A 60,948-nucleotide genomic window follows, 5' to 3' on the forward strand; every position below is an offset into this window, starting at 1 on the left:
TGGGGAGGGGGTAGCTGGTTTTGAGGAGAGAGATCTGGGAGGGAAAAGCCGTGAGTGGCAGGAGAAAGCGTTCAAGGGGCTAGTCCCAGCTCTGCTACTTTCTGCCCAGGGAACTTTGTCCAAGGGCTGAGCCTGTTTCCTTATCAGTCAAATGGGGATGATAACAGGGCCTACTTCACACACTAGTGTGAGATTAACAGGAGGCAAGGCAGGAAAAGCACTTAGAGTCCTGCCTGGCACGAACTGGGCACATTGTTGTTGATGTTGTTATTATTATTGTGAATGAAGAGAGACTGTGCAGAAGTAATTGCAGCAGCAGGAGTAATACTATTTGCAATGGTAACAACTTCTGCCCACCCTCTCTGCATCTGGCAAAGGAAGAGACAGACTCTCCTCACACCTCCCATGATCGAGAGGAGGAGAGACCACAGCTCAGGAAGGGCCCTGATGTTAAACTAAGTTCAGGGGCCTGGACTTTCTCAGGAGGGAAATAGGAACCTCTGAAGACTTGAAGCAGAAAAGAGATCTAAGCACGGGGGGTGGAGGGGGGTGGCGGGGGTTGGAAGATGGCCCGGAGGGACTGGAGGTGGATAATGTGGGGAGGGCGTGGTTAGCACAGTGGGAGGGACTACGGTCTTTAGAAGGAGTGATAGCGTCCTGGCCACTGGCAAGGGTTTCGGAAGGTATTTAGGAGACAAAATAACAGGATTTGTGTTATTTTGTGGGGAGGGAGACAAGAGTGGGGATGACACAGTGGTTTTGGCTCAGTGACAGGCCAGTGAGCATGTCACAGACTACATGGAGATTGCCAGAGGTCCCACACGGAACCCTGAAGGGCCAAGATGGGAAACACAAATATGGGGAATGGAAGCAGAGGGGAGGGAGGGGCAAAAGATGAAGTGGAGCTCCCCCACCTGCCCCTCCGCGGGGAAGCAGCTACTGGGCTCCCCCACCCTACCCCAGTGCTGTGTGGGAAGGGTCCACACGGCTATCAGGTTCCAATTTCCTGGCTTCTCTTGGAATCTAGGTTTTTAGGGAAAGCTTGCCCTTGGTTTAGATATGTATTTTATTGCAAGTATATGCTTTAATCAAAGTAATAGAGCCACATGTTTAAAATTGGAAATGCTGTAACAAGGTACTTAACAAGTCGTACTCCTCCCTGTCCCCCACGCCCACTTACGGGAAACCACTTTTAGTTTCTAATGTATCCTCTCATTGTTTACTATTGCAAATACAAACGTGTATTATTTTGCTCACCAACTTTTTATTATGAACATATTCAAACATAGGAAAAGTTGAAAGAATAATACTATGAACACCCATTACCTTCCACCTGCTTCCATTAATGTTTTGCCACATTTGTTCTCTCTCTCTCTCTTTCTCTCTCTCTCTCTCTCTCTCTCTCTCTCACACACACACACACACACACACACGTGAGCAAGCAGCCCCCAATGATAAGAACAACCTCCTATATGACATCACACCATTATCACATCTGGGATAGTTAACAACAATTTCCTAACACCTAATATTCAGTCCATATTAAAATGTCTCCAATTACCCCCAAGATATCTTTTATAGCTTAAAATTTTGGGGGGAACCAGGATTCAATCTAGGATTGTGCATTGCAATTTGTTGTTATGTCCCTTTAGTCTCAGCCTAAAACAGTTTCCCCACTTTCCATTTCCCCCCCATAATCTTGACTTTTTAGAGTTCAAAACATTATGTTGTAGACAGTCCCACATTGTAAACTTGCGTGCTTCCTGATGGTGTTGTTTACCTTGATAATCTATTTTCTGTAAACGAGAAGCTAGGTGTAGGGACTTGATTAGCTAGGTGAAACATCAGTGGCCAGAATCTTTCAGAGGTGAGGGATGCCCTATTGGCCACAATGCTTCAGCAGGAGGCACAGAATGTCGTCGTCCCACTATGTGTGATGCTAACTTTGACGACTTGGTTAAGGTGGTGACCTGAATGTGTATTCTTTTCCACCTCCAATTGTCTGTTTTAGGCTATAAAGCAAAACGTAGCATACGGCTTATATGCTTCTGCACTTCAAATCGTTGTGCATCGAGAACTTCCTCTATTTATTTTTGATAGCTGCCGAGTGAGGGTGTATCAGTTTATTTAACCAATCCTTACATGGCAGACACTTGAGTTGATTCTAGTCATTCACTATTACAAACAATGCTGGAATGGGTAAACCTCCCCATATCATTTCCCAGTGGGGCAGCTGTCAAGTGAGCTAAATTCCCAGAAGCAGGACTGTGGGGTCAAAAGGTATGTGTATTTGTAATTCTGATGGATATTGCCAATTGCTTTCCATAGGCTCGAATCAATTTATACCTGCTCTGGCAACGTATGGCAATGGCCTGTTTCCAGTAACTGCACTAACTTTTGGATTGTTTTCAATCTGATAAGCAAACATTGGTATCTTAATGTACTTTGAATATGCATTCATCTTATTATGAATAAGGATGTGCACCTTTTCATATGTTTAAGGGCCACTTGGATCTCTTGTGTGTGAACTATCTATGCATGCTGTTTACCCATTGGTGTTTTTTCTTTCTTTCTTTCTTCCTTCCTTCCTTCCTTCCTTCCTTCCTTCCTTCCTTCCTTCCTTCCTTCCTTCCTTCCTTTCTTTCTTTCTTTCTTTCTTTTTGGTCTTGATTTCTAGAAGTTCTTATAGGGAAATTACACCTCATCTGTAAAATAAGTGGAAAGATTTTTCCCATTTGTCTTTTAACTTCTCATGTTGCTTTTGTCATGCAGAAGTTTATTTTTATGGAGCCAAAGCTATGACTCTTTTCTTTAAGGTTACTGGATTTTGAATAAGAGTTGGTAAGGCCTTCCGCACCCCAAGGTTGTAAAGGAATTTACCCATGTTTTCTTCTAGTACTTCTATGGTTTCCTTTTTTTTTATAATGAAATGTTTGATCTATTTGGAATTTATTCTGTTGTAAATTGTGTTCCGTAAAAATCTACTTTATTTTAGATTTTTGTTTTGAAATTGTCAAATATTTCCAAGAAAATTTTAAAAAGGTGTGGGCCGAACCTCTCCTGTGTGACTCCTGATGGAGAAGACACCTCTTTTCCCTTTCTCTGCCTTCTTCAGATGACTTTGACAACGCTTACTTCACACTCCTCGGCATTCCCAACAAACCCCTGCAGTGCTTAGTGAGTGTCCTTTGTCCCTGGCCCTGGGTTTGCTCAGGGGAGGGGGCGAAGACCCCTCCTGCACCAGCACTTAGCACCTCAGTCCTGGGCTCTACTCCCCGTACTTCCTCAGCGGCCGCCTTGGGATCGCGCCCCCTTCCCATCTCCATCACGGGCTTCAGGCGCCCCTAGGTCAGCTCCGTCTTCCCGAGTGGTCTGGGTCGGCCCTCCAAGGCCTCTGTGCCTTCCCTGCGACCCTGACTCCCATCGCCCTAGCAGGATGTCACCGCGACGGGCCGGAGGCTCCACGACAGGTGCCGCCAGGGAAAGCTGGCGTCCATCGCGCCAGGCATCAGCCGGGTCGACTGGCCCTGCTTCACGCGCGCCATCGAAGACTGGTCCCATTTCGTGTCCTCGGCCGGCGAGTTCAAGCTGCCCTGCCCGAGCAAGAGAGGTCAGTCTATCCGGCGAGGAGGATACCCTGGGGCGGGAAAGGTAGCCACGCTTCCGGGACCCTGAAGCTGGGACTCGGAGCGCTGGCTGCGGACGGGGCCATCCGAGGTGAACTATGGCAAGGACGCGGTGGGGAAGCTGGGGATCAGTGGGGGCACTTTGAGCGGGTGGGGCTGAGACGTATTGAGGGACATGGAGGCGGGGCTCGTCTTGGGGATCCGGCTGGGACCAGGTCCCGGCCAGAAACCACTGGGGAGGAAACTGAGCGCGGGGTTGGTTCTGTCACTCGCGGAGCAGGGTCTAGAGGCGGGGCTTGTTCTCGCCGGGCAGTTGAGGCCGGACAGATTCTTAGAGCAGGTGTGGGGCGGGGCTTGATCTAGGGGAGGGGCTCAGGTAAGAGCGGGGGAGGGACTTGTTTCGAGCGAGCAGGGGGCCGGAGATGGGCGCTCTCTCTGCAGTTGAGAGTTTCAGCGGCTACGCGGTGCGACACTTGAAGCCCGAGGTGACCCAGAACTGGCGGGTAGGGAGAGCTGCGTGGTGACCCGTCCCTGGCGACCCGGCGGGGTGGAGGGAACCGCTAACGTGGGGTGTGGTGTGGGAAGCAGGGAAAGGAGACCGAGAGCAGGGTCTCCCAGTCTCCAGGGCCAAGATTTCCGGCTGAAAGAGCTGTGTAGGGCGTGGGGCGGGGGTCCGTAACCCCCCACTCACGATCCTCCCACTCTCTGACCCGCCCCAGTACTGTCTTAACCAGAACCCCAGCCTGAACCGGTATGGACAGCAGCCACTGCCTTTCGATTCCCTGTAAGTGACGCCACAGGCCCCGGGTCCCCATACCTGAAGGAGGTGGGTCTCAGCCGCCTTTCCCAGCGCACACCCAGTGGCCCTTGAAAATATAAGACCTGGGCAGAATTGGTTGGCTCCAATACACCACAAGAAAATCTCAATTTCGGATGGGGCAAGGGGGAGGAAAAAAATCCCAATTTCAAAATGAATAAATGTTTAACTCCTACCAAATGGAGCACCCTGTCATCCAATCCCTGGCAATTTCACCCTTCCGGGGTGGAGGCGTTTAGGTGAGGCGAAGGTGCAGTGTAGTCCTTCTTGGTGGCGTGGTGTCTTCCCCAGATGGACCTAAGGTTCCCTGAGAGGGTCGCGCCTCCACCTTGGGTTCACTCGCCTCCCTCTTTGGCAGGAACACTTTCCGACACTTCGGCTCGCACTACAGGTAGGGGACTGATTCCACCCCCTTCCCACACCTGGTCACCACCGGGTCCCACCCGGACCCTGTGGTCTCCCGCTCCCGAGATTCTCAGACCCCGCTCCACTCCCGTGGCCTTTGGAGGGAGGCTCCAGTGCATTGGCTTCCCCCCGGGTGATTTCAAAGGGCGACAGCTGCTTTCCTTCCGAGACATCCGCTCCAGGCAAAAGCCAGCCCACTAGGAGGTAGGGGGAGCAGAGAGTTTGTCCCACCCAGTTTGGCCCAGACTAGGCCAAGGTGGGGAGGAGAGCAGGGGCCGGATGAGAGACAGACGTGATGGAGAGAGCCAAGACTCTGCCTTCCAGGATGCAGAGAGGTGGTAAGAGCTGGCGCTGGAGTTCCCAGCTGGAATGTGCGAGATAGTCAAACGTCTTCATAATTTGGCTGTCTCCCATCTCTCCAGCCCCATTGCCTATACTTCAGCAGTCTCCTGGGTGCCACCCAAACCACCAGCACCACCGAACACTCCACACCTTTGCTTGAGTTGTTTCAGCACCTAGATGATCCTTCTCTACCCGAAAAACTGCGCCTCAGTCTTTAAAGCCCACTGCCATCCTCCTTGAAGGCTTCCCTGACCTCTGCCTCTCGCCTGCAGCTCAGACCCCCTCTAGTTGGTCACCACCTGTGCGTCCCTATCTGGCAGCCCACAGACGATTGCATCGTCATAACTGATGGGAACCTTACCTTCTCTCACTCACCCTGTGCACACACGGGGGTAGGCTTCCTGGTGTTTTTACTACTACATAGAGCCTGCCAACGTAGGTTCACTAAAGGATGGAAAAATGAGTAAAGCAGTGCATGGTTGGGGATCAGAGGGAGATGAAGATGACGCAGATGGGAAGTGGGGCTTGAAAATCAAGCAGAATAGCTGAAAATATGTAGGAGGAAATCAGAAGCCATCGAAGGCTCTTGAGCCACAGAGAGACTCGGTGGAAGCTGTGTGTTCAGAGCATTGAGGGCAGGAGGTGGGTTTTAAAGGGGAGCCGAGTGAATGACAGCCTGATTTTCCCCCAGGACACACTGGAGGCGCTCACCTCATCCCTGTTTCTCTCCACAGTCGCGTCCACTACCTGACCCCCTGGTATTAATCTGTGAAAAGGAGGCTGCCAGCCCATGCCACCTCAGGTTCCACATCAGGACAGGGTGTGGACAATGGCACCACCCATCTCCTTAAGAGTTCAGCCTGACTGGAAATAAACAAAATTCCCCCAGTAGGGAGGCACTGGGCCTGTGTGTGTGTGTGTGTGTGTGTGTGTGTGTGTGTGTGTGTGTTGCAGAGGCTTTGAGAAAGTCAAGACCTCAAGATGACAATGTCTTACCCTTACCTGCCCCCTACCAACTCCTGGAGGACAGGTGGGGGACTAAAGAAAGACATCCAGTGACCCCCAGGTAGAGAGTCAGGATCTAAGCCCCAAGGCCCAGCCGGAGGTGGGATGCTGAGGCAGGCCTGAGAATTGGGTTTTCCTTGTGTCCCTGTCCCCTGCTTGCAGCCCCCAAAACAAGCCTCCTCCACTTGTTCTCTGAACTTGAGCCCTAAAGAGAAAAACAGGAGGTTCAAAATGTATTTTTAGACACCTCTCTCATACCAGAGTACTTTGGGTGTTTGCCCTGGGCCCAGGGTCCCCTGAGAGGTAGAGGCAGGCTCTGGAGAGCTGGCCAGCCCTGTGGCCTCTGTTCCCAGTGAAGCAGCAGAGAGAAGTAAGATGAGGTACCTGAGACCACTCAGAGAAGGAAGTTTCCTGCTACCCAAGGCATCACCAGTGGACATACCATGTAAGCAAAACGTTGTCTGCTCTGTCCACGTGGCTTCAGGACTAGCCCTTATCTGCCCACCACCAACCTGTACTCAGGAAGGTGTCATGTCCTGAGTACAGCCATGGGCACTCCTGGGCCTGGTCCAGAATCACCCACTCAAACTGGCTAAGGGAGAATGTCTATGGCATGGTTAGGGGGTCACAGCGACAGCATCAGCACTTAGCTCCTGGACCTTCCACATATCCCACCCCCACCCCACCTCTAGGCAGTCTTCAAGGACAGACCCAGATCAACAAAATAGCCACCAAGCTCAAGAAACGTTTAAACAGGACTTGCAGTGCTCAGGTCATGAACCTTCTGAAATCATGTGCAAAACCGTGTGTCCACGCATGTGTGCATTTTCCATGGAAAGGCTCCTTGTTTTTATCTGATTCTCAGGACAGTCAGGGCCCTCAAAGGTTAGAAAGCCCTGACTTACACGCTCTTCCTCCCCTTCCATAATATTTGCCAAGCACCTAGTACATGTGAGCCAGGTCTCAGATGGAAGGAATTTAAAGACTAATACTAGCCCCTCATTTCTGGACCCCGTGTTACACTGTTCGGAACACATTATCATGTGACCCCTGATCTCCTCGGATGCCATAAGCACCTTGGAAAGTGAGCAGCACTAACACTACCCTATTTCACAGATGGGAAAACTGAGGCCCAGATCAGGAAAAGAGCCTCTGGCCAAACGCAGAACCCAGTACTCAAAGCGTGTCCCAGCACGTGACAGTGTTCACATATAATTGGTGCTCAATATTTGTACAATGAATTATTTCCCAGAATTGGGGTCTTTTGTTCAACCTTGGGTATTAAACAAGGAAGTGAGTTGTGTCGTTGTCTAATATGCAGACAGAGCCTGCCTTACAGACTCTAGGCTGATTTTAATTTATTTTAGGGGTGGAGGTGATGGCCATTACCCTTTATAATGAGGTGAGGGACCGTGATGTCCATCTCTCTGTCCTAAGTATGAGGCTGTGATGGCAACAGGGCAGGAGATAAGAGCGTGGGGAGGAGCCGACAGGAAGTAGTAAGCAGGTCACACCCCCTTCCTCCTTGGGGCCCTGTCCAGGAGGTACTCAGTCTCCCCCTATTTCATGCAGGAAAAAGGCCTTTCCTCCAAGCCCAGCAGACAGTCCACCTAGCTTGAACCTTGGGAAGCCATTGGCAGAGTCCCCTGGGATGTCAGGGCCACATTCTGCAGCTCTGAGAGCCCCCTCCGACATGCCAGATCAGAGAAGAGCTGGATTTACCCCAAGGCTCACAGCAGGGATGCTGGAGTCCTGGCCTGAGACTGGGGACAGCCAGAGAGCTCCAGAGAGCATGCTAAAGCATGCCAGAGGGAATCAAGTGCCTGGGAGTTTTCCTGGCCCTGCTTCCTTGACCCTGACTGACTGGGCAAGTCCATCCGGGTATTTGGCTCAGCAGACATTTGAGGCCCCACCAGGCCCTGCATTGGGTGCTGGAGGGACACAGACCAGATGCCATCCCTACCTTTGAGGTACTTCCAGTCCAGAGGGAGAGAGGCAGGCCCAGTTGATTCAAACCTGAAAGCAGAAGGTGAGAATGTGAGCACACTTAGACCGCGTTCCTCAAACCCAGGAGCTGCGAACAGTAACCCACACCAGCAATCTTAACAAGGTTCATGCCCACCAGCTGTACGTTGAATCCTGATGTCATAAACATGAAAACGCATGTCCAAGAACAAAGGAAATGCAGTGCAGATGAACTTAACGAGACTGGTTTAGTAGGCACTTTCTATTTTTTAAGTGCAAGGCAATGTATTTAAGCACTTTGCAGGGCCCATGAGGAGGGTAATTGTAGACCCATTTTACAAATGATGAAAAGAGCTAGGGAGGTTAAGTGGCTGGCCCAAGGTCACGTAGTCTGGGAATTGAAGCCAACCTGCCTGACCCCCAAGCCTGTGGCCACCACACACTACTGCCTTCCTGCTATGAGACAGATGTAAGCTAAGAGTGAAGAGGAAACCAGAGGGGCTTCCTGGGGATAGGGAATTTGACCAGGGCTTCAACGGAAGAGATATCCCACCAGAAAGCTCTCCTGGAGTTGCTGGCAGTGGCAGAGTCTGCAGGTTGAAAATCCCACCCAGAGGCCAAGAGATAGAAAGAGTCCCTGACCCTACCCAGATGGGCCATTGTCCCTGGCCTCACAGGCCTCTGAGCCTCAGGGCGCTCTTTGCTCATCATACGTGGATCACATCAGAAATCCTCCCTGTAACCACCGCCTTGGGGACAGCTCAGCCTCCATGGCTTCAACTCCAGGCCTTCCTGGCCTGACCCCAATCCACGACCCTGGCTCTGGGCCTGTATGTATTACCCCAACACGAACCCCACCACCAGCCTCCTTGCTGTTCCAAGCACCCCTGGCTCTTCTCTGCTTCCTAACCCTTGTTCAAAGCCTTCCGTCCCCCTTGAAATGCTTTCCCCCGTCTCTTCCTACCCAAATCCCAGCCCCCACCCTCCTTATTCCAGGCAGGCCTCTTTCAAGTCCCCCTTTCTCACCCCATTCTTTCCCCAAACTACAAGGACAGGGACCGTAGCTGTTCTGGAGGGACTAACTCCTAGCTTCTGGCTCTCAGGAAATACTACACTCTCCTTTTATCTCTCCAAGCGGACCTGGGGCTCAGGAATGGGGCCCGGGGCCTCCCAGAACCAATACAGATCAGAAGTAAAGGAAACAATACTACAAAGTAACAGTTGTGTTTATTACAAAGTAACACAAAACATATTTTCATGCAGGGTGGCATGTGGGGTCTCAGCTCCGGCTCCCCACATAAGAACACAGGACATGGTGAGGCCAAAAAGGAACACCCACGGAGCCATAGATAGGGGAGTCATACCACTATAGTCTCGCTGGCAGCTGGGTTGGAGACACAGGAAGTAAACAGCTGCCAGTACCCCATCAAGGGGTCTTTCTGCCCCCGAGTCTCGCTGGCAGTCGGGCGAGACCCACACATGAAGTTTTAGCCACACGATCCGCAATGTGCCGTCCACTTTTCTGCCTGCCAACCAACTGACCTAGCCACAGCAGTTCTACCCGTGGCTAATGGCTAACTGGTAACAGCTGAGGGCCAACATCTACTACCTGAGCCAGCACCTTTCCACGTGAGGCCAAGAGCCTAGAAACTGCTCTCTGGGACTCTGTCCCCACACACATCCTCAGCCAGGGCCTGGGGCTGGCAGTCCGGGAGGACCAGGGATGGGTAAGTGTCCCAATGGAGGGCAGGCGGGGGGGGTGAAGGTCAGCAAGGACTCTCACAGGTAATATTTTATGTGAAAATCAGCAGCTTTGACATTTTGATCTTTTGATACATGAAAACCACAAAACTCTTTTCTCTGAAGTTCTGGCTTCATGGCTGCAGCACCAGCTCAGTGCCTGGCAAACAGCAGGTCCTCAGTAAAGCTTGTGGAGGAACAAAGGCAGAAATGCAGACCCGGGGTGGGGATGGACACACACACAGTGACAGGGAGACCCCACAGTGGCCTATAGGTTTGACCTTTGCAAGGCCCAGAGGAGGACTGGCATTCCAGCCTGAATCTTTTTAGATTTGCTGAAGATCAGTCACAGCCAAGGTTTTTCCTGGTGGCATGACCTTTAAGGAACAAAGAAACTGCCTGCTTGAGGATGGGATTCGGAGCTTATCATGGGGAGCCTGGCCCAGGCGAGGAGGCCCTGGGCAAAGTTCCAAGGCCTACGCAGCCCCGGGTCCTGTCTGAGGTCGGCTCTGGAGGAAGGAATGAGGTGGGGGCTGGGAGGTCAGGATGGAGGACTGGAGACAGAAGACCCCCACAATGGCGCCTGCGGAGGCCTAGGCTCCCTATGGAGCAGCCTCTGCACAGATGGGAGGACAGAACACAGCGGTTTCACTCCCTCAAGGAGCTGAGAGCAGGCCAGAGGGCTGGCCACCCCCTCTGCCTGCTGGAGAAGAGCTTTCCTGCTCCCCTGGCCAGACCCAGTGCCATTGTTCCCCGGTCATTGTTCCCGGCTTCCTGGTCAGCAAAGAATGGGTTGGAGCCAGAGCCAGGCTTCAGTGGCTGGAGCTGGAGGCCTATGAGGTTCAGAGCCCAAGCCGTTCTGGCCCTCACTGCCTGGCTAAGCCCCACAGGTCCAGGCCACTGTCATCACTAACTGTGGTTTTGGGCAGCCCATGGACATCTCGAGGGTCAGCATGAAGGGCATCCTCAGGGCTGCGCTGCCCACCTCAGAGAGAGGGCATGAGGCTCAGATCAGCTGGTGGATGGGGAAGGTCTTGTGAACAGGGTGTCGGAGGCTGCGAGGGGAGAGCCCATGACATTCAGATGGAAGAGCTGGGCTGGCTGCCTCCCACCTCTGCTCTTCCAGTGCTCTGCTTCCCTGAGTGGCCACTACGTGCCACACTCCACACAGGTCATTTCACTATACCCTCACCCTAAGCCCAGAAGAAAGCATTACGGGCTCCATCTCACAGATGAGCAAAGGGAGGCTCAGAGAGGTCCAACAACCTGCCCAAAGCCTTCTTGCTGATGAGTGGCAGAGGCAGGACTCCAGCCAGGTCTGACTGGTGCTCTTAACCATGACATCACGCCACTGCCATCATGGTTCATGAGCACAGGCTCCATTCCTGGAGAGCAGGGCCCAGCTCAGAGCCAGCGCACAGTGGGAGTGTGACAAAGCTGCTGGGATGATGGGCTCCCTAGGAAAGTTGTCTTTGGTGGCCCCGCCTGCCCTGGCAATGACTTCTAGAACCTGGGAGAATGCCTCTTCCCCTAGCTAGCGGAAATTACTAACTCCAAAATGTGAAAATTTTCAGCTTCTCCCTCTCGCTCCTCCCAGCTCTGGCTCTCATCCACATGTCACCCCTCACCCCAAGGTACCGCCCTCTTGCCCTCCTGTCAGTGGTTGGGGCAAAGCAATGATTACCCAGAGACTAAATATAGCACTAGTTTGTACCCCTCATCACAATGTCTGAAGCTGCCCTATGAAAATGTTATGCTCTAAGAGAGGGAGAGTCGCATCAGATATGGGAAAGGAAGCTGTGGGTTCCTGGGCAGATAGGTGGGAGAGGTACCTGTGTGTGGCCAGGTGCAATGGGCAGCTGCTAACGCCAGTTCGTGCTGTTCCTGTCACAACCAAGAAAGACCTGTCACAACCAAGAGACGGAGAAGAGCAGGCCGAGGGCCAGGAAAGGCAGGGAGGGAAAAGGTGGACCCTTCACCTTTCCAGAATCAGACCGTCAGAGATCAGGAGTCAAGTCCTGCTTCAGATAGGAACTAAGGCTCCAAGGTGGGCAGATATCTGCCTGAGGTCGCTTGTCAACAAAGGGCTAGTACTTGAACCTGAGCATATAGGCTCCCAGGCCAGGGCTCCATCCACTGTCCTGGTTTGGGCTCAGGCTGGAGCACAGAGGCTGAGGGCTAGTGGGGGCTGTAGGAGCCCCACTGCTTTGTGAGGGGAGGTAGGGGTGGGGACAAAGGAAAAAAAGTCATTGCAAGCTCCATGTGAGCTCAGCCATGCTCAGCCAGGGCTCCAGCAGCCTCTGGCACACGCAGACCGTCATCCATGCAGGAAGGGCAACCTGAAGGTATAAAGCACCAAACATGCTAGTGCTTTCCAGGCATCGCGGTGAGGTGGGTAGGTTTTGCCTAAGACCACTCAGTCAGAAGGGAAGCTGGGATTCGAGCCTGGCACAGATACAATGGGCTCTGGGTGTCCTCTTGCCGAGCGGCGGCCACCTGCAGGAAGGAACAACATGGCTTCTCAAGGCCAAACCTCCTATGGCCAAACACACAGAGGGAATGAGTGTGGGGTCTGAGTCACATCTGGGGTCCCCGCAGCCTTTCCACTAAGCCTCAGTGGCCTGGGTTCCTGTGTTCCTGCTGACCACCTTCCACTTGCTCTCCGATGCCCAGGTCTGTGGAGGTTGTTTCTCCCTCTCCTCCCACCTCCACCCTCCCTTTAAGAAATGGAAGGAGCCCACATCGCAGCTGGTCCACTGGGAGACAGGAAAGGGGGTGTAGAAGGGCTGAGGTGAGAGGCGGCGGGGTTGGGCATACAGCCGGATGGATCGCTGTGTGACAGAGATGGGAGTGGGGCAAGAGCAGGCGATGATCCTCAGCGCCAGGGTCTGTCTGGCCGGGCCCTGGTTTTCCACGGGGCTGAGCAAGCTCTCATGCTTACCAGGCTGTCCCCAGCTTCCGTCCCTCCATGAGCTTCTGGTCCCTCCCGGCCCAGCTTCTTTGCCAGGGCTGCGGTTAAACCCCAAAGAGCTCAAGCGGCTGCAGGGCCATTTCCGAAGGTCCCAGGTGTCCCGCAGTTGGTGCCATGAGCATCGTCCCCACCACGGCCTCCATACATGATTCCATTTAATTCTTGCAACAGCCAAGCAAGGCAAGGGCTGACCTCCCCATTTCACAAACAGGCAACTGAGTCCCAAAGAGGGAGTTCCCAGTGGTTGCCCAAAGTCACACAACTAAAACGTTCAAAACTCAGGATTTGAACCCCGCCTTATGTCCCAGTCCCAAGCCTGCACACCTCCTTCTACCTCCCCACGTCCCATCTCCCCCTGTGGAAGAATGACCAGAACATGTGGTGTTTTGGTCTGTGATGGTCAATGTCTTTACTTCTAAAGCATACATTGGACTCACTATATATTAACATTAAAGGGGGCTATCTAAAATGGGAGGCATTCTTTTTAAAAATCCAAATTCTCACATTTTCATAGAAGAGCCAAAATGACGTGAAATTAACTATACAATGTTAGGAACAGTATAACAACTGCTTTTAAAAAGCAAAACGAAAGGAAAACATTAGCAGTTGGGACTGTTGTCAGCCTGGGGTCCGTGTCTTCTGAGGCATTGTGACTGAGAGCCAGCACCGAGGGGAAGGACCAGCCCCTCTGCAGGCACAGGACGGGAACCCGGTCAGAGGGAGGCGGCGGACGTGTACTTTTCAGACTTCTTAAGGTGAGATGGGACAAGACAGGGCTCTCTGCTCCTCTGGGCCTCTGCTGCACTGGCTAGTCTTCTTTTAAGACCCACCAGCAGGGAAGGGGGCTGGAGGAGGGCAGGAGCAAAGCTGGGTTCAAAATCATCATTTTGACACCGAAAGTTCTCTGGGCTTCCCAAGGAGGTCTGCTCTCCTGTTTCCAAGACTACCTTATGAAGCTGGCCTTCTCCCTCAAACAGCAACTTGAAGGGGGATGCCACCCAGTGACACCAGTTGACTCCATCCACCTACTGATTTCCTTAACAAGCCTCTTCCGCTGCCTGCTTCCTGTGCCCTGGACTCCCTCAGCAATATGACCCCTGTGGTCAGCCAGAGACCTGGGGGACCCTAGGAGGACGCAGGGGAGACTTCTCTGGCCTTGGAAGAAGCTGGATATTGTTCAGGGCATCTTGGCAATGCAAGATCCTTGGGGTCCAGGTCAGCAGCCAGCCTGACGGGGATGGGTTCCCATGGGTGGGGGGCTCTGTACAGTCCTTTCACCTGCCCCACCCTGAATACGCAGGCCTGGTCTTGGCCCTGAAACAGGGCTGGATGCTGATTGGGGCCTTGCCTTTGACGCTTTGGTTCACATAATTCAAGGGGGAGGACACTTGTCGCATCCACTGGGAAGATCATGGGCTTGGGGACTGTTTCCTCTGGGGGCACTAGGTGGTCTGACAATTCCCTTCTTTCACATCAGCCGTTGTCTGGCTGAGAGCACATTTCCACCAGAGCTTGGAACCATGCTGCAAAGGTGGGAGAGGTGCTTCCAAAACACCAGGATTAGATCTCGGTACAAAGGCTGCCTTGCCTTCTTTCCCTATGGAAAGCACTGTCCAGACTGGGCACTGTCCTGGCTGAGTGTGTCACAGGAGAACTGTCTCTTCCCTTCTGGCTAGGCAGATAGCTCTCCAGGCAGACCAGCCCACAGATGTGCAGCCCTCCCATTCACCTCACCTGTCAGAAACCTGGAGGAGGCATTCCCCCTGGATGGAGGCCTGTGGCTCAGGGTCTGCCCTCCTGTCTCCAAGACTACCTTACGAAGCTGGCCTTCTCCCTCAAACAGCAAGTTGAAAGGGAATGCCCTACACCCAGCCCACCTCCTGGTCCAGGCCTTCTACCAGGCCCTACCACAACCATCCTGTTTCCTAATCCATCTGGTTTCTAAATAGGCTGAAAGGTTTGGGAAGGTTGGGCTGGGCTGGCACCAACCCCTCCTCGGGGTGGAGAGAGGCCACCTGACTTCCAGTCTGGTTCCAGGCCCCCAGACACAAGGAAGGCTGATGGCTCTCAAAAAGCAAATCCTGTAAGGGGAAAGTGGTTTGTGGAATTAAGACCAGCCACAGCAATCTGGAACCCCCACCTCCAGGGGGAAGGGGGAATCAGGAGTACCAGGCCCCTCCACTTGCCCAGTGCCCTTCTGTTCTCATGCACAAGGTCTCAGAACATGGAGCTGGGTGAGGACTTCCGAAGAGGAGGCTGGGCTGAGCCGGGCCTGGTGTGGGCCGGCCGGGAACTCAGGGCAGGCAGGCAGCTACCTGGTAGGCACCCTCGGCAGCGGCGGCAGCGGCACTGTGCTGCGCGCTGTGCTCCTGCAGCAGCGCCACGTCCAGGAAGCGCTCGCCACACCACACACACTTGAACTGCTGCTCGCGGGCGTGCACACCCTGGTGCTTGTTGAGATGCTCACGCTGCTTGAAGGCCTTGTCGCAATTGGGGCACTTGTAGGGCTTCTCGCCGGTGTGCACGCGCCGGTGCCGCTGCAGGTCTGATGCATACTTGAAGCGCTTCTCGCAGTCAGGGCACTTGAGCGGCTTCTCCCGGGCTGGGTCGCAGCGGTGCTGTACGAACTCCGAGGACGAGAAGAAGCGGCGCTCACAGAGGGTGCAGCGCAGGGGCTTCTCGGCTGCCGAGCAGTGGGCCAGCTGGTGCTTCTGCAGGGCCGACGCCCGCTTGTAGGCCTTGTTGCACACCGGGCACTTGAAGGGTCGCTCGGTTGCGCCTGGCAGGCACTTGTGCCGCAGTAGCTCAGCTGACTGGTCGAAGCCCTTCTGGCACACGGGGCACTTGAAGAGGGTCTCCAGAGTGTGCACGTGCTGGTGGTAAAGCAGGTGGCTGGGCTGCCCGAAGCCCTTCTCGCACAGGCCGCACTTGAAGGGCTCCTCGGTCTTGTGCGTGCGCCGGTGCCGCATGAGTGCGTACTGCTGCTTGAAGCCCATGGGGCACAGGTCGCACTTGAAGGGCCGCTCGGCGCTGTGCGTGCGCTCGTGCTGCCGCAGGTCCGACGGCCGCTTGAAGGCCTTCTGGCATTCCCCGCAGCGGAAGGGCCGCTCCCCGCTCGGCGTGCACGGGTGCTGCAGCAGCTCCGACGACTCCTTGAAGTGCAGCTCGCACACGTTGCAGCGGAACAGGTGGTGCTCGCCTGAGTGCGCGTACATGTGGCGCACCAGGTGGGAGCGGTGCTTGAAGGTCTTCTCGCAGACCGCGCACTTGTAGGGGCGCTCTGAGCTGTGCGTGCGCTTGTGGTGCACCAGGTGCGACGACTGGCTGAAGCTCTTGTCACACAGCGTGCACTTGTACGGCTTCTCACCCGTGTGGATCCGCTCATGCCGCGAGAGCTCCGACAGGTGCTTGAAGGGCTTCTGGCAGATGGGGCAGCTGTAGGGCTTGTCGGCCTGTTCAGCAGGCGCGACAGGAGGCGGCTGGGGCGCTGGGGGCAGCGAGGGGGCCGCGGTGGCCGCGGGTTCCGCCACCTCGGCGGGCTTGTAGGTCTTCTCACAGATGGAACATTTCACGAGGCCACCGGCGCCAGTGTGTGCGCTGTGGTGCTGTGCCAGCGAGGTGAGCAGCGAGAAGCCCATCTTGCAGACGCCACAGACAAAGGGCTTCTGCTCGGCCTGCACACACTGATGCTCCAGCAGGTCCGTAGCTTGGTGGAAAATCTTGAGACACTGCGTGCATTGGAAGGAGCGGTCATGGCCCGCCAAGCACTGGTGCTCATGCGGGCTGGACAGGTGTGCCAGGTCGTGACCGCATACACCACACTTGGGGCCTGGCTCGCCTGCTGCCTGCAGGGACGTGTGCTGTGGGGGCTGCAGGCCCCCATCCGGCTGCAGGAGGATGCCATACACAGCACAGCCCAGGGGGTTCTCCGCTGTGCCTGGGGGCAGCGCATGCTCCGCGAGGGCCGGTGGTGGCTCCGCGTGGTGCTGAGGTTGTGGTGGCTGTGGCTGCTGCGGCTGCGTCTGTGGTGGCTGCTGCCAGCTTTCTGACATGCTTGGGAAGATGAAACAGGGTTTGGAGAGTAATGGCTTCAGTTTCCCCGTTTAAAGTGGACCAACCCAGAGAGAAGTTGCCTGGGCTCAGGGATGGACAAGGACCTCAGACAAGGCACAGAAGAGGGACTGGTCAGACGGCCCAAGTCATTAACCAAGACTCTGCCTACAGGACAGGGGTCTTCCAGGCAGGATGCCCGCAATGCCAGGAAGGCTCTGCCTTCCCCGATGATGGGTTCTGTAGAGAAGAGAGAAATCGTGAGACTGAGGCAGGGACACGCAGCTGTTCCCTGGGCCCTCTCCCTGTGGTACCTGCACTTGCCACACTAATACGAACTACACCAGGGAAGGAAGAGAGGCTCAGGGCTGGGAGAGCTGTTCCCCTCACACACACTAAAGAAGTACTGGCAGCTCAGCTCCTCCAACAAAGGGGATGGCGGCTGTCTCCACAGCCACCTACCCTCAGTTCCCCATCCCTGGGCCAGGGCATCCCAGCCTCCCACTGCCAACCCTTTTTAATCAGCTGTCTCACAGGTGGGAGTCTGGGATGGATCTGCCCACAACACAAAGAAGTCACAAATTCTGCTCATGCTCCAAGAAAAGGAGGGGAAGACTGATCAGTTAGGGCCATAGTGTCCAAAACAATAATTTAACAGCATAACCTTTTTTGCAAATAAATTCTTACTTGGAAGCCCAGTATATTCAAAATCTAGATAAAAGCAGAGAGGCTCTGGTTGAGGCCTCCCTGGGGCCTGCCAGCTCCTCTCCCATTGCTGCCCTGAATCTCAATTCAGGAGAACAGCCTGCTGGGTCTAAGAGGCCAGGCCTCCCAGATCTGAGGGCCCAACAGCAGATGGCCTCAGTCAGTCAATATTTAAAACAACTACATGGAACCAAGAACCATCTCAAAAACCTCCTCCTGTGAGAAGCTGGCCCACATCTCTCTCAACTATTGCCCAGGCCCTCCACTCTGACCACGTGCCTGTTCTCTCTCCACACAACAGGTTGGAGGGCCTTGAGGGACCTAAGCCAATGCATGATGGGGCTAGATGATAAGTCCACAGACCCTCCATCCCCAGCCTCGATGTCTACACAGCAGAACTTCCCCACTCTAGTCATCTCCCAGCGCACCAAAACAGTCCTAAATCCTCTGAATTTGATGGCGTTAAGGCCTGCAGGAAGACGTAAGCAAGTGTGAGTTTGCCTCTGCAATGTGGAAGTAGCATGCTAACCACAGTATTTCTCCTCACCTTTCCTGAGACAACCCTGTTGTTCCCTTGCTCCAAGTCTATAACATTCTAGATAATCAATGGAAGAGAGAGACAATCCAGCCCAGGCAAATCTCTAACTCACCACTTTGTGGCAGCATAAGATAATGACAGCAGAAAGGGAGAAACTTTTAGAATCAGATGTAACCCACTTTCAGGTTCCCAGCTCCTCTGCCTCGAACACTGAAAACTTTCTAAGTTCTCTCCTGAGGGAAAGAGGAGACGGAGGGGGATGCCTTCACAGGCCAGTCTGGCCTCTAACTGTTCTGCCACAGCAATATAAGAGTCAGGCTAAAAGCTGTCATCCTCAGCATCTTCAGGAAAGGGAAGAAGGAAAGGAGCGCTGCTCTGGATGGAGGCAGCAGGTTGCAAAAGCAAGCAAGTGCCTAAGTCTTCCCAGGAAAGAGAGAAGGCAGGGCTACTCCGAGCACGGTGCAGATCCAGCTGCGCCAACTCAACTCTCAACTGTTTTTCTTTCTCCCCCCCACTCGCGTTCCCCCCCTCCCCGGTCATGAATAGCTGCCAGACACAAGGTCCCCGACCCGGGGCCCCCATTTCCACTGCCCACCTCCAAGAAGGTGCAGCCAGAAGGCCTCTGATCACTCCGCAAAGAGAAGGAGAGACTAGGGGAAGGAACGCAAGGGGAGGCCCCCACCTGCGCCCCACCCCTGCCCTTCTTCCTCTCTGGGAAACCGAATGAAAGCCGATCACCTCCCGGCCGGCACTGCCCGCCCGCCCAGCTGGGCTGCCTCCTGTCAGCCCTCGCCGGGAATGGCCAGACCGCTGCTACCCGACCGCGGGCCCCGTGGGCGACCGGGCCCGAGGAAGGCCCCGGGGCCGCAGGCCAGGCCCGGGAAGCGGCTGCGCGTCGAGGCCGGACTGGGCCGCCCAGGAGCTCAGAGGCCACCGGGTCGGGCCAGAGGATTGGAGGTGCGGCGGGGCTGGCTGCGGAAGGCGTGCGGCGGGCGCGGGAGTGGCCCTAAGACGCGGCCCCGGGTGCTCCGCCGCTCACCTGCTCCAGGCCGCGGGGTCAGGCGCGGGGCGAGTGGCGACCGGCTGCTCTCTCGGCCGCCCCTTTATTCCGGCTCCATCCGCGGCGACGCGGCCTACGCGCGCTGCCAATCCCCGGCCTCGAGTAGCGGTGGCGGCCGGCCCGGGGGCGTGGGACGGGTTAGTGGTGGCTGGAACCGAGGAAGCGACGTGCGCGGCTGGGATAGCGGGTCCGGGCGGAGGAGCGGTGGGAGGGCGGGCGAACGGATTGATGGCCTTGCAGAGACCGGAGGACAGGCGGGCGCGCGGGGGCCAAGGAGGCGGGGCCGGAGGAGGAGCGGCAGCCGGGGCGGCGGCGGCTGCAGGAGGAGCGGACCGCGCGGAGCGAGGCCGCCCCCTGCCGGGGACCCCTCTGCCGGGCCAGGCCGGGTCGGACAGCCGGATGTGCGGGGCGGTTCTCCAGTAGCCCTGGCCCGCACGCCTCAGCTGACTCAGGGAGGGCGCTTAGCTTCCGACCACCCTGTTCGATCTTACCGGAAAGGGCTCTCGGGACCCGGCCCCCGGCCCGACCCCTGCACCTCCGACCCCTGCACCTGAGAGGAGGGGCCTCCTAGACACCCTGATTTTCTGGGACTGACACGCCTCTGACAGCTCAGCGTGTTCTTAGGGGAGGGGCCCTAGAGCTCGGACTTTGGGCCGTGTTGAGTAGGGGGCTCCGGGACCTCTGGTCCCGACCGGGCTTCGAGGGCAGGAATCCCCGCTGTGTCTAAAATGCGCTGACCGCTGACCCAGGGACCGTGCGTGGCTGGGAGGTCTGACCCCGAGTGGCTGCAGACAGAGCCGCAGACAGAGGTCAGCTCCCGGAGCGATCTGTGAAGTGGGCACACGGAGGCTGGGGGGGGGGCACTGGGAGCCTCCGGGGTGCCCTCAACGCGCAGCGAGTGTCAGGAAGCGTGGTCTCGGTGGGTAGAGTCTCGGCTGGGTCCCGCCGGGCCCCGCCCCTCCAGGCCGCGCCCCGAGGAGGTGCTAATACAGGTCCCGCCCCCAGCAGGGCACTTCCGGCGCCGCGGAATTCCGGGTGCGCCGTGAGGCTGCTGCCTGGCCTGCCCTGTTGTTGTTGGGGAGGCCCCATGAGTGCGGCGCCCCTGGTGGGCTACAGCAGCAGCGGCTCTGAGGATGAGGCCGAGACCGGGGCTGGAGGCTGCCCTCGGTGAGGAGCGAAGAAGCGTTTCGTGGGAGAGTGCGGGTTCGCGTGAGACCCCGACGAGGACCAGAGTGTCTGGGGGAGGATGGGAGGATGCGGAGCTGCTCCGCAGGGAAGGAGTAGGGGCGCTGGGTGCCCATCTTCTCTGGCGAGGCCAGGTTTAAGAGACAGGAAACATGGATTCTGGTCCAGCCTCTGCCGCTGGTCGACTATCTCCTGGCACGCATCACTGCCACTCTAGGTCTGTTTTTTCATTTCACACAGTTGCAGTAGTAATAGCTAAAGCGTTGGAGAGTTTTTTCATTCACTCAATAAATAGTCATCGAGCGCCCATTCTGCACCAGGTTCGGGACTGGGGACTCAGCAGTGAACAAAACCATGGAAGTCCCGTACTTCGTGGAGCCTAGGCTCTTAAGTGCCAGGCCTCGTGCTTGCTGAGTGCTGTTCAAGCATTATCTCAGTTGCTCTCACAATAGTTCTATCAGGTAGAAGTACCTGATAGGAAAAGAGGAAAGAGGCCCACAAAGGGCACACGACTGGCCCACGACCACAGAGCTAGAAGGTGCTATTCCAGCTCAGTTAGTTATCCCTGTCCAGTTAGGGAAGGTGACCTCTGAACCACATATTGCTGCCGGCTCAGTCGTTTCCGGTGAGGACCATGCACCCTGCTAAGGTCTGCCTCTCAGAGTCCCTGGGAGACCCCAATGAGACAATCCTGGGGAAAGAGCATTGTGGTTATCTAGAAGCTGCTTATAGCAGCTGGTGGGAAATAGATGCGAAGTCACCCTGTACAAGGGGTTACAACTTTTGTTGTGTTTACAGAGGTGGAGAATGCTCAGAGGATATATGTGCTTGTTTTCTTTTACTCTCCTGCAGTGGCCAGAGCCCCGTCCCCAGCCAGAGGTTGCCAGTACCGGACAGTGTGCTGCACATGTTCCCAGGCACCGAGGAGGCGCCTGAAGATGACAGTGCAAAACATGGGGGCCGCGTGCGCACCTTTCCCCACGAACGGGGCAACTGGGCCACCCATGTCTACACACCATGTGAGTACCGTGTGAAAGGCAAGTGGTGAGACTGATAGGTGCCTCCTGATGGGAGGAAGCTGGCTCCAACCAGGAGGAAGAAGCCAGAAGCCCATGACATTGGTGGTGGGAAAGAGCTCAACTCAGCAGAGAGAGAATGAAGTCCAAGAACTGGGGAATTTTTCTGTCCATTAGTTTCCGTGTTCAAATCATTGCCTGAAATATTTTTTATTAACCCTGGGGATAATGTTCTCCCTGCTCGTGAGCAGGTGACCAAGGCAGGGGATAGGTCAGAGTGTCAAGGCCATCCCAGAGTGCTGCTGCAGCTGGCACTTCTTGATTTCTAAGAGGGCCTTAGGTTTGCTGGGGTCAAGTCCCACCCCAGCCCTAAGAAGTGAGTGGCAGGCAGAAAGTAGAAAATGCCCAAGCTTCAGAGTCAGACCTCACTTTACTACCCACTACCCTGGGTGCTGTTTAGTAAGTTACTGGACTTCTCAGACCCTCAGTTTCCTGATCTCTAAAATGGGGATAATAGTAATGCCTATCTCCTAGGACTTTTGTGAAGATTGAATCTGATCATCTATGCAAGTTCTTATCACAATACACAGACAAAGTGGTGACTCTTACTATTTTGTGTTAGATCAAGTAAATTCTTGGAACCTCCATTTCCCCATCCATAGATGGGAATGATTCTCTATACTACCTACTCACCAAGACATTTGGGCAACTTGAGTAACATGCTGGGTGTGAACAGACTGTTAACCATGCAGCTCTAGTCACATGCCTGGTAAAAAATAAGTATGTGAACATAGGCTGGTGGTCATTGTAGTGTTCTATGTATTTGTGAAAAATTGGGAGCATGCTAAATGTCTTATCTGGAGATTCTAAATATGTCATAGGAGACCGATTAAAGAAATGCACAATTTCTCATTATGGATTACTGTGGAGCTGTAATCATGAGCTTGATCTCTATACTGAGAGGAAGGGTGTCTAACACATAGTGTTATATGAAGAAACCAGTGGAAGAACAGTTTGAATGGTATACGCTCGTCTTTTTTAGCAAATCAAATATATATACATTAGTACATGCATTGAGAAAAGACTGGGGAAATAAAGGCAACCAAATTTTACAGTGTTTACCTCTAGGGTAGTGGCTTCAAAATGGGGTGTGTGTGCCTTCGGGGAGAGGTCAAAATGATCCATTAAGGGTGAGAAGAAGAGTTATTAGGACGTTTTTAGGTGTATCTTTTTATCTCATCTTTAAATTCTGTTCTTGAGAGTGTGCATTTTCTAACACACAATTTTATAGAGCAGCACACGTTCATAATTTATAAATAAATACAAGTTCATTGCAGGTATGTGTGCAAACTTGTTTTATTAATGGCCTGTGTGCTCACAACAGCTTGGAGACCATCGCTGTAGGTGATGGGATTTCAGGGGCCCCTGCTCCCTCCTTTGTATATGTCTTTATTACTTGAATTCTTTACAGTGAGCATATGTGTGTTACGCTCTTCACTCTCCCACTCCAGATGAAGCCAGGGAGGATTTCCTGGACCTGCTTGACGCATTGCTGCTCCATGCCCAGACATATGTCCCCCGGCTGGTGAGGATGGAGGCCTTCCACCTTAGCCTGTCCCAGAACGTGGTTCTGCGTCATCACTGGATCCTCCCCTTCGTGCAGGCTCTGAAAGACCGCATGGCTTCCTGCCAGAGGTGAGTCCCGAGTGATCCCCTCTGCCTCTCATCTTGCTCCCCTCCAGGTCCTCTTCCTGTCCTGAGCTACTGTGGGCATGTGGGTCTGAGTGTATTATTCCAGCAAGCAGGCCAAACCTAAAGGTTAGAACACCGAACGTGAGGTACCTGCCGTACACCTCATCCTGTGTGACCTGGGGCACGCCATGTAAGCTCTGGAAGCCTTCCAAGTCCTTATCTGTGTGCAGGTCATGGGAGTGGTGGTGGCTGCCTCAAACGGGACTAGGTGAAGGATCTGAACTGGACCCCACTTTTGGTTTTGTCTGCCAGCCTAGGGCTTTTTTTCCCTTAACTATTTTGTACTTCTTCCTAATTGGCATGCCTTTCCTCCTAGGTTTGGCCAGACCAAAGCCCTGCTCCTTCACTGAGACTGTCCCAGAATCCCCAAGTCCTGGGGATCATCCGGTCCTGGGGCTGTGTACACCCTAGAGCTCATTTTACTCATCCTCGTACCCAACCTTTCCCGTGTCCATCTCCTCCTTTGGAGCCCAAGTTCCTATAGGCCCAGGAATGCAGCTTATCTTTGAATTACCCCACATCTTTTTTCCAGGTGCTTTGTTCACGATAGGCATCAAATGGATGTTTATTGAATGACTCAGCCGGGGAGAGGGAGCCCAGAAGCCATCCTTTATAGATCCTCTGACATTGGTTCTAGAAGCCAAAAAAAGCCACCCAGGCACAAATCCCTCAGCTCAGCCACACAAGGAAAATTCTTCGACTAGATCAGAATTGTCTTTTTTTAAACTGCAAGGAACAAATTGGCCCTTAAATGATCTATTATCACCTACTTGGTGAACTTTACTCACAATTGCCGTGAGTAAAGTTGAGGTAGTCTCACATTATTTAATGGCATGAACTGCTATTAATAAAGTAAAAATTGTGCTAGCATCCAGATGAAACTGTATTACTTAGACTGGGCAATTATTTAAGGTCTTGTCCAGCTCTAATATTTTAGGGTTAAGTTTACCACCTGTATAATAGGGTGACAATACTAAGTATGAAATGAGTTAACTATATTTTCAAAGGCCTTTTTTTTAACATAAATTTTTTTCCTGTTTTTTTTTCTTATTATTGTTCCTGAAATGTGGTCTTTTCTTTTTCTAAATTTTAGATTCTGCTTTACTGCCAACCGGGTAAAGATTTATACCAATCAAGAGAAAACAAGGTGAGTCTCCCCCTTCTGCCCCCAGTCATTTCCAGAAGATTCTCTGGAGTAAAGATTGAGGCGATGCTTTGCTTTTGGCCTTGTCTGTTGCCATTTTTCGTTTGTTTGTGTTTTACAAAAGCAGCTATTCCCAAATCTGAACCTTTCATTAAGAGAAATAACTAGGGGGCATGCAGGAAGGAGCAGAGGTAGAGAAAAACATCTTGGTGTAGTGAAAAAAACCTGAGACTGAAAGAAAACCTGGGTTCCTGCCCAGCTCTGTCCACAATTTAATGTTTAGCTCATATCTTCACCTCTGTGACTTTCCGTTTCCAGGCTGTCACATGCCTGCCCTTGATACGTTCATCATTGGTCCTTGTGAGGTTCAAATAAGCCAGACAAGTTTCGAAAAGTATTAAAGTGTTAGATGAATATAAGAAGAAATTATTATTGTCGGGGCTTCAGAGCAAGCCTCCCTGTCTGATCCACTCACCGAGCTGCCTTCTCTGAGCACCTCTGAAAGGAGGGCTCGTTCATTCACTCACTCTATACGCAGATTTATTCAGCACCTACAGATTCAGCAATGAAAAGCTCAGCACAGTCTCTACTCTTCGGGATCTCATATTCTGCAGGGAGACAGATAATAAAGTCAATGAGATTGTTCAAAACTACTGTGTGATGTGAGAGGAGCAGATAGCAAGGAGGGTACCAGGAAGTGGCCAGAGTGGGGGCATTTGCTGGGGACCCTAGGAAGAGCCGCTGTAGGAACCTTCAAGCAGAGGACACAGCGAACAAGGTGACTCTGAGGCAGGAAAGAGTCCAATTGGTGATTTTGAGGAGACTGAGGAGCAGGTGGAGGGGTGGAAGGCCGTAAGTTACGCAGGGTTCGTTCATGCAGGGCCTTCGAAGTCAAGATAGGGAGTTTGGATTTTAGTGGCATGGAAGCCGTTGGAGGGATGTGACAGAAGAGAGACATGATCCGATTTATGTTTGTAAATGTCAGTGTGACTAGGCCATGTCTGTCTGTTGGTACTAGTGGTGAAGAGGTGTAGGGAGCAAGGGTAGACACGGAAAGCAGAGAGGAGGCAGGTGTCACCGTCCAAGTGAAGGACCAGTGGTGGCCTGGATGAGGGTGACAGCAGTGGAAAAGCCAAGAACTGGACACATTCCTAATATACTAGAGTAGGCGCAACTGGAATTAACCCTTTGCACAGGGTTGGACCTGTGCAAAGTAAGGGGATTCTTAGGTTTGGGGTTTGAATAACTGGGTAAATAATGGCCCCATTTTCTGTGATAGAAAGCACTGGTGGGGTGAAAATCAAAAGTTCTGCTTTGTGCCTCTTAGATCTGACTGCCTGTTAGACCCCCAGGAGATGGCACATACTCAAGTATATTGCACAGGAGAGGTGCCAGCTGGAGATAGAAATTTGGGACCCATGAGCCTGTGTGATATTTAAAGCAGGGCTGGGTGAAATCTGCCTGCTAGAGGATGCAGCTACCGTGTTTCCCCGAAAATAAGCTCTAATGCGTCTTTTGGAGCAAAAATTAATATAAGACTCGGTCTTATACAACATCACATCACCTCGCCTCGCCTCACCTCACCTCACAACACAACATAACACAACACACCGGTTCTTATATTAATTTTTGCTCCAAAAGACGCATTAGAGCTGATGGTCTGGCTAGGTCTTATTTTTGGGGAAACACGGTAAGAGGGCTGAGGACTGAACTCTGCAACCCTTGTCCATGTAGAGGTTGGAAAGAAAAGAGGGCAGTGGAGGAGACCGGCCAAGGAGGTGAGAGGTGGGATCAAGCCCGGACTGTGTAGTGTGTGGTTTGAGAGAGAGGGAAAAGGGTCTCGGAGGGATTTTAAAGATGAGAGAGAACATGAGTGTTTATGGGAGGGTAGCTGGTGCCAGAGAGCCACGTCCTCCAGAAAGGGTCCAGGAGTGATGATGGAGAGCACGGGTGCAGAAGCTCCGGGGCTTGTAGACTGGCAGTGGCAGGTGAAGGCGGTCCTGCAAGGGTTATGAGACCCTGGAGAGGGAAGGGAGATGTGTGGTCAGAACTGGGGAAGGAAGGTTTCCAGCCAGAGGAGGGGTGGATGAACGAGGCAGTTGAGAGGGCAGGAAAGGGAACCGACCAGGAGATGGGGGTGAGAAAGCTCTCATGGTCCAGGCCGCTCGGCTTCCTGGCTGTCGCATCCCGTCCCGCTGCGGATGGTTTATGTTCTCAGGTGGTGCATCTCACACCCATGTCGTCTCCACTTCTGCCTCCCTCCAGGACCTTTGTTGGGCTCGAGGTCACGTCAGGGCACACCCAGTTCCTGGACCTGGTTTCAGAAGTAGACAGAGTCATGGAGGAATTTGACCTCACGACTTTCTACCAGGTAATGAACGGGGCCTTTTCTTCTCCACTGGCCCATCTCTAACTGGAGTAAAACAAGCCTTCAAGTAGCCCTTGTTAGAGGCAAACTGAAGAGCCCTCCAGAACCTTCCCATATCAAGTGTCCGGAATGCCAGCCTTCAGAGGACACACAGCCCTGGGGAGCTGAGGGTCTGACATGTGCAGCCCACCCGAAGTCCAACATTTCCTAGAATCTTAGAATTCTTGTTTTTGGATCCTAAATATGTACATGATGTATATCTTCTACTCCGTATTGTATTCACGTTTGTTTTTATATTTTTTTAAAAGTAGTTCTCCCCAATATTTCTTAGTAAAATTGACAGTCCAGGAAGGCTGTAGCGTCACATACCTTGCTGCACTTTTGCCCCGTGCCCTCCAGGGGTACTCGACTCCACGTTGAATGCCACGGCTTTAAAGCGCTGTTTGTTTTGCTCGATAAATTCTCTTTAAACCATTCTGACCTGTGTAAGTATGAATATGAACAATTATTATTTCTTCATAATTTTAGACATTTTGGGTTTTGTTTATTTCATCTTAAAAAGCATGTCATCTGTCAAGATGTTTTAGGTCAGAAAGTAGACTCGAAGCCTGGATGGTCTTCCGCATCCCAGATTTAATGACTTGCTATGAAATGTATAAGAAAGCCTCTGTGAACAGGACTGCTTAGCATGGGCTGCCATAACAGAATACCATAGACGGGGCGGCTTAATGAGATTTATTTTCTCACGATTCTGGAGCCAAGATCAAGGTGTCAGCATGGCCAGTTTTTGGTGGGGACTCTCTTCCTGACTTGTAGACAGCCATCTTCTCGCTGTGTCCTCACAGGGCAGACAGAAGAAAACCAGCTCTCCTTACACAGGCACGAATCCCACCTTGAGGGCCTCAGCCTCATGACTCATCTAAGCGTAATTATCTCACAAGGCCCCACCTCCAAATACCATCACATTGGAGGTTAAAGCTTCAACTTGTGAGTTGCAGTGGAAGGGGTGGACAGTTCATAGCAAGTTCAGTTCACAGCAAGGACCAAATCAGGGCTACTTTGTCCCTCTGTGGAGGACGCTTGCCATCAACACTGATCCACACTGAGGGTCTGGTCTCCCAGGGGGCAGGCCAGGGATCCAGCAGGGTTGCCATGACAGCTCTGTCACAAACCCGCTGTGAGGTCTGGGCCTGCCACGGCGCCTGGGTGACCCCCTGCCTCCCCGCCACCCCTCTGCAGGACCCTTCCTTCCACATCAGCCTGGCCTGGTGTGTGGGTGACGCGCGTCTCCAGCTGGAAGGGCAGTGCCTGAGGGAACTCCAGGTGAGTTTCCGGTGCGGGAGCAGAGGGTGCCGAACTCCAGAAGCAAGGGGATAGGTGTCGGGGAGCGACGGGAGCTGAGTGGCCCTGGGGGTTGAGCATGCCAACCTGAACCCTTGGGAAATCACTGCCATGGCAGGAGACCCCACCACCTGACCTGGCTCCTCCAAGCGCAGCGCTGGACCAGCAGCAGGAGCACCACCTGGGAGCTTATTAGCACTACAGACCCTTAGGCTCCAGCCCAGACCTCAGAACTCCGAATCGCATGGTAACAAGCTCTCTAGGGATTTGTGTACACAATCAAATGTGAGAAGCGCTGCCCTGGAACACTGATCTGAGAGGACGCTGCAGGCCTGCCCTGAAGTCCTAGCCCCTGGCCCGGAGGTGAAAGGCGTGGGTGCCCACAGGGGTCTGGCAGGTGTTGGAAATGAGTGAAACGTGCCAGGTGTAAGGAACATCCTACCCTCGTAGCCTTTCTCATATTTTGATAAGTAAGTGAAATATTTCACTTTCCCGTCAGCCCTTAGAGGAGCTGACACTCTGCCTCCGGTCGGGGAGGCAGTGGGGAGTGTTGCTGTGCAGGAATGTGGGCCTCGTGTTGCTACCACTCCTGTTTTTCCAGAAAAGCCAGAAATCCAGATTTTTGTGTATAATCTCCCTATTTTCAAATGTTGGCAACTAATTTGTATTTTTTAAAAAAACATTTTGCAAGCCAAACAACACATGTGCACGCTAGGTAGCTACATCGCATGGGCCATCATCACGTGGCTACCTCTGCTCTTGGCTTGATCGTGCTGGATGTGGCAGAGAACTCGGTGTGGGGTTCCAGCAGACCCAGATCTCAATCCTGGTTTTATTGGATTCTGTGATCTAGGGCTGTGAGCATCCGTTTCCTCCTCTGCAAAATTGGGATGATAGGACCGACCTTGCAAGATTGCAGAGGTGATTAGACAAGATAGCTAGGTGCAGACTCTGGAGCCTGCGTGGCCCTCGGTCTCCCCTCAGCGGTGCCTAATCTCTGAAGGATTTCAGTAGGCCGGATTTGTTTGCAGTGCCCTCTGGGTCCCTGATTCCCCTAAAGTGACTGTCCTCTCCCGGCTCCTGGTTTAAGGAAATTGTGGATGAGTTTGAAGACTCCGAGATGCTGCTACGCGTGCACGCCGAGCAGGTCCGCTGCAAGTCTGGGAACAAGTTCTTCTCGATACCTTTGAAGTGACACCAGAGGCCCTCCTTATCCCAGGCCCTGCTGCAGGCCGGGCAGAGATGGAGGAGCCTGCTCAAGTGGTGGGGATGCTCCCAGCCTACCACTGGGAGGCCCAGCTGGAGGTACAGCCCCTCCTGGTGGTCCCAGGGACTGGTTCTCTCCTGGCCCTTTTGGGTTGTGGGTCCCCTACTGCTGTGGTGTGGTCATTCCCAGAAATCACCAGTAGAGGGCAACCTGGGCTTCCTGGTTCTCTGTCTGAGGTGGTTATGCAAAAAAAAAAAAAAAAAAATGGGGTCACCGGGTGAGCCCACCCATACGCAGCCACAGTTCCCACTGTAGCCCCTCCAACAAATGGCCCCTCCTCACACTCCCCCACACCCCTTCAGCTGTTTGTGTTGTGATGCCATTGGCCTCAGACCAGCATTTTTAAAACCGTTGTACCCTGGCTCATCCCTGCTCAAGCCAGGACATAGGATGAAACTTCAGTGGGTCTGTCACCCTCCCGCCTTAAAGCGTGCCACTTTTACTTATTTATTTTCAGTCTTATCCCCTCCTATGCCAGCAGGGGATATTTCAGGGCCCAGGTACAGGGTGCTAATTGGAGGTTCAGCATGAGTTTTCTCCATTCCTTTTTCCCACTCTCCCTCAGCCAGGTGCCTGGGGAGACTTGAGCAGATGTTTCATTTTGGCCTTGCTGGTGGCTTTAAGCCAGGCCTCCAACGTTCTGTGACCTCTGGCTCCCATCAGCTTTCCCAAAGAGGCAGAGCGGCGCCTTCCCCTGGTCAGAGTTCGCTTTCTGCGGCCTCCAAGTGCCTGCTGTGGCCTGTGGGTCTTCTGAGGGAACGTGAGGAAGGGCCAGGCATTGCACAGGATTTTTATTTTTCAAGCCCTCACCAGAGCGAAGGACCAGTCCTTTCCAGTTGCCATCTGGATTTCTGGTGATGGATGAAGAGACATTTTTGTTATCGTTTTAAATTATGTTCAACAAATGAAAATTGCAGTTTTTATTTTGGATTTTGTTTTGGGCTGCTTCTGTTCAAGTAGGTTCTCTACACCACCTTCTCCAGCGTGCTTCACAGTTTGGGGGTGGGGGGGACCCTTGGGAGATGGTGAAGATGGGATGGGGTCACCTGGCCTGCCAGGCCTGCACACCAGCGGTCGCACAGACCACATCTAGCCCAGGACTTGGCACCTAGCAGGGGATCGCCACCCCCATTCCTCCTCAGTGTAAGACCTGATATTATGAACACTTTTCAAAGCCCTTTCTAGGACCTTCTCAGCTATTCCTCCCAATAACCCCCCTGAAAAGTAAGCTGGGTAGGAATGATAATTCCACCCGTATAGAAGAACAGGTTAAGTGACTTGCTGAGGTCATATGAGAATCCAGAGGCAAGGCCCCACCTCTGCCTAACTTCAGTCCTGCCCACAGGCTCCTGGTCAGCCCTGCTCTCCCCCTCTCCTCCCCAAGCCTGAGGGAAAGGTGTGGGGAATGCGGGCCTGTCATCCTAGCTCCCCACTCTGCCTCCTGCACCTCTGTGCTTCCTGAGGCAAACTCCCAACCACTGCGCTGAAGGACCCAGGAAGTCATATTCTGTGCCTTGTTCCCCAACCCCACTGCATGGATCTGCTGATTCAATTCTGACTGGTCAGTCGGTTCCTCTGGCTTTTGAGGTCATCTGGAGAAAAGAAGCCAGGCTTCCTTCCCGGCATGCAAGGAACACAGCAAACCTGCTGTGCAGCCAGCACTTAATGATACCTGCTCTGTGCCAGCCCCTGACCTGGCGGGTGAATCAGTCTCATCTGGCCCTCTGGATGGTCAACATGGGTGCGGGGGGGCAGGGAGTGCAGAGGAAAAGCCCCATCCCCAACTCTGCACTTCTCGGCCACCCGATTTCCTGCAGTTTCCGATTTTAGGATGGAAGCCAGCGTCCAACAAGGGAGGTCCTTTGGGCACAGACCACCAGACTTTTCTCATCAGAGACACCCAGCCTCCATCCTGGGCGCTCGCTGTTCCTGGGAGGGGGCTGGGTGTGATGTAGCACCACCAACACCATCCTGGGAGGACAGACCCACGGGTCCCGTGGGGGAGGATGTGGCTCGGATGGAATTAGCGTGTGGCAACTTGGAGAAATAGGCCAAGATCAATAACTGGCTCCTCCATGGAGCATGAAAGGTGGTGATAGAGGAAGGAAGTAGGAGATTCACTGGGAGGGGGTGTGCGGCCGGCTGGGCCGGAGGAGGCTGGGCAGCAGGGGCTTGGCACGTGCCCAGACGTTGAGTGTGCTGCTGGAGAACAGGCTCCGCTGACAGTGCAGAAGCAGCTGGGGCTCTTCCATAAGAGGAGATGTGCTTGGAGACAGAGGCACGACCAGAGCAGGCCGGGTCCACCCCAGGCAGGCTGGCAAGGAGTAAAGACATGCTCTTGGTGGGGATTGTATCACACCGGGGAGGGCGCAAAATCAACACATCTGGCCTCGGTGTCCTTAGATGTTCCCTGCAGGGCAGGGAAATGATTGTCCTGGTCATCCCTCGGCCTGTTTGGCCCATTTCCACCTGGCACTCCTGGCTCTCCACACGCCTCTCCAGACCACCCCAGCTTTGTTTCCAAGGAAGAGGGAAATTACCTCGGCTTGTTTGTTTATTCCTTGTCTTGGTACCAGGAGCCTGAGAGGCCTGTGGTGGGGAGGCCAGGGGTGGGGGTGGGGGCCCTGGTCCTGGTCCCAATCCACTGGGTCTTTCCTTTACTAAACAAGGGACCTCGGCCACTACCTGAGCCAGAACCTTCCTTTTACAAATGAGACAAACCCAAAGAGGGGACATCACTTGCTCAAGATTGCCACTCAATTTGTGCTGGGGCAGGACTCGCTGGGGCAGGAGCCCTGTGGCCTGGCTTCTAATCCAGAGCGGTTTAAACAACCCCTCATACTACATCAGGGTCTCAGAAGGAAACTGCTGTGAAATGACGTGTCTGGGCTTTAATTCAAAAGGCTCCAAGAGAAAAAGGGAGTGGGGGAGGTTAAGGTCTAGATGAAACGACATTGGCAAAATGTGGCTAACGTTTAAAGGCGGCTGACAAAAGGGCTGGAGTTTGCACGTCTCAGTCCTTCTGGTCCCCTCAGGCCTGGGGTGCTGGCCACACCCTGGGATGGATGGGTGTACAAACCCACTTTGGCCTCAAGCTACCTGCGGAGCCAGAACCAATCACTGGGAGCTTCAAGGTCTGGTCACAGGGATGCCATCTCCCTAGGGTAGTATTCTCCCCAAGAGAGGAAGCTGCAGCCTAGAGGAAACAGTGACTACACTGGTCTGACCGCTGGCCTGTAGGCACGTTGCTCATGGTTCCTGGGCTCCTCTCTTTATTAGGTAGCCCCCAAACGCAAACTGTTTCCTAATTGGCTGATTGGGAATAAACATTGTGAAAGATTGCGATGAGTTCAGTGAAACTGAGACAACCCTGTTGTCCATTTCTGATGTCCACTGTACATTTCCCAAAAGGAAATTTCAAAGCAAACAATTTACAAATCTATTTCCCAAAGGAGGGACTCCACAGAGAATATAGTCAGTGGAAATGGGTGAAATTGCCCCAACCTTTTCTCCAAACCCCAACTTTCATTCCCTGAGGAAGCTTTGCCAAAGACCAGATAATGTCCACCCACTGTCGATGCTGACAAAGAGTTGTCGCTTGACCAAACGTTAGTCTGGCTTCCCTGAACCCTCTCCCCAGCAAGGCCCATCCATGTACTTCCTTCTAGAATCCAGTTTTATCCAGAATCCTGCTAAATCAGGTTAGTGAGAATTCCCCACCCTTGATATCTGATCAAACGCCCCATCCCCACTACCTGCCACGTGATTCTGACCACCCTGGCCTGCCTTCAGCCAGAATCCCCCCAGACTTGCTGTCTCCCCTTAGTCATTTTCCATCCACCAGTGCCCCTCCCCCGGCCACACACACAATTTGTTCCTCGGCTATAAATCTCCACTTGTTCTGGTTGTGTTTGGATTGAGCCCATTGGATACTGGAGTCGCTCTATTGCAATTTTTTTTTTTTTTTTTTTTTTTTAGTAAAATCGATCTTTGCCACTTTAACTTCTGTCCATTTCTGGTTCTCTTTCACCGTGTTTAGTGCCATGTCTCAGATCGGGATCAGAACCATCGGACCCTCAGATGCAACAATCAGTATGACCTAGACCTTTTGTCCCCTGGATTCCCCAATATCATTTAAAGACAAAAGGACTTGAGGGACTCCGCCCAATAATCCAAGGTTTATTAGATAAAACAGTCCATTCACCTTCTAGTCCCCACGTCTAGTCCATGCAATACTCCCATTTGTCACCACCAAAAAACCAAATAGGCAAGGATATGGGTTAGTCCAAGATCTGAGATCTATCAAAATCGTCAAACCCAGATTTGCCTTGGTGCCTAATCCTGACTATCCTGTCTGCTATTCCTTCCAACACCCAATATTTCATAGTCCTTGGTTTATATTCACCTGGTTTAGAATTCTCCTTCATAAGGAATCCCAATACTTGTTTACCTAAACCTGGGATAACCAACAATATATCTAGACTGTTATGCCCCAAGGGTTTACTGAGGTTCCTACTTAATTCTTGCACACCCTAAATGCCAAATGGGGAGACTTAAAATTCCCAGGAGAGTCCACTTTAATCCACTATGTAGATGACCTCCTTCTCTGTTCCGACAATTATGACAACTCCTCTGGACACTGCATACCTTCCTAAGGCATTAGCAAGAAAAGGCCACAAGGTGGCTAGAGACAAAATTCAACAGTTCTCTCTGTGTGTCTGATATCTGGGTCACGATATTTCAGCTGCAGGTAGAGCTACCTCACAGACAGCCTCTACTATTCAACATTTTTCTCTTCCTGACAGAAAACGATAACTGACACGTTTTTGAGGTCTAGCGGGATAGGACATGGACACCTAATTTCTCTGTTTGCCTCGCCTCTATGCCATGATCCAGGAGGCATCCCCAGACGCAGTAGTCTGGGAACCCCCCCATCCAACAATGGTCTCTCGACTCTCACCTCCCCCCCTTGGACTTTCCAATGACTCACTAACTGCCTTTTTCTTTGAGCATGAACGAAAGGGTCATGCACTCGGAATGTTATCCTAGAAGCATAATGGACACCAAAGACCTCTGAGATATTATAGTTTGGCCTTGGACCCAGTTGCCAAGGCATAGCCCCCTGTGAGCCATGGCTACAGCCACCAAACTTGTCCACGCTACCTCTGATTGAGCATTAGGTCATCCGCTTGACATCCATATTCTCAGGCTGTGCAGACCCTATCACTTAATGAAAACACACGGCACTTTTCTGCATCTCGACTTACCTCCTGTGAAATCTTACTCCTCTCTCCCTCTCACATCGTCATATATCACCATCAAAATCTTAACCCTGCCTTCCTTTATTCACTGATGGGACACACCAGGACTGTCATTAACACGAGATCATTATCCTGTCCTAGGCTGGCTTTGTCAGAAAACGCCCTCCCCCAAGTTGACCTCACTTTTCATGTCGATGGCTCATGCCTCCGGAACGAGGATGGGGCCTTCCAGGCTGGATATGCCATTACAGAGCAACATACACTTCTAAAATACCGAACCCTGCCAAATGTCAAACCAGCCCAGGAAACCGAGTTAATTACTCTTACTCAGGCTTGCATTAAAGCAAAGGGAATTAAGGTTAACATTTACGTTGATGGCTGCTGTGCCTTCAGGGTATACATGATTTGGGTACATTATAGAAACACAGAAGATTCATGACAGCAGCTGGTACCCCAGTCAAAAATGAACCCCTAATAGCAGAACTTCTAGAGGTATTATTATTATCCCAGCAGACCACTACAGTTAAAACTGAGGTACATAGCGCAAAAAAATCCAGATGAGATGCAAGGAAATAGACGGGCTGATAAATATGCTAAATCAGCAGCCTCTTCCAAAGAAATCCAAGTGTTTCCAAGCCTTTGGACTATGCCCCCTGTATGCTGCTTGGAAGCCCTAGACCCCGGTGGGGTTATTCACCTTCCCTTGAGGGAGGGCACTAATTTAGGATGACTCCTGGGAAATCACAAAAGAAATCTGTCCACATGGCCCAAATAACAGCTTCAGATTCAGAAACCACCGGATGGGAAAGAACTGGATGCCCAAGCCATTCAGATGGATTCTGGAAACACCAAGATGGTGGCTTGGCAGTTCCTTTGTCTCTCTCTGGAGTCACTGTGTACAGTTTACACCACATGGAAAGGACAAAATGTGTGATATATCAGACAAACAGTAGTTTAGGCCTTTTGGTCTTTTTTTGAACCAAGCATTTGCCACTTGCCTCAAATGCCAGAAACACACCTCTGGAAAAACTGTAAAAGTGGGCAAGGAAGGGAAGTGGCTTCCCTCAGACCCTCCCCTCACTGGCAGATGGAGTTTATCCAATACCAAAAGGGCAAGACTACCAATATGTCCTCACTCTCATGCGCACGTTTTCTAAATGGCGAGAGGCTTCCCCCCGCCGAATGCCTCAGCAACATCAGTTGCCAAAGTTTTCCCGGAACAAATCTTCCCCACCTGGGGTATCCCCTCTACCATCTCTAGTGACAGGGGATCATGTTTCTTTGGGAAAATTACACAGAAAATCGGAAAGACAACACATTAGTCAAAGTCTCCACTGCCCTTACCATCCTCAGTCATCGGTCGCAATAGAAAGATACAACAGCATCTTCAAGACCGAACTGGCTAACCTGCCAGAATTGGACTTACCATCATGGCTGCCCGTTGCTCTTATGACTCTGAGATGTTCACCCCTATTTCCAGGTAAGCGACCATCTTGAAATTATCTTGGGAAGGCCCGTGAGGATGCCTTCTTCAGCTAGTCTAGTAGAAGAATCTACTAAGCTACCGGGTAGCATGTACATGGTGAATACGCTACACAAAGGGATGCTTCGTGTCCTGGGCAAGACGGAGCAGGACAGCAGGAGGTTTCTTCATGCTACTCAGAACGATGACAATGTAAAACATATGAATTGCTTATTTCTGGAATTTTCCCTTTAATATCTTCAGACCACAATTGACTGCGGGTAACTGACACCACAGAAAGTGAAATCATGGATAAGGGAGGACTCATTGCTGAAGCACTTTACCTTCTCCCTGGATAACTTCACCACTGGCCTTGAATTGGTGACTCGCCGACTATGAGAAATCCAGTGTGCTGTTCTCCATAACTGCATCGCCCTCCATGTGACCCTGGGTGCAGAAGGGGGACACTTGCACAGTGGTCGGAAGCAAGCGCTGCACCTTTGTCCCCAGCAATCTACCTGACATCTTTGCCATATCAGGAAGGTTTGAGAGGTGAATGAAGAAATGTGTGCCTCACTGCCATGGTGACCGCACCAGGAAGGACAACAGCTCCTGGACTTCTTCTTGTAGATCCTGAAGGTCTATGAAGTTGGGCACACAGATCGATTCAGCCTCTAATCTTCAACTTTCCATTTATCTTCAAAGTATTCCTCTCATTAAGTGCCTTGTGGGTCGTATAGTACAGCAGTTATCAACTGTCACCAAGTCTCACCAGATGGTTAGGCTGGTTCTACATGAATAAAGGCAACCAAATGAGAAATGGACTTACACTGAACAAGAATGGGGGCTAAGAAAGAGTTGTTGCTTGACCAAACTTTAGTCTGGCTTCCCTGAACCCTCTCCCCAGCAAGGCCCATTCATGTACTTCCTTCTAGAATCCAGGTTTATCCAGAATCCTGCTAAATCAGGTTAGTGAGAATTCCCCACCCTTGATATCTGATCAAACGCCCCATCCCCACTACCTTTCAGGTGGTATCTGATCACCCTGGCCTGACTTCAGCCAGAATCCCCCCAGACTCAATATCTCCTCTTAGTCATTCTCCATCTACCCGTGCCCCCCGACCCCCACCCCCTCACACACACTTGTTAGTGGCTGTATTGGGAATCAGGCCCAGTTCTATAGTGAGTCTCTCTTTCCCTATTGCTATAGTTTTTTCTTGCTGTTGTTTTTGTTTGAATAAAATCTGTCATCACCGCTTTAACTTCTATCTGTCCTCTTTAACGGTGCTTTTTTTTTTCTCACCTGGCAGGTCACTGAACAGGTCAATTTCTAAAGCCCTGCCAGATCTCTGCCCATTTCCAGAGCTGGGAGGTGGCAGAGGAGAGGGGAGATCTCTGCCCTTCTACCCTCCCTGAGCACCTTCACCCTCACCTCCTGCCCCTGCCCCTGCCACCAGTCTGTTGGGCCAGGGCTGCCTTTGGTCTGGACACAGCCTCTGCGGACCTTAGGCCTCAGCTCCCCCTACCTCAAGCCTTCTGTATCCACACCCACGGGATCTCAAGTTGACCCTGGAATTGAATTAAACCTGGCAGTGTAAGCTCCACTGGGGTGGGAAGTTCTGCCCACCTGCCCTGAGCCTTGTCATGCAGCGTTGTCACATTTTACTTGCACAAATAGTGTCCTCTACTTAGGCACCTAATGTGTGCTAGGCCAGGAACCAAAAGCACACTTAACCCTTATCTTAACTTTGTCCCTCGCTCCAGATAAGGTCATAGAGTCTCAGGAAAGGTAAGTAACTTGCCCACCCCCATGCCGCAGGTAAAGGGCAATGCAGGACTCACCTCACGGGGCACCCAAGGTACGAACCCCTCACTTTACAACTGAAGAAAGTCACTGAAGTGCCAAAGACACCCTGAAGCTTTTGAGAAAATAATAAATCTCTAGGTTTTTATCTTTTTTGTTTGTTTAAGCCTAAAACAGGACATATGGGTCCTTCCTCCCCCAGCCCTCCTGGTTGCACAGTGCTGCCTCAATATCCCCATCCACCCCACCAGGTGGGAGAAAGAGGAGTCTTCATTCTTCCTCACTCCCTCTGTGGGGGGTCGCTTTGGGGATCAACCCCCGCTCTTCAAAAGCAAGGTTGGGAGTGACGGAGACGGGCTGGGGAGGATTGCCGCTGTCTGGAAAGAGTAAAAGGGCTGCCTGCCTGGCTCCACCGTCCGCACCTGCTACCAGAAGCCTCTGGCTAAGGTACCGCCCCCAGCCCCCGCCGGGGCCGCGCGCCCAGAGAGCACTGGCCCTTTAAGAGCGGCGGCGGCAGCGGCGCGGGGAGGAGGGCTGGGAGCGCCGGGAGCTGCGCCGAACTCGCCGGGGACGTCGGGCGCCGGTTCCCTGGCTCGCTCGCTCGCTCCGACCGGCTCCCTGCGCCTCCTCCCGGGACTGCGCGGGGACCCCGGCCCGCTGGGGCGCGGGGCGAGCAGAGTCCCCGGGCGGGAGGCGCGCGCTCTGGGTAGCGCCCGGCCCTGGGCATGGACAGAGGGAGCTGGGCGCGCAGGGGGCGCCGCGGGACCGGGCGGCCGGAGCGCTGAGCCAAACAAAGGCTCAGGAGTTGCGCTTGCTCTCGGGAACCGGGCCCCGGGTGCCCAGGCTGCGGGACCCGGCGGTTGCCCTCTCCCAAGTGGGCCGGCTCCGTGTGCCCGGACCTGCCCTGCCCGCTTCTTCTCGAGCGTGGGAATTTGCCGAGGGTACCTAAGCGGCTCCGGGGACCGGGACCGGGATGTCTGCCGCGCGCCCGCCGGGCGGGGAGCCAGGGAGCGTCGCAAGTTTCCGAGCCGCGTGTGGGGACCCGGCGCCGACGAGTGGGCGAGCCCCGCGTGCAGCGCTCGGGGCCCGGCTGGGCGCCGAGAGCATGGGCAGAGACCGGAGCGCGCTCGGACGGCGGGTCTGGGCAAGCAGCCTACTTGGTGACCGGGAGAAGGCGGCACGACCGCGACTGCTGCCGCTGCTGCTGGTGCTTCTGGGCTGTCTGGGCCGCGACGCAGCGGCGGAGGACGCAGAAGTCAATGCCGAGGTAAGGACCCCAGCCCTGTCCCTTTGCCTTGGGTTGGGGGGACTTCGGGGGGGGTTGGTGGGGTAGGAGCCACGCCCGCAGCCTGAGCCCAGGAGGTACTGGGCGCGGAGAAGAGCCACCTGTCCCAGGGGAGGGGAGCAGAAGAAAGGGGCCAGGCAAGCTGTCCCTCTCCCCAGCTTGCTCTCTGCAGCGCACCTCTTCCCAAACCCTGGAGGGCGTAGCTCGCGCCCTCTCTCCACCTTTCCAGCCCTGTCCTGGGCACTGATCCGCCCCAGCCAGCGTTTGGGAGCCGCTTCTACCGCCCCCAGCCCTTGCTCTCCTCCTGCACTCTCTCCGGGGAGGCCGATTCCTCGAGAGCCAAGCGGGCGCGATGACGTTCTTTGCGAGTGGGGAGTGGGCTAGCCTGGAGGTACCACGGGCCGAGCAGGCGGTGCTTCCGCCTTAGGTAGCCTCTGGTCAGGGCGACACTGAGCCGCGCGCGGCGGGCCGGGATGGGGAGAAGGGGTGCGAACCTCCACTCGGGTCGCAGGGGCGCTTTGGCGACTTTCTTGGGCTCTTGCACGGAAGCCGCGCCACGGCCAGGTAGAGTCTAAGAGAGAGAGACCCAGTCACCCCGGCGCTTCCTCCCAACAGAGCTCCCTATCTGAGGCCCGGTGCAGACTCCACGCATCTTTTAACCCGGAGCCCGCCTGACGTCTTTACGGGGCCGCCTTTCTGGATCGGTCCCGCCGGTGATCGGGCGCGGCTTACTGGCGCAGAGCTGGGTCCAGCCAGTGCCCCCGGCTTCATGGGGTAGCCCAGCGCCTTCCTCCCTAGCAGGGACAGTGAGGGCACCAGCTCCGTTGCCCCAGAGCAAAAGCGGCGCCCACTCTTAACCGACTTCTAAAACCCCCGCTCCCTGCGCCGGACTGATAGGAGAGGAGAGTGGCTAGTGGTGGGGAGACCCGCCTCTGCGTTCTCGGGGTAGGCTCAGGCCTTAGTGCCCTTGGAACGGCCTGGAGCCTCCGGCTGCCGGCCTGAGTGCCGTTTCTATTTGCAGCGGGGCTGGTGCTCCCTCCCAGCCCCCCGCGGGTTCCCCACCTCCCCCTACTGCCTGGGAGATTTTTCCGATGGAAGCCTGCCCTTCCCCGCCCTACTTTAATAAAAGCTTGGAGGAAGGGCAGGGAATTCCTCCCGGCTCAAGTTACACCTCTTAGCCAGTTCCCCACCTGCTCTACCCTCCCTCCCTGGCCAGGCCAAGAAGAGCTGCAGGGAGCCAGGTCCTGGCAGGAGGTGGGGTGGTTGCCCAGCCCATGCCCGGTCCAGCTGCCTCTCCCTCATTCATACTGACAGGCAAGCAGGGGACTCCTGCTGGTGGGGATTGCCCTTCAGCCTGTGATCCCAGTACTGGGTGAAGAGTGTTTGGGCCCACCTGCCACTCTCTGGAGTAGAGTACCAAAGAATTGCAAGTCACAAACCCACCCTTGAGCAGTTTATAATCTATTTAGGAAGGGCATCTCCACACAGGAAGTAATTATGGACCAAGCTGGAATTTGGTGGCCATGCATCCTAGATGGCCAGGAGCTGGGGCACTGAGACCTTTGGTCTGAGGGTCTTCATTCTCTCTTTGCTTTGCTTCTGTTCCTCCATCACCCCCTCTTCTCCCAGCTGAGAGAGTACCCATAGCCCAGGGTCTGCACTGGGGCTGCAGACCATGGCCCTAAACCTTTGGTGGCACTGGTCAGAGATTCTGTAAGTGACCTGCAGCCTCTTTCCTGGGGGGAAACTTGGGTTTGGCTGTTGCTGGAAGAGACTCTGAAAGGTTATGGGGACCCTTGAATGTTGGGAGCCAAGGTAGATGAAGGGCTAGAGACAGATGGTTTGTCCCAGCTCCTAGAATTGGCTTTGGGGTACAGGCTATTCCTTGGAGTCCCATCAAATCTAGCAAGATCTAGGCCCAAAGAACTGAATGGCTTCAGCAGCCAGTGCATTTGCCAGGAGGCTGTGAGACAACTGTCCTCAGGTCCACACTCTCCATGGACAAGCCTCAGAGACTCCTGGGCCTGGCCTGCATCCTGTGTCCAGAGCCTCCCAGAATCCCCACAGCTCCAGACTTCAGATCAGGGCATAGCTGGGACCTTCTCAGAGCATCTTGGTAACTAAGCCAAAGCCCCTCATCCCTCCCAGGGCAGAAACCACAGCAATTTGACTGGACTAAGGCATCAGGGAGTCTGGCATGTGCTAGGAGCCAGCAGACACGGACAACCTGCCAGGCCCCAGCCTGGAAAAGGGTGTCTTCCTGGGGGAAGCCACCGCTGAGCTACTCTGCCCTGTCGCACGCCCTCCCTTGGATGTCAGGTCCCAGTCTCCAGCTGTTCAGGGCTAGAGCCTCGTCCCCCTGCACAGCTGAAGGCCTCAGCTGACTGAGGCCTCCCTGGCCTGAGAGTCCAGGACCCCATTCAGACCTCTGTCCTGCTCTTGCTGGCTCCAGCACCTCACCTGCCTAAGTGCCTTTGGTTTTCACCAGAGAAGCCGAGGTCTCTTCCCACCACCCCGTCCTCCCCAGACATAACCTCAGGCCCTCAGCATGCCCTGTACAGGTGACTCAGGCTTTGAGTTCACAGGTGTGATGCAACTGCCACTAAAACATGGACACACTCACCTTCCTTGAACAGACTTCCACACCTTCCTTGCCCCTGCCTGGCAGCTGAGCAAGAGAAGCAAAGAGAGGGATGGGGATCAGCTTGAATTCTGATTTTGACCTTCAGATATGACTGGTGAGCCATAACCCCAGGCTTCCTATGCTCCAGTCTCTGCTGGCACTCCCATGCTGGCCCCTGGGGGCCCCGTACCTGCATTCTTCTTAATACCCTTTCTTAAATACGAGTATGGAAGAAACGACATGCCCCATCCTCACCCTTGAGGAAACTGTGAGAGCCTGTCATTGGGAGCCGACAGAAGCGGAATCTTCCCTCTTTCTCCTACCCATCCCTGCTTTTTAGTCTGTTGTCCTCTTACTACTAACAAACCACCCCTCCACCATCTATCTCAAAACCCCAGAGAACTAAGCTGATTGACACAGTGTCATGCAGGGTGTCGTGTGGGATCTCAGCTCCCACTCCCCACATAAGTATGCAGGATATGGTGAGGCCAAAAAGGAACACCCACGGAGCCATAGTTAGGGGAGTCATACCACTATATTCTCGCTGGTGGCTGGGTTGGAGACACAGGAAGCAGGAGCCACTCTATCCACAACCAGCCGTCCACTTCTCTCTGCCAACTGACCCCACTTGCTAACTGCAATCCGCTCTTGCTAGCTCAGCCACCATCTTCTTGCTAGCCCCCATTTACTGCTAGCGTAGCCACGGCAGTTATATTATATTAGTTTATTATATTATATTATTAGTTTATTATATTATTATATTAGTTTATTATATTATATTATACTATATTATATTAGTAGCCAATGGCTCACTGGTTATAGCTGATGGCCAACTAGCCACAGCCGATGGCCATCCAGTCACAGTTGATGGCCATTTACTACCTGAGCCAGCACTTTTCCACGTGCGGCCGAGAGCCTGGAAACTGCACTCCTGGCTCTGTCCCCACACACAGCCAGGAACCCGGGATCCGATTGGGCCGTGGCCCTCATGCTCAGCCCTTTGCCAGGTCCCTGTGCTTGGGCTGCCCTGGGGCTCCATCAGTCGGCAGCCTCCTTGGAGAGAATGGCCCAGTGTGTGCTCCTGCGCTGAGTGCATCGGTGCCACCTGCCATTATGACCTTTGGACACAAACACCTTCCTTTGCCCCACGCCAAGGACGTGGAGAGGAAACAACACAGTAACACACCCAGACGCCCCCACCCCCGCAAATAAGCCTTCCTCTGAACCCCAGCACCCACTGCCCATGTTCTCTGATGGCAACTCCGAAGGGCAACGCTGCCAGGTGCTTGGTCCTGGCCACCCCCTTCATGCCCCTTTTGCGGCTAATCCAGATGTTCCCTGCCATTTTCACCTCTGCCCAGCTGCGAGTTTGACTTCTACCCGAGGCCAGCTGTGGTGGTCTCTGTGAGGCACCTCTGCTCCCCAGCTCACATTAGAGTTGTTGCTGTAAGATGGAATGTGTGTGTTGCCCCAAAATTCATATGTTGAAACCTAACTCCCAAGGTGGTGATGGAATTAGGAGGCGGGGCCTTTGGGAGGTGGTTAGGTCCCGAGTACAGAGGCCTCAAGCACGAGATTAGTGCTCTTATAAAAGCTGCCTGAGAAAGCGCCCAGGCCCCTTCCACCACTGAGCAGCCGGCAGTTTGCAACCAGGAAGAGGGCCTTTGCCAGGACCTGAGCCTGATCCTGGACTTTCAGCTTACAGAACTGTGAGAAATAAATGTCTGTTGTTATAAGCTACCCAGCTTACGGTATTTTTGTTGTAGCAGCCCAAATGGACTGAGGTAGCTGGCCTCTTCAATATGGTCCCAAGCTTTATGCGGCTCACACTCAGGCACGGGCCAAGGCCCACGGCCAGCTCTGCCTCAGGTGTGGAGATGTGTGTTCTGAGTCAGCAGAAGCAGAGAAGGATCAGGGGCTCTCTGCTTGGATCCTTCTCCATCACCAAGAGGGGCCTGGGAGGACGCTACAGATGAATGTGAGGACCTGGGACCCTGAAGGTGGCTGAACGCTCCAGGCCGTCCACACTCAATGGGCACACTCTGGCCAGACAAGCCCCGAGTTAGGGCTCACAGGAGGCCGGCCACTTCCCAGGAGGACACTGGTTCCAGGGATGCCTGGGCCCTTTGGGGGAGGAGGCACAGGGTTGGCAGCCCTAGGCAAGAGCAGCAGAGGTGTGTGAGTTGGGCCTGGATCAGAGAGAGAGACAGGAGGGATGCCTTGCGCCAGATCCCATGCCCTGCGTGGGCACAGCAGGAAACGAGCGAGTACCAACCTCCAGTATCTGGACAGACAGATGAGGACCTGGTTCCCGCCATGAGCCAGCGCTTGGCGATGCCCTATATCCCACTGCCATCTGCTGGTTGAGCTGCCGGAGCTATGGCGCCTAGAGGCCAGGGTCTGGATCAGCTCTCCAGGCCGGCCGGCCGCCCTGGGCACCGTGCTGTCCTCTCAGGAGTGACTGCCACCCTGGGGGGATGAGAGCCCAGTTTCATGTCCAGCTCTTGTGAGCATAGCACCTGGTATGTAGGAAGCACTTGCAAGATAGTGGCAAAACAGTGACAGTGAGAAGCAAATGGCATTGGCTGTTGGGCAAGTCGTCGAATCCATCAGCCTCAGTTTCCCTTTTTACAATATGAGAATAGTAATAGCGTCTACGGGATGGAATTATAGGGGTCATTCAGTGTGTTTATGTGTAAGATGCTGAATGCCGTGCAGTGGCCCTCACATGGCCCAGTAGGACCAGGTGCTATTTTTGAGCACCTTCAACATGTTTGGTTCTATCCTGGGCATTATCTAAGGCTATTTTGTAAGCATGTTCACATTTAATCCTGGTACTGATTCTCAGGGCAGGTGCTCTCATTACCCCATATGAGGTGAGAGGAATTACGCCCAATTCCCTATCCAGGGGGTGGCAGAGCTGGGGTTTGAACCCAGTCAGTCTGGTTTGAAGCCTGACCTCCCAGCCCCTGTACTGGGTTAAAGGTTGCAGGTCAGAGCCCAGAATGCCATCCCGTGGAAGTGCTGCCAGGCAGGAGCCTGCTGGGCCTGAGCCAAGTGGGAAGGAGGTGAGGGGAGGGCTGGGTGAGCCTGAAGCCTTCCCCGCAACCTGTCCAGCCACCCAGACTCTGCCCTGTGGACCACCACATGTGGGAGACAACCCCTACAGGGGGATTTCCAGGTGAAGCCCCAGGTCTGGCCCCCAGCCACCCCGAAACTCCCGGCAAACGGCTCTTTCCACCCCGTCCCTGCCTGCCCACTAGCGAAAGGACCCATCTTCCTCCAGTGCAGGGCAAGCTGGGAGGCCACAGGGTAAAGAAGTGGCAGAAACTCAGGATGTCTACCTCCTTCCTGCTTCCTTGGCTGCACCTCCCCCACCCTGCCCGCTCTCTCTGCCACCCAAAGCCCCTTACCCCACCTGCTACGGTTCCCATTGTGGAGGGCAGTTCTTCTAGAATGAGGTTAGTGCTGCCTCTAAAGGTCGTACATGATCCACCACAGACAGGGTGCCCTGGCTTGATGCCCCCTTTCTTCACTCGTCTTGGGGCTAGTTATGTCATCTGTGCTCTCATCCCTGTGAGGCAGTTGGGAAGTGAACAATTTGACCCCATTTTGCAGAGAAGGGGTCAGAGGCTCGGAAAAGTCTGTCCTCGTCCATTCCTCAAAGGCCTGCTCTGTGGACAAGCAGTCAGGACCGAGGGGCAGATGTCCCTGGGGCTCAGCCTGAGGAAGACCTGACAGTCATGGCTCCCAAAGACAGAATGGGGTACCTTAGTGGCAGTGAGTGCTCGGTCTCTGCAGGGGTGCAGGCTGGATGGGTCCCTGGCCCAGTTGTGGTCCAAGACGCTTCCTTGGGGTAGCTTGACTTGATGGCCTTGTGGTCCCTTCCAGCCTGAGACTGGAAGAGTCTAGGCTCGGTCGGGGTCAACTGGCTAGTGAATGGGCTCCTGATTCAGAACCCCTGAACAGAGGTGGGCATAACGGGCCTGAGGTCCATGCCCTGCTCTTCCAGGCTCATCCTCCGTTCAGCACCAACCCTGTGCCCAGCATGGCCTCGGCCTGCTCCCAGTAGCCCTCAGACCGCGATACCGGGTGGGGAGATAGGCATGGTGAGATCCTGACAGCATCCTGAAAGGTCTGTCCGTTGCTGGCGAGCCTGACAAGATGCCCTTTGTGTCTGTCTGGGCAGCCCTGCCAGCGTCTGCTTGGACTGTACAGAGAGCAGTGGGTGACAGGCAGAGCAGAGCCTAGCAGAGATTGTCCTTAGTGCACGAGGTCTGATAAGGCCGGTGGGCGGGGCTCCACTGCTCTGAGCCCTGGAGGAGCTGGCTGTGGTGGCCACGGCAGCACTCACCCCCCTGCCCCCACCGCTGCTTAATGCACAGTATTGATCTGGAAGCTCCTTCTCAGACACACCCTCCCTGCGGGCCTGCGTTGGCATTGTCTCAGCAGTCCTGGGGGGCAGCCCTGCTGATGTGGCCCCGTGCCCAGACCCAGTCGGAGACGTGAGTGTGGGCAGGATTAGACGCCGTCTCCCAGTCCTGTGCTGGGCACTGTTCCTGAGAAGGCCAGAGCCCATTGTCCCCACCTCAGGCCAAGAGGAGCTGATGCTACTTCACAAACAGCGTGGTCCAATAGTACTGTTTATGGGCACTAGTTCTAGCCAGCTCAGCTGTGTGACCCTGGGTGGGCCACTCGCCCTCTCTGAACCTGCAGTCTATATAATGTGTATGGGGTACTCAGGAGCATTGAATGGGGTGATGAGTGATGGCCTGGCCCATGGCAGTTCTCTTGGCTGCTGCATTGATGGCCTCTTCTAGGGGCAGGAGGCCAGGAATCCCCCCTCAGCCTCCTCATGGCCCCAGGTCTCCTTGTCTGGGGCCAGCCCCTCCCCTGAAGCATGTATCAATACTTATGGGGCGGGGTCTGGAGCTCAAGAAAGAAATGGGGCTGCAGATAGGAAGGGCCCTCATGGGCCCAGACCTCTCTTCAGGACCTTCCCTGCCTCCCATGGGATGGTGACCCTTGTAGAGGCGGTCCTTTCTTCTGCTGCTCACTGACCTCCCCAAGTCTCAGTTTCCCCAGCTGAGAAACAAAGCTTCACCTGCTTGACTCACTCTGCCTGTGAGACTAGGTGATAAGGAGGAAAAGGAGGCCCTGTCCTTTTGTGTAAGGTACAGGAAGAGCAGCAAGAGCTTGAACACAGCCCCTCCCCTACTTTGAGACCAAGACGTCAGTCATGACCTTGGAAATCACTCCCCACTTTTTTCCCACGGCAGCAGAATACCCTGAGAAGCCGGAGCTTAGGGTACAAGCAGCCCCTTCTCACCTGGAGGCAGCAGCCCTTGCTATGCACCTGTGCACCCCTGTCCCACGCTGTCTTTTCCTTCCAGGTCCTCACTCCCTGGCCTTGTCACACTTAGCACAGCAGTAAGGTGCTAGAAACTTCCTCCTGGGCACTGAGGAAAGGAAAAGCCCACAGTGCTATCCTGGTGGCATAGACTGGTTGGCACTTGGTGGTCAGCCCGAGTGCGTGTTGGCAGCCAGGCAGGCTTTGTCAGCGTCTTCGCCTTGTCAGCTGGAGGTTTGGCTGCTCTGGGCCAAAGCTTTTTATGCTTACCGCCCGCCCCCCACCCCCATACCACTGGTCCTCAGCTTCGGCTTCTCACTGTGGCAATGGCCACAAGGCATTTCTCACCAGGAGACTGTTCAAGGCTTGGCTGCTACCAAGATGAAAGCTCTTGACTTCCCTGAGACTCAAAGGTGCTCATCTGTGTGAAGGAGGGTCCACAGGCACCCTGGAGACCTTCCCATCAGCCCCTGAACTGCCCTCCACTGGGTTCTGGAGCCTTCCCTTGCAGACAGGCCAGGCTCCCTCCCTTCCTCTCCCCAGGGCCGCAGACTGTGCCTCCCTGCCCTCCTCCCTGCCCTCCTCCTGTCACTCTGCAGACACTGCTAATCAGTCCCTTGGTGGCCTGTGATTGCGCTCCCTGAGATATTTTTACCTTATGCAAATAGGTGATGTAGAGGTGCCCTCATCTGCCAGCAGCAGGCAGCCCCACCTCTTCCCCCACCTCCGGCTGGATCCCTTTCACTGCTAGAGCATCCTGGCCTCGCCTTCTAGATCTTTCCAAGCTTCTTCAGGAAAACCATATCCGTTAAGGACTGTGGGCGTCCCCCTTACGTACACACAGGAGCCTTAGGAAGGTCTCCTGTGCTGGGGAAGAGTGGGGAGGGTGCCCACAACAGTGCAAACGTCTGGTGGAACCCAGGGAAGGAGCCCTAGGCCAGAGGGCAGACGGGGGCTGGCAGGGAGGGCCTCGGGCTCCTCTGCCTGTCCCAACTGCCGTCCCTCACCTGAGGCTACACTGGGCTCAGGCCTGCTGGAGCCTAGAACCTTCAACCCTGTAGGTAGAGGCAAAGGCTGCCGCTCGAGGGACAACCAGGTCGTCCCCCTGCCGCTGTCATTAATGGTACATTTATCGAACACTTTCCCGTGCCCAGCACAATGCCAAGCACTAGTGTGCACGTCCCCATTTAATCCTCACAGAAACCCCTGAGATGAGGCCGGTCCTACTATAACCCCCTTTCACTGCTGACGGACTGAGGCACAGGGAGGCACAGAGTCTCAGAAGATGGGCTGGGATATGTCCCCACCCCCTGTCTGTCACCAGCGCCATGGTTGTGTCTCTGCCTCCTGGTTCTGTGGCTACGACACTTGAGGCTCTGGAAGTTTCTCTGGCAGTTCCTCTTTGGCTCAGCAGCCGCTCCCTCCAATGGCAGTGTGGGTGCTGCTGAGCCAGGGAATGTGACAGCCCCTCCACACGGGGTCCTGGCTGGATGCCAGGGCTGGGCTGACGGGTGGCATTGAGAGAGCAAGTACCTGAGGAGCTGGCTGTGACACTGGTGGCAGACAGCTATGGGTGTGGCCCTGGCCAGCTGACACGTGGCTTTTCGCCCAGAGCAACCATTATGTCGGGCCACCAGCCTGCTTGTGGGTCCTTGATGTGCAGCCCTCCCCTTCCAGGGCCTCTCAGAGAGCAGGCCTTCAGATCCCTTCAATCTGGGGGCCCCAGAGACCCAGGGTGGGCCGGGAAAGATGCAGAGGATACACTTCCATGTGGCCAAGGCCCACAGCAGTCCCTGGCCTCGGTGCCACCCGCCTCTCACAGTGGTCATCATGTTCTCATGGCCTTGGGGGCATGAAGTGGGCAGGATGGAGTCCTCTTTCTTATTAGAACTCATTGTGGCTCATTGGGGATCGCCTCCTTCCATCTTAATGGGGGAGACAAACCTAATGGGGGAGATAAATACCTAAGTGAAATATATGGTGTGTCAGAAGGTGACAAGTACAGGGAAGGAGGAGAGGGGCTGCAGGGTTTGGCACGTCAGGGTCTTTTTTACATAGTGTTGTCAGAGGACACCCCTCCAGTAAGGTAAGGTTGAAGTAGAGACCTGAAAAAAATGGGCCATGCAGATATCTGGGAGACAGCACTCAGCATGTGCAAAGGTCCTGAGGCAGGAGAGTGCCTGGCTCGGTGGATGGGAGGAGTGGGGTCTTAACAGCTCGGGTGGAGTCTGGTAGTGAGGGCCTGGTAGCTCCTGAAAAATTGGCTTTTCCTCTGAGATGAGAAGTCTTTGGAGACCAGACCTGACTTGAGAAGGCCTTTTGCTCTTGCTCTTGTGTGGGAGCAGACCACAGGAGGTGGAAGCAGGGAGGTGGTAGTGACCATGGCGGAGGTGGCAGGCAGTGGTCGGATGCAGGCTGTACATGTTGGGAGCCAGCCATGCCAGGACCCACTGAGCGGGTCATGGCCTCTCATTTGCAGAACTGGCTGCGGCTCTACGGCTACCTGCCCCAACCCAGTCGCTACATGTCCACCATGCGCTCCGCCCAGATCCTGGCCTCGGCCCTCGCGGAGATGCAGCGCTTCTACGGGATCCCTGTCACCGGTGTGCTCGACGAAGAGACCAAGGCGTGAGTCCCTCTGCTGGGCCCATCCCAGACCCCCCGGGCACCTGCCCTCCTTCTGGCCTGCTCTGATGACTCCTCGGCATGTGAGGTCTCCAGCCAAGAGTGGCCTAGATAAGAGATGGCAGCTGGTTTGGTCCTCCGTGCTAGCTCTGATTGGGCGTGGTTGCCTGCAGCCTTGTGTTGAGAAAGCTCCTGAGGCCACATCCTGGCTTGGCCACGAGGAGCATAGACAGGATTAGCAATGTCTGCCACAGGCATGGGGATGGGCAGACACGACACACAGGCCCTGGATGGGACAGCCAGCTAGGCCTTGCTCTGACAAAGGGAATGTGGCCCAAAGCCACCTCCTTGATGAGCAAGGACAGGAGGCCTCAGGAAGGACTGTCCCCTTCCTGGGTGACACTGGTGCGAAGGGGCTCACCTTTGTGGAGCCCCTGCTGGGCACCCCGTCCTCCAGTACAAGATCGCTGTGCCCATTTTCCTGATGAGGAAATAGAAGCTTAGCTAGTCTCCCACCGCCCACCACACCCATATAAGAGCCAGCTGAAGGCCAGAGGCAGGGGGGTGGAAGAAGGGGGGCTGCCTCTAGGAAGCTCTGGGCTCACCCCTCCACGCCCATGACCTAGGTGGATGAAACGGCCCCGCTGTGGGGTGCCAGACCAGTTCGGGGTGCGTGTAAAAGCCAATCTGCGGCGGCGGCGGAAACGTTATGCTCTCACCGGCAGGAAGTGGAACAACCCCCACCTGACCTTCAGGTAGGGACCGTAGCGGCCCAGGGTGGCATCCTTCCCAGGGCATCTCCCCATCTGGGCTGAGGCCTCAGGCTTCCTTCCCAGTGGGCTTGTCTGGAGGGCTTCCTTTCCCAGCAGACACCCTCCCCGCCCACCAGGGTGCCCGGCATGGACAGTCTGAACCCGGCTCCCGCTCCCAATCCCACATGATAAGGGCCACACACCCCATGCAGTCTCCCTCCAGAGCAGGTCAGGACCTTGGAGCTGCTTCCGCTCTCGCCTCCTTCCCTCCCTCCCCGCACCCACCAGCAGCCCAGGCTGGCTCACTAGCCCAGATGGACTCCTACACCAGCATGAACTAGGGGCCCCCACAGTGCAGGGCACAGGGCTTCAGACACCTGAAGGGTTGAGGAGGGCAGGGGGGCCTAAATTCCAGGATCTGTCACGTGGGCAGGCAGCACATCACCTACAGAAACCCTGATTCAGGCTCCCTCCTCCTTTCTGCTGAGCCTTTGGGCAAGAAACTCCTCTGAGCCTCCAGTACGTGGTGGTCCCCAAGGGCTCCTCTTCCTGTCCCAGTCCAGCCATGGCCCCACCAGAGTTCCATCTCTCGAGGAAGAGCAGCTCCCACGGCCTCTTAGACCGCAGGCCCCCAGAGGGAATTCATGGTCCAACCAGCTTTACTGGACATCTGTCTAGCACACAGATGCTTAGTCTGATTGACACGGGTAGTAACAGGCTCCTCACACTTTACCACATGCAGGCTCAGTAGCACGTGTTCTACATGAGTTAATTCATTTAATCCTCACAGGGACCCTATGACGAAAGCACTACCCTCCTTTTCCCATTGAACGATGAAGAAACTGAAATTCAGAGAGACTAACTCACTTGCCCAAGGTTGCACAGATAATGTCAGAGCCGGGCCTTGAACTCAGGTCAGCCTGACCCTGGAGCCCAACATTCAGAACTCGTGTATGGCCTGTGTTCCCCAAACCTCAGCCATTTGCACCTGCTTTGTAGGTCTTTCTCTCAGCTATGTACTTTTATTTACTTAATGTTTCCTTACTTAAAATAAGCTTATTTGGCACAGTGCAACCTTATTTGGGGATATCCTAATGAACTCCTGGATTTGACATGTTAGTTCTTTTTCAAATTCACATCGAAGTGAACTAATAGTTGATACTGGGCATTGTCCCTTAACCAGCTCAGACCTTGGAACCGTGTGCCTCAGCCTCCAACCCCGTGGGTGCCAGCAGTGGACAGTAGCCCCAGGCTCTGGGTTCACTCCCATGTCTCCCCACACCTCCCTGCAGCATCCAGAACTACACGGAGAAGCTGGGCTGGTACCACTCGCTGGAGGCAGTTCGCAGGGCCTTCCACGTGTGGGAGCAGGCCACGCCCCTGGTCTTCCAGGAGGTGCCCTACGAGGACATCAGGCTGCGGCGACAGAAGGAGGCAGACATCATGGTACTCTTTGCCTCTGGTTTCCATGGCGACAGCTCACCCTTTGATGGCACTGGTGGCTTTCTGGCCCACGCCTATTTCCCTGGCCCTGGTCTGGGCGGGGACACCCATTTCGACGCAGATGAACCCTGGACCTTCTCCAGCACTGACCTAGATGGTGAGCTCAGCTGGCCAGTGTGAGGGCAGGGGGGCAGAACAGGAGCTGCAGGGTTGGGAGGGGAGAGCTTCCCCTGCGAGGTTCTCTGAGCATTGATACTTGGTCTCAGGCTGTAGTCAAGGGCTGGTAGAGAAGGGAAGGGATCATTGGACCCATTTCTCAGATGGGGAAGTTGGAGATCTAGAAGTTGGAGCATCTCAGCCTCTTCTAAGAGTGAAACAAGGGCAGGCCCTCCGCAGCCTCTGCCTACAGTCTGGGGTGGCCAGGTCCTGTGCCAGGCCAGAGCTGACCATGCTGCTTGCCCCCACTGCAGGGAACAACCTCTTCCTGGTAGCAGTGCACGAACTGGGCCACGCACTGGGACTGGAGCACTCCAACAACCCCAGCGCCATCATGGCACCGTTCTACCAGTGGATGGACACCGACAACTTCCAGCTGCCTGAGGACGACCTCCGGGGCATCCAGCAGCTCTATGGTGAGCGGGCAGCCGGGGTGTGGCCAGTGGGCTCTGCATGCCTGCTCTCAACTCCCAGCCCTACGAGGCATAGGTACAACTGCTGTCCCCATTTTGTAGATGAGGAAACTGAGGCCCAGAGAGGATTAGTAACTTGTCCAGTCACTCAGTGAGTAAATGAAGGTGCTAGAAATCAAACTCAGGACTAGCCAACTGACTCCAGGGCCTAGCTCTCACCCAAGTCTCACACGCAGAGCTCTCACAGTGGCTCCAGGCTTGGACTTCTAGGGGACACAAGTGGCCCCAGGGCCCCTCACTGACCCCCCTTTCCTCCTCACTCAATGATATTCCTATTAGACTGAGGTGCCTCTGGGTTTCCAGGACCCTATTCCTCCCACTACCACTCCCAGCCTGAGTCTGTCCTGGGATCTCTGCTGAGTGTTGTTTTACCACTTCCCAGTGGCTTTGAGGCAGGTGACACCCACCCCCACACACCAGGCCTTACCCGAGAAAGCCTCCAGTGGGGAGGTCTCCTGAGGGCTAGTTTGGTGGGTACCTGAAGGGTAGTGGAGGCAGAAGCTCAGTGACCCAAGCCCAGTGTGGGGCTACAGTCAAGGAGGGGACTGTACAGAAGAGGATGGGGTCCTCCTGAGGTTGACGTGGGGAAGGACGGGGAGGGGAGGAGTCTACTGTGGACAGACGGGGCCGGTCACCTGGGGCACGTGTCTCTCCAGGCTGGGGGCCCTGGGGTTCTAGGGCTCCGAGTAGGAGAACCTGGAGTCCTGGGCGGCTTCTAGGGCTGCCCCCTCACTTCCTGTTCCCTCCTGGCTCTACAGGCACCCCAGACGGTCAGCCACAGCCCACCCGGCCCCTCCCCACTGTGACACCCCGGCGGCCAGGCCGGCCAGACCATCGGCCCCCCAGACCTCCCCAGCCCCCACCCCCAGGTGGGAAGCCGGACTGGCCCCCAAAGCCAGGCCCCCCTGTCCAGCCCCGAGCCACGGAGCGGCCTGACCAGTATGGCCCCAACATCTGCGACGGGGACTTTGACACGGTGGCCATGCTGCGCGGGGAAATGTTCGTGTTCAAGGTCTGGCCCCTGCCCCTGCCTCCCTCAGCCTCGGCCCAGGCTCAGAGCAGGAGAGCACCCTGTCCCACCCCAGAGCCTTGCCCCACCTGGCTACTCGGCACCCCCATCCCTCCCTCACTGAGCAGCCCCTGGGAAGCCATCAGATGTTAGTCCAAAAAGAAACCAGCCCGAGGGATTTGCCCGGGGTCACAGAGCAAGCCCAGGGGTCCACCCCAGCCACCCACCCCTCCACCCAGGGCTCTGGCCCTGGTGCTGCCCTCAGGACCTCAGTGGCCTCCCCTGGACATTCCCTGACCCAGGAAGGGTGGTTCCGGGAGGGGCCTCCCCCAAGCCCAGGCAGCATGGATGCCCTGCCCACTGACACCCACACCCTCCCCAGGGCCGCTGGTTCTGGCGGGTCCGGCACAACCGAGTCCTGGACAACTACCCCATGCCCATCGGGCACTTCTGGCGTGGTCTGCCCAGTGACATCAGTGCTGCCTACGAGCGCCAAGATGGGCGTTTTGTCTTTTTCAAAGGTAAGCTGGGGCAGGTGGGAGGAGCTGGGCAGCCTTCCTGCCGCGACCTGTGACCCACCTGGGCCTGAGGAGGAGATCAAAAGAGCTGTATTACATGGATCAGGGCAGCACCCCCAGGGCCAGAGCCCCCACGGGGAGCTCCCCAAGGACAGGGCTGGGCCCATGTCCAAAAGTGGGGAGCCCTGGGCCATGGACTGGTGTGCCCTAGGGATGCAGCCCCTAGAGCCAGAGGCCAGGCAGGGCTCCCCGATTTCCTTTTTCTACAAGAAGCAGGTATGGAGGGCAGATGTTCACATAGGAATGCAGGCCCATGTGTAGTGTGACTATGGTGGGTGTACAGGTGTGAGCATCTGACGTGTGTGTGTAAAGGAGCACGTCACAGGTGTCCGTGTGTGCAGAATGGGTGTGACGCAAAGGTGAGCGGCATTGTGTGTTGTTGTGGCCATGTGGGTGTCAGGGCCTGTCCTATGTGAGTTTGTGTACGTGTGATTGTGTGTGTGTGTGTGTGTGTGTGTGTGTGTGTGTGTGTGGCAGTGGATGTGAATGGATTTGTGGGCCCAGAATAGCAGTCCCCGTGCCCCCTCCCTGCCCAGTCCCCTCAGCCCCAGGCCTGTCCTCACCCACCTCCCGCTCCTCCTGCAGGTGACCGCTACTGGCTCTTCCGAGAAGCGAATCTAGAGCCTGGCTACCCACAGCCGCTGGCCAGCTATGGCCTGGGCATCCCCTACGACCGCATCGACACGGCCATCTGGTGGGAGCCCACAGGGCACACCTTCTTCTTCCAAGAGGACAGGTGAGCACCCTGTCTCCTAAAGGGAAAAGGCCCCAACCAGGCCCCTCTACCTTCAGACCTACCCAGAGAGAACTCACTGCCAGTGGGGAATGGACTCCAGGCCCAAGCAGGCCCACAGCCTGGTGCTTTTGGTCACAGGTACTGGCGCTTCAATGAGGAGACGCAACGTGGAGATCCTGGCTACCCCAAGCCCATCAGTATCTGGCAAGGGATCCCCGTCTCTCCCAAAGGGGCCTTCTTGAGCAATGATGCAGGTACCAGGCCAGCACCCCCAGTCTGCCCAGTACCCACCATGCCCCTCCTCCACACACAGGGGACAGGGCTTGCCCGAGGTCACCAGACATTGTAATGGCATATATGGGGGACACAGCTGTGTCAGTCCCTGGGCTGCTAGGAGCTTCTGGAGCATGACTCCCCTGGTCCTCCCTGCATTGTCACCATCCCCTTTTTACAGACAGCCACACTAACACATGTCGCTGAGTAAAGGGCCCCAAATCCTACAATGAGGAAGTTGTGGAGTCAGGAGTCCTACGCAGGCCTGCCTGTGTCCAGAGCTGATGCTTGGAACTGCCCTGCTCCTCGCAGAGTCCAGCTGCCTCTGCACAGCCCACAGGGAGGCTTGAGTCTGAGCTTGGCCCAGGGCGATAGAGTGAGAGTCCTTCCGGGGTACCCGCTGACCCTCCTGGAAGGGAAGCCTAATCTCTGTCATTATAACCAAATGACAGGGCTCTGTGGCTTCTATTTCTCCAGCAGGGTCTCTAGTGAGTTTAAGAAAAACCATAGCCCTGGTTCTGAGATTCCAGGTTTTTAGGCTCAAGGCTTTTGCCAGTGCTCGGGCAGGTCACATGGCTTCTGTGTGTGACGGCATAACTCTACAGCTGCTCTGATCTCACTGTGTTCAGCAGAGCAGAGACTCCCCCATGATTCAAACCTGGCCCTTCCTGGGGCTGAGTTCTCAAGGCCAGAGAGCTGAGCCGAGGCTTATCAGGTGCACTCCAGGCCCACTGCAGGCTGGCTGTGTGGCCTTGAGTAGTCACTGGCCTTTCTCATGTGGGGTGAAGCCAGTCCTGGAACAGGACAGCAGGGTCCCTGACTACAGCCCCCGATCCAGCAAGCTTAGGACCCTTCCGCCATGTGCTGCCCCAGTCAGTGTTAGCCTGGCTAGGAAGCACAGGACGCTAGTGGTGCGCTTGACACAAACCCTGCCCCTCTCTGAGCCGGGTCTGTCTCCTGTAACCTGGGAAGCGGCAGATTTAAAATTGCTCAGGGAAGCAAGTGAGAAGGAGGGTGTTTTAGAGCCAGGGCCCTTACAGCATATCCTGGTCTCCTGCAAGTGTCTCTGGCTGGCCTGACACCACTCTGGCCTGCTTGCCCCTGCAGCCTACACCTACTTCTACAAAGGCACCAAGTACTGGAAGTTCGACAACGAGCGCATGCGTATGGAGCCTGGCTACCCCAAGTCCATCCTGCGGGACTTCATGGGCTGCCAAGAGCACGTGGAGCTGGGACCCCGGTGGCCTGATGTGGCCCGTCCGCCCTTCAACCCTGACGGCGGTGCAGAGCCTGGGGCAGGCGGCGACAGCCAGGAGGGTGATGAGGGCCATGAGGCTGGCCCAGGTGCTGGGGAGGGGGACTCTGAGGAGGGGCCGGACGTGGATGGGGGCAGCCGCGTGGTGGTGCAGATGGAGGAAGTGACACGGACGGTGAATATGGTCATGGTGCTGGTGCCCCCGCTGCTGCTGCTCCTGTTCATCCTGGGCCTCACCTACGCGCTGGTGCAGCTGCAGCGCAAGGGTGCTCCGCGCATGCTCCTCTACTGCAAGCGCTCCCTGCAGGAGTGGGTCTGACCCCCACGGCCCCTCTTGCTCCTCACGGTGCTAAGGGGCCAGGCTGGCGGTGCCGGTGGTGCCAGTGGTTCTGAGACGGTGGCTCCTGGGGCGCCCAGCAGAGGCCTTTGGTGGCTCCCTCAGCCCCTGGGGGGGCCCTCCAGGCCCTCCAACATCCCTGCCAGCCCTGCCCCCATTGTTTATTTATACCCAGGTATCTTTTTTTTTTTTTTTTTTTTGCACACTAACTGAGCATTTGTTTCTACTTTTCCTGACCAGGGGCAGTCCCTCAGGGTAGGGGGCTCGACCTTTCTTAATGGAGTTTTGCTCCACACCGGGAATTAGGCCCCCACCCACCTCTGGCTTGGCAACAGCCAGCCTAGTGGAGGGTCAGAAGGCCCAGGTGGGAGAGCGGTTGACGTGCTGTCGAGCTGTCCAGGTTCTTCCCACCCTGGGCCCTCCTCAGCCTGAGCCCCAGGAGACTGGTTGGCTTTGGAGACTGGTGGGGCCTAACTGGTCTTTACCCACCTGAGTCTCTCTCTGCCTTAGGAAGTGCTTTCACCCAGGGCTAGTCCCAGGCGGGAGGGGACAGAGGGGAAGGTGACCACTGGCTGTGAGTTTCTGTTGCGTTTCGGTCCCTCCCAGCCCACCTCTGACAACCCCAGTAGCCCGGGCCCCTTGTGCCTAAGAACCCCACCCTACCCTGCCCCGGGCCAGCCAAGGGGCCAGAAGCTCCCAGCTGCTGCGTACCCCTTGAGCCCACACCTCCTTTTCTCTCTGGAGAAGGGGTTCTGGGCCACCTTATCAAGGACCAAAAGAGGTCTGCCAAGGCCCCTGTACCCCAGGAGCCTCGCCTCCCAGGCTGGGCCTCCAAGCCCCTCCCTGTCTACTTTCTCCTCCTCTCCTGAGCTGTGACCCACCTGGGCTCCTTCTCGGGGCCTCCTCCCACCCTGTCTCACCCACACCACCATCCTCAGTCTCCAGCTGCCAGTGTCCTGGCTCTCTCTGGGAGACAGGGGGCTGATAGGTGCCCAGGCTGAGGTGGCAGATGTCCACAGAGTATGCCCACCTGTGTGGGTATCCACAGCCCTCCCCATACCAGGCTTGGGGGCTTCCTCCCCTCCAGCTCCCTGTCTCCCAGGGCATTGGTGGGAGAGGTCAGTCGCTTGTCCCCCACGCAGACTGTGGGAGGGCTGTGGGCTCCCGCAAGGAGCGCACTATAGCCTGGAGACTCCCCTCCTCCTGGGCTCAGCCCTGAGGGCAGAGACGCTTCCTCCACTCTCTTCTTTCCCAAAGCAAGCAGAGGGAGACTGCTGTGCGAAATGGTACTGTACAGCCGGCTCTGTCCCCGCTGCTTCCCGCAGCTCTGAGCAAGCGGGGCTGCCACCCAGAAGCAGGAGGCCCTCGGAGGGAGGGGCTTCTCATGGGCTGGTCCCCGACTGCAGGTCCAGCAGCTTCCTCCCCCTTCGTCCTCAGAACAGGAGAGTCAGCCAAGGGGTAGAGGGGGGTCCATGTCTACCCCCATATGTTTCTTTCTGTAAATAATCTGCACTGATTAAATTGTACGGCCGGCGAGTGTGACCTCCTTTGTAAGTGGCCCCACGCCAGAGCTTACAGTTGGAGGGGCTGCAGGTGACAGGGTGGAGTCCATGCTGGGATTAGGGAACTTGCCCCCACACCAAAGAGACCTCATTCCCAGTTTTGCGGGGGCTCCTTCCTAGTGGTCGTGGAAGGGGAGGAGCTGGGGTAAGAGTGACAGGTGGCTGCCCTCAATAGACCTGAGGAGGGCCAGATAGGGCACTGGAAATGGCCCCACTGGGGTGGGACAGGGAAGGAATGGGGAAGGCGCTTGCCATTCATTCGTGGTTAGAAAGGACAACTCAGCTTCCCGCATTTCCTGCATGTCTAGGAGGAGTGGGAAAACAGGCCAGGCCACTCGGCCCTCCACCTATCCAGACTGGGTTCTGGGCAGACTGACGACCCAGTTTGGATAGGAAGAAGATGGGAAATGGTGCCAATGGTGGATTCCAAAAGTTCCCCTCACCACATGCTCTGCTCAGAGGGTGAGGGGACACCCAAGGTCTGCCTTCTCATCTTTGAAGCAGCAGACAATCTCACCCTGAGCAGGGTGCAGATGATGCCCAGGAGAGCAGGAGACAAATACTGCTTTCCTCCAGGTCTGGGTGAGCCTTGAACCTCACATCCATCCTCGGGGCCAAACCTATTGGGTTCTGGCCTGCACCCCAGGAATGCAATGATCAGCTGTATTGGGCTCTCCCCCACCCCCAAGCATGGAGCAGTTCAGGCTCCACAATGCCTCAGCAGGGTCCTTCAAACCTGTTCCAGGCCCCACCCTCCCCCACAGCTGCATACCCCCTCCTTTGCCCCCCTTGATCCCACCCTTTCCTCTCTTTGTATTGAAAACTGGCTGAGGAGAGTAGGAAATGCTGGCTCTGGGAAGCCCCAAAGGCCTCTCAGGCTCAGCTAGGAAATGGCCTGTGAGCAACCCCCACACTCAGGGGCCTTGGTGGGCGGCATGGGGGTCCAGGGCAGACGTCATCTTGTCAGCCTTCCTACGGCAGAAGCCACAGGGCTCCACCCAGGTCTGCCTGAAGCCTGAAGCCTTAGAGTCACCCAGAAGCCCAGAGGTCACCAAGCAGGTGGAGGCGGTGTGGGGATACAGGGACGAGAAAGGAGAGGATGAAAGGCCTTTCTCCTTGAGCCCTTCGTCAGAGCCCAGGCCAGAGGAGAGACCTGGCAAAGGCGTCCACTCCTCAGGAAACTGCCTGAGGAGCCTTCCACCCCCAATATCTCTGGTAAAATCTCAAAGAAACCCAGGGGCTGAAGGATCCGCCCATCTCAGGAGCCCCTTTCTCCCTCTGGGACCAGATGTGAGAAGGCGGTATGTGGGGAGGATGGGTGGAGTACCTCAGCCTGCCCCCACCCCCAGAGAGCCCTGGGGCCCCAGCTGGAGCACCCCTCCTCCCGGCTATTAAACAGCAGCCTGCATCTTTACATTGTTTTTTTGTTTATTATGGCTGTATCCTAACCTCAGCTTGGGACTCTGGCAGCTCCATTCCCTCAGCATTGTTTGTTCCTTTATATTTGCTAATTCCCAAGTAAGACAATTCAGATATTACAGATAAACAAAAGGAAGAAGAATATAAGTCACCTGAATCCCCCAGTCACTGTTGACAGCTTGTGTTTCCTTCCAGCATTTTTTTCCTCTGCATTTGCACAGCTCAGAGTTTCAGAGTCTGAAACATCCTGGGGTTCAGCCCTGCTGCTGCCAGAACTTAAACCTCAATGGAGTGGGTAACAGGACCTACCTCCCAGGCTGCTGGGAAGATGAATAGAGGACGGGTGGCTGTAAAGTGCTGGTGATAGGACCTGGCCAGCACTTTGGTCCGCGTGCGAGCGCAACCGCAGTCGACTTGCGTGCTCCCCCACTTAGATTTTACTCATGAGAAAACGGGCTTAGAGAAGTGAGGTGACTTTGCCAAGGTCACACAGCGAGGACATGGCCGTGCCAGGATTAGAACCCAGGCGGACTGACTTGCACAGAAGCTCAGCCCCACCCCACCCTGGTGTTGCTGCAGAATTGAGACAGAAATGAGGAGCCCTGCCCATGCAGGCCTTCCCTCCCCGCTCATTCTAGCATCGAAGACCCCAGGGCCACCAACAGAGCCTCCTTTCAGGCTGGGGCAGGGGCCAAGCTGGCCGCTTCCTCCCCCTCTGACTTGGCAGAAAAGCCTTTTTGTTGTGGCTCACACAGAAGCCATTCTCCTCCAGCTCACGGGGAGGAATGGCTGGCTTCCTGTTCATCCACCGCCGCCCAGACTCTGTGGACTCCTCCGTGTAGGTCCGAGAGGAGCAGGCTTCCTCACCCTCCACGTCTTCCAGTCCTGCCTCTGGGGCCCCAGGCTGCCAGGCTTTGCCTCCCAACCCGTGAAACCATACAATGGGTTGGGGTCAGCCACCTCTTGGCTGTCCCAGAAAATTCTGGGGATTCCAGGCCTCAAGGCACTCAGAGGACACAGCAGTGCCACCCTCAGCCCACTGCTCAAGTGACCTCATGACCCACAAAACTCTGGCAGAGGTCCCTGCCAGGCTTGTCGCCCTGTCCCACACGTCCTCTATACTTTGCTTGTCTCTAGGCCTTTGCCCTCCCACTGGAAAACCCTTCTCTGTACACTTCATCCTGTCCA

The 60,948-nt window shown here is 55.0% G+C and overlaps 4 protein-coding genes across 9 annotated transcripts in view; 3 read left to right on the forward strand and 1 right to left on the reverse strand.

Annotated features, from left to right (window-relative positions):
- The window catches only part of TEPP (testis, prostate and placenta expressed), a 7,167-nt gene extending 1,141 nt beyond the window's left edge, over nucleotides 1-6,026 (forward strand). Inside the window, 6 exon segments of the mRNA XM_033128004.1 lie at nucleotides 3,116-3,177; nucleotides 3,436-3,610; nucleotides 4,068-4,129; nucleotides 4,346-4,410; nucleotides 4,802-4,834; nucleotides 5,925-6,026. Of these exon segments, the coding sequence (XP_032983895.1) occupies nucleotides 3,116-3,177; nucleotides 3,436-3,610; nucleotides 4,068-4,129; nucleotides 4,346-4,410; nucleotides 4,802-4,834; nucleotides 5,925-5,955 (428 nt within the window). The 3' untranslated portion in view covers nucleotides 5,956-6,026.
- Nucleotides 6,027-11,976: 5,950 nt separating this feature from the next.
- Nucleotides 11,977-19,341, reverse strand: ZNF319 (zinc finger protein 319). The gene is made up of 2 exons (XM_033127998.1): nucleotides 19,204-19,341; nucleotides 11,977-17,161 (listed from the first exon to the last, which is right to left on the reverse strand). Exon 2 carries the CDS (start codon nucleotides 16,921-16,923, stop codon nucleotides 15,166-15,168), a length of 1,758 nt encoding a protein of 585 aa, XP_032983889.1. The 5' UTR covers nucleotides 16,924-17,161; nucleotides 19,204-19,341; the 3' UTR covers nucleotides 11,977-15,165.
- Nucleotides 18,927-30,227, forward strand: USB1 (U6 snRNA biogenesis phosphodiesterase 1). Of its 6 annotated transcripts, XR_004425134.1 has the most exons (8): nucleotides 20,252-20,391; nucleotides 21,262-21,428; nucleotides 22,937-23,120; nucleotides 24,271-24,324; nucleotides 26,587-26,692; nucleotides 27,929-28,012; nucleotides 29,121-29,335; nucleotides 29,863-30,227. XR_004425134.1 is itself a non-coding variant. In XM_033128003.1 (7 exons), exons 2-7 carry the CDS (start codon nucleotides 21,317-21,319, stop codon nucleotides 29,223-29,225), a joined length of 645 nt encoding a protein of 214 aa, XP_032983894.1. In that variant the 5' UTR covers nucleotides 18,927-19,121; nucleotides 21,262-21,316; the 3' UTR covers nucleotides 29,226-30,227. The 6 variants fall into 6 exon arrangements, 5 of the variants coding, with proteins under 5 accessions (XP_032983894.1, XP_032983893.1, XP_032983890.1 ...); XM_033128003.1 differs by lacking the exon at nucleotides 20,252-20,391 and adding an exon at nucleotides 18,927-19,121 and having other exon boundaries at nucleotides 29,121-30,227; XM_033128002.1 differs by having other exon boundaries at nucleotides 28,884-30,227.
- A 7,951-nt stretch (nucleotides 30,228-38,178) lies between these two features.
- MMP15 (matrix metallopeptidase 15) lies at nucleotides 38,179-60,644 on the forward strand. The gene is made up of 10 exons (XM_033129091.1): nucleotides 38,179-39,091; nucleotides 49,562-49,710; nucleotides 50,334-50,462; nucleotides 51,752-52,059; nucleotides 52,373-52,534; nucleotides 53,350-53,603; nucleotides 53,983-54,121; nucleotides 54,764-54,914; nucleotides 55,053-55,168; nucleotides 56,295-60,644. Exons 1-10 carry the CDS (start codon nucleotides 38,798-38,800, stop codon nucleotides 56,759-56,761), a joined length of 2,169 nt encoding a protein of 722 aa, XP_032984982.1. The 5' UTR covers nucleotides 38,179-38,797; the 3' UTR covers nucleotides 56,762-60,644.
- The last annotated feature ends 304 nt before the right edge of the window (nucleotides 60,645-60,948 follow it).

Source organism: Rhinolophus ferrumequinum, chromosome 15, assembly GCF_004115265.2.
Source record: "Rhinolophus ferrumequinum isolate MPI-CBG mRhiFer1 chromosome 15, mRhiFer1_v1.p, whole genome shotgun sequence".
In the NCBI taxonomy this organism is placed as follows: Eukaryota; Metazoa; Chordata; class Mammalia; order Chiroptera; family Rhinolophidae; genus Rhinolophus; species Rhinolophus ferrumequinum.

Excerpts from the sequence above, each read along its gene's own strand:
- USB1 (XM_033127999.1), top strand. The coding sequence starts at position 20,312 with ATGAGTGCGGCGCCCCTGGTGGGCTACAGCAGCAGCGGCTCTGAGGAT. Across the intron at positions 21,429-22,936 it reads CACCCATGTCTACACACCAT|ATGAAGCCAGGGAGGATTTC; the intron begins GTGAGTACCGTG and ends CTCCCACTCCAG. Across the intron at positions 24,325-26,586 it reads ACCAATCAAGAGAAAACAAG|GACCTTTGTTGGGCTCGAGG; the intron begins GTGAGTCTCCCC and ends GCCTCCCTCCAG.
- MMP15 (XM_033129091.1), top strand. The coding sequence starts at position 38,798 with ATGTCTGCCGCGCGCCCGCCGGGCGGGGAGCCAGGGAGCGTCGCAAGT. Across the intron at positions 50,463-51,751 it reads AACCCCCACCTGACCTTCAG|CATCCAGAACTACACGGAGA; the intron begins GTAGGGACCGTA and ends ACCTCCCTGCAG. Across the intron at positions 52,535-53,349 it reads GGGCATCCAGCAGCTCTATG|GCACCCCAGACGGTCAGCCA; the intron begins GTGAGCGGGCAG and ends CTGGCTCTACAG.
- ZNF319 (XM_033127998.1), bottom strand. The coding sequence starts at position 16,923 with ATGTCAGAAAGCTGGCAGCAGCCACCACAGACGCAGCCGCAGCAGCCA.